This window comes from Myotis yumanensis, unplaced genomic scaffold (genome assembly GCF_028538775.1).
Source record: "Myotis yumanensis isolate MYYU_CA2020_CCGP unplaced genomic scaffold, mMyoYum1.0.hap1 SCAF_9, whole genome shotgun sequence".
Lineage (NCBI taxonomy): Eukaryota > Metazoa > Chordata > Mammalia > Chiroptera > Vespertilionidae > Myotis > Myotis yumanensis.
In genome coordinates this window covers 5098127-5170215 of record NW_027223760.1, presented here as the reverse complement: position 1 = coordinate 5170215, position 72089 = coordinate 5098127, and the positions used below count along the sequence as shown (strand labels likewise).

Genomic DNA, 72089 nt, shown 5'->3' with positions numbered 1-72089 from the left:
GTGTAAAAAATCAAAAGAAGAAAAGAAAATTTGGTTTTCTGCACAGTTAGCTGACAGCCTCCAGCTGTGACACTGTCAGAACCCACCTTAGCTTTTGAGCGGAAACCATGCCCTTCCCAGGCCCAGCTCAGCAGAGCTCCCAGCATCTGCCCAAGCAGGACATGGCTAAGGGTCAGTCTTTGCCCCAGAACCTTCTACTGCACAGACACAGGCTTTGTCAGATCTGGTATAACTTTGTCCAACCCAACTACTTCTTCTCATTCCTTTTCAAATGTCAGGTCTGCAGTGAGATCTGAGGCTTCCTGTGCCCCATGGAGCAGCAGCACCTGGTAGCCCAGAGCCTGGCAGGCCCAGTGTGGAGTGCCAGAGACTAGGGTAATAGGTAGCCTAGTCCTGTTCAGCATGCTGTTTGCCAGGCTCACACTGAAGCCAGAACCCACAGGACAGGTCTTAAAATGCAGGTAACCTGGCCAGAGAAGAACCTGCAGCTGAGCAGAAACTAAAACTTCCTGCCAAAGGAATCCTGTGACTTCAGACAGAAATTTAACGACACAGAAAACTGAACACTATCAACTTTGCAAAGGCCAAAGTCCACTTAAGTTTTCAAGTCTCCCTTTGGCTAGAGGTGCATGGTTTTAAAATAAATTTGTCTAACTTTAAAATGTCCTAAAGTGTTTTAGTATTCTTCATGCATCTTTTCTCTCTTGAAAAATAGTAAAATTTTTGGTAGATTTTAGTAGAAAATGGATTCATGGCAAAGAGAAAACAATCATTTTTATTTTGAGAATTTTTTATAAATTTAGACACTGTCTTCTTCCATTAGGATAGCTACAAAGAAAAGAAAGAAAGGAAATGCCATGGCCTAGGTGGCTTATTAAAAACAGAAATGTGTCTTCTAGTCTGCAGGTTAGAAGTCCAGGATCAGGTTGCTGCATAGTTAGGTTCCAGTGAGGGCTTTCCTGGGGACTGACAACTTCCATTTGTGTCCTCAGTGAAAGGGATGAGCCAGCTCTCTAGGGACTCTTTACAAGGTTACTTGCAGGAGGCAAAGATCAAACAGTAATTAACATACAAATGCGAGAAGTCCTTAGAAGGCTAATGGACTTTGATATTTCAGCAAGGACTGAAAATCTGCACATTATTACCTGTTGCTGGCTGAATGGCTGAAGGAAATGCCCTAACCTGATAATCCTTTTATTGTTTACCAAACTTTACCTTTGATGTGTCTGTTTTCTTTGCTAAAGGGAAAATGTGTATTCCAGTAAATAAAAAGGCTATGGGTTTGGGGATTCAGGGAGCCACTCTACTAGAGAGTGAGCTTCCATCTGGCCCCCACATGTATTCTAAAGTTATATTTCTTGTCTAGTATATCCATTTATGCACAACCCCTTCTCCAGATCCTGAATCCTTGCTGCAAGAGTCACAATTGTTTTCTCTTTGCCATGAATCCATTTCCTGCACTGATCTCAGCCATGAGGAACCTACTAATGCCATCCCCTTTGGCATTAGGTTTCTAACCTTTGGCTATTGAGAGGACATAAACATTGAGGCCACACAGAGACTGGCCCACCTTAGTATTTTTTCAGTTCTTACAAAGGGTAGGTATTTCCCTTTGTAATCCTTGTAGATTTTTATTTTCATCCATGATAGAAATGTCAGGGTCATGCATGACAATGTTGACTTCTGATACATTGGTTTATTTAATACTACAATGATTTACTAACAAAAAGATAGATGAAACAATATTGAAAGTAACACTGTTTCAAATTTTCTGGCATGCATTATGGTTCATGTCTTTCCAAAATGAAGTAGGATTTGGGGAAAATCACATGAAATGTCTTCTATCTTGGTTCTTATGCAAAAAAAAAAAAAAAATGAGCCCCTGTCTGCTCTTGGAGATGCAAGTGAGTGACTGGTGCTTTGGCAGAAGCTGTAGAGCACCAAGGTGAGGCTGGTGTGGGCATACCATCAGGTTTGACAAGGAATGGGCCAGCCGATGAAAGTTCTTGAAGTCTGCACCATTGGAAAACCAGATGACATCCTTAGGATTTGAAAGAGAGAGAGAGAGAGAGAGAGAGAGAGAGAGAGAGAAAGGGAGGGAAAGAGAGAAAGAAGAAAGAAAGAAAGAAAGAAAGAAAGAAAGAAAGAAAGAGAGAGAGAGAGAGAAAGAAAGAAAGAAAGAAAGAAAGAAAGAAAGAAAGAAAGAAAGAGAACAGATTTCTTCATTTCTATTTCTGAATGTGACAGAATATTTTAAATTAAATCATTGTTTTCATACCAGCCAAACAGAGGATGGGATTATGTGCCTGGATTTGACGTCAAATGGGGTTAATGGCCCAGGGATGCTCAAGGTAGGTTGCTGGGTTAGGGTGGGCTGCAGTGAGGGGCTCTGCGAGGAATGGCTAGAAATATGTCCATTGTTAATTCCTGCTTTTAACATCCTAGGCAGTTATGCCAGTCCATGCAGGGCCTCCACACCTGGGAAGAGTTCCTTTGACAACCTGAGGGGCCCAGGGAAGAACCAACATGTTGGGGACGGACGATTCTTAATATTTTATGATGAAAACAACCTCATGAGATATAAGGGATAATTATCATTAACTTCCTTTGATTTGAACAGGAAAATTATCTACTGAGTTATGCAATTTCCTAAGGACAAAATCAGAATTAGAACTTATTTTTCTGAATTTGGGAGGACAAGATGGCGGCAGAATAAGTGGACACATCCCAAGACTTGTCCAGGAGCAAATAGAATGAGCAGCTGAAATGAATAACATCTACTTCAAATTGGCAAAGGAGACTCAGCTGGTGAGACAGTTTGCAGCCAGGAAGGACAGAGTTCCCCTGGAAAGGTAAAAACCAGGGATCTGGGCAGAAAAGTTTGCCAGATCTCTGAGCCCAGAGGGTCAGAGAGAAACCTCTTGGCACCCAGCCACGTCCCCTGGGACAGGCACAGCCCCTGATTGGGGAAAGAACATCCGCAGGACAGTTGGCACTGGGGGATTTGATATTTGGGTTCCATAATTAAGAAAGATTGAGCCCAGAGCGGGCAGCCTGAAGCACTGACCAGACCACGCAGTGCCGGTAAGAGAGGAGCTCACAGAGACTCAGTCTTCCCCGTTTCTGCGGCGGGTGTTTGTTTGTTTGTTTTTTCACTGAACCCTGTTCATAGGACATTTCGGATACAGACACTCACCGGTGCTGAAGAGCGGGAGAAGGTGCAGGCGAGAGGAATCTGGGGAGAGGCTGGGGAAAGAGGGGGGTCCAGGAGAGGTGGCAGCAAGTTGAGTGCTGAGTCATGCCTGAGCCCAGGACCTGGGCAGCCATTTTCTCCTTAATGTATAACCCCTCCCTCCAGTCTCCAGGCAAGGAATACAGCCCCACCCAGATTCCACCCTGAATGGTGGATTAAAAAAGGATTTTAAAAAATCTGATTAGTCCTTCGGAGTTAACAGGGATTGGCCTATAGAAGGGCCTCTAGTCCCAACAACAGAAAAAAAAAAATCACAGACATTCCAGGAAACTGGGATCTTAAGCCAGCCAAAGGAAAGACATTTCAATTTTTCATTTTTATTTTTTATTATTATTTTGTTAGCTCTTTTTTGTTGTTTTTTCTTTGTTTTCCTTTTTTTTAATTGTTTTATTGCTTAAAGTATTACAAAGGGTATTACATATGTATCCTTTTTTTTTTCCCCCGCCCTTGACAATCCCCTGGCCTCCCCTACCCCCCAGTGTCTTATGTCCATTGGTTATGCTTATATGCATGCATACAAGTCCTTCAGTTGATCTCTTACCCCCCTCCCTCCTGCCCTCCAACCCTCCCTAGCCTTCCCACTGCAGTTTGACAATCAGTGTGAGGCAGCTCTGCCTCTGTATCTATTATTGTTCATAAGTTTATAATCGTCTTTATTATCCATGAATGAGTGAGATCATGTGGTATTTTTCCTTCATTGACTGGCTTATTTCACTTAGCATAATGCTCTCCAGTTCCATCCATGCCATTGCAAATGGTAAGAGTTCCTTCTTTTTAACAGCAGCATAGTATTCCATCGTGTAGATGTACCACAGTTTTCTAATCCATTCATCTACTGATGGGCACTTATGCTGTTTCCAGATCTTCACTATGGTGAATTGTGCTGCTATGAACATAGGGGTGCACATATCCTTTCTGATTGGTGTTTCTGTTTTCTTGGGATATATTCCTGTAAGTGGGATGACAGGGTTTAATGGGAGTTCCATTTTTACTTTTTTGAGGAAACTCCATACTGTCTTCCATAGTGGCTGCACCAGTCTGCATTCCCACCAGCAGTGTACGAGTGTTCCTTTTTCTCCACATCCAACCCAACACTTGTCCTTTGTTGATTGCTGATGATAGCCAGTCTGACAGGTGTGAGATGGTACCTCATTGTTGTTTTGATTTGCATCTCACGGATGATTAGTGACTTTGAGCATGTTTTCATATGTCTCTTGGCTTTTAAATTTACTCTTTTGAGAGGTGTCTATTTAGATCCTTTGCCCATTTTTTGATTGGATTGTTTATCTTCTTTTTGTTAAGTTGTATGAGTTCCCTATAAATTTTGGAGATTAGGCCCTTATCAGATATGACGTTGGCAAATATGTTTTCCCACGCAGTGGGCTTTCTTATTGTTTTGTTGATGGTTTCTTTTGCTGTGCAGAAGCTTTTTCTTTTGATGTAGTCCCATTTGTTCATTTTCTCTTTAGTTTCAAGTGCCCTAGGAGCTGTATCGGTGAAGAAATTGCTTTGGCATATGTCTGAGATTTTGTTGCCTTTGGATTCTTCTAGAATTTTATGGTTTCCCCTCGTACATTTAAGCCCTTTATCCATTTTGAGTTTATTCTTGTGTATGGTGTAAGTTGGTGGTCCAGTTTCATTTTCTTGCATATATCTGTCCAATTTTCCCAACACCATTTATTGAAGAGACTATCTTGGCTCCATTGTATGTTCTTGCCTCCTTTGTCAAATATTAATTGAGCATATTGGTTTGGGCCGTGTTTTCGTTTTTTTATTTTGTTTTATTGTCTACTTCTTTTCACATCATTTTTTCATCATTCAATTTTATTTTATTTTTACTTGCTATTTTCTATTTTTATACCTTTTTTAAATCAATTTTTTGTATATATATATTGTCCCCCTTCTTTCTCTTCTTATCCCCTCATCCCTTTTCTACTTCCTCTATACAGAATTGAGGTCCTCCCCATATTTATTCAACTCTTAACCTTATCTCCTGTATATCAGCTCAGCCTCTACAGATTCTGCCCCCACTCTCTTTACTGGGTGTTTGGTGTTTGTATTTGTTTTGTTTATCTATTGGTTCTGTGGTGTTTTCTCTCTCTCTCTCTCTCTCTCTCTCTCTATATATATATATATATATATATATATATATATATTCTCCTTTTTCTATATATATATATATATATATATATATATATATATATATATTCTCCTTTTTCTTTTCTCTCCTATCTTTTTTTTTCTCTCTTGGATATTATTTGTGCTCTCTTTTCTCTCCCTTAATTCTCTTTACTCAGGTGGTCACTTATATTGGGGTTATCAGTGTCGAGAGTACATTCATGCTTTGTTCCCTTTGGGTCATGTCTTTTTAAGGTGAATTTTATCCTGTCTGGCTAAAGTGATAGAGAGCAAGCCACATAACCAGACACTTGGAGAGGAAACTTCATTAACGAACAGGTCAATTACACCCTAGACCCAGCTACAGAGGCAGGAAGAAGGCGGCAGCGAGGGAGCAAAAGAGGAGTGTGTGGTTGTGCATGGGGTGTGTGTGAGTGTATGAATGAGGCACAGTTAGACCCCACAGGACCTTCGGGGGCAGACTAACCAGGCTAGCCTAACTAGGCAGTCTCTGCTACCATTGCAAACAGTACCAAGAGGCCAGCTCTTCTTCAGAGGCCTTGCCTTTTCAAAAGGGAGAGCTGATGTAACTGAGAGCCCAGCCTCACCTCCACCCAGGGTGCCCTCAGGTAACACCTGGGACTCTACTGCCACCCCTGCCAGGGACCTGCTACCTCAGCTGTAGTCCCATGGTCACTGAGTCTCCAGCAACCATAGGCGCAGGTTTCTGTGAGTTCTGAAGCATGCTCACCTCTGACCAGCCCAACGTTTTAGTCCAGGGCACTGCAACCACATGAGCAGCAGACACGTGAGCAGCACACTCCTGTCCAAGGAGCATCAGGCCCGCGAGCAGCCTGCCCCAAGCCTAAGAGCAGCAGCCTCATGTGGCCGGCCCCTGTCCAAGAAGCAGCAGCCGTCCCAGTCCCCCATCCGAGGAGCAGCAACCACGCAAGCTGCCCAACCCATCCAAGGAGCAGCCGCTGCAGGAGCAGTCTGCCTACATCTGAGGAGCAGCAGCCCTGCGCAGCCCGCCCCCATCTGAGGAGCAGCAGCTGCGCACAGCCCACACCTCGCACCAGTCCGAAGAGCAGCAGCTGCGCAAGCATCTTGCCCTCGTCCAAGCAGCAGCAGCTGCATGAGCAGCCTGCTCAATCTGAGGAGCAGCAGCTGTGTGAGCAGCCTGCCCCCATCCAAGGATCAGCAGTTCTGTGAGCAGCCTGTCCCCATATGAGGAGCAGCAGCAGCCCACCCTGGTCTGAGGAGCAGCAGCCACACAAGCAGACGGCCCACATCTGAGGAGCGGCAGCCCTGTGAAGCATGTACCGGTCAGAGGAGCAGAGCCAAAACAACCTGCACCTGTCCTATGAGCAGCAGCCAGGTGAGTGGCCTGTCCCCGTCCAAGGAAGAGCAGCCACACGTGCAGCTCACTCCTGTCCGAAGAGCAGCAGTTGCGCAAGCAACCCACCCCGTCCAAGGAGCAGCAGCCCACCACATCAGAGGAACAACAGCAGTGTGCAGCCTGCCCCCATCCAAGGAACAGCAGCCTCATGATCAGCACATCCTCTGTCTAAGGAACAGCTGTGGGAGAAACCTCCCGCCACCAGTCAGAGGAGCCACCATAGCTGTGAACAGCACCCACCAGAGGAGCTGCTGACAACTGAGGAGCAGCTGCTACCACAACCGCCCAAGGAGCAACTGCAGCCCAAGGAGCCACTGCCACCCAGGGAGCAGCCACTGAATGACTCAACATCTAGATATGTCCGTGAGATCAAACATGGGTAGACAAAGAAACCCCCAAAGGAAAGAAAAGGAAGCATCACCAGAAAAGCAGCTAAGTGAAAAAGAGGCATGCAACATATCAGAAAAAGAATTCAGAATAAGGGTCCTAGAGTGCATAAAACGGATGGAGGAAAAAATCAACAACTTATGCAAGAATCAAGAAGAAATGGATGAAAAAATCAATAACTTATGTAAGAATCAAGAAGAAATGAAGAGTGATATAGCTGCAATAAAAAACATCATGGAAAGTTTCAACAGTAGACTAGAAGAAGCAGAGGAGCAACTTAGTGAAGTAGAAGACAAGGAAGCAAAACACACCAAACTGAACTGCAACTGGAGAAAAAAATTAAAAGATAGGAGGAGAGCCTAAAGGAGCTATGGGACAACATGAAAAGAAGCAACATATGAATAATAGGGGTGCCAGGATGACAGGAAGAGGAAAAAGGGTTAGAAAAAAGTATTTGAAGAAATAATGTCAAAAAACTTCCCTGATGTGGGGAAGAAAAATGTCACACAAGCACAGAGAGTCCCAAACAAGATGAACCCAAAAAGACCCACACCAAGACACATCATTATAGCCATGGCAAATGTTCAGGACAAAGAGAGAATCTTAAGGCTGCAAGAGAGAGATGGAAAGTTACATTCAAGGGATCTCCCATTAGATTATCAAATGATTTCTCAAAAAAAAACACATCAGATAGAAGAGAGAGAAACCAAGATGGCGGCATAGGTAAACACCGGAAATTGCTGCCTCCAACAACAACTTCAAAAATACAACTAAAAGACAGAACGGTCATCATCCAGAACCACAGGAAGGCTGGCTGAGTGGAAATTCTACAACTAGAAGGAAAGAGAAGAGCACACAGACTCAGAGGAGCTACGAAAGTAAAGTGCAGAGTAAAGTACGGAGGCTCCGGCGCATGGGGAAAGGGGCTGGCACCTGAGGACGCCGCTGTCTTTTTGAATCAAGAGGGAGTCACAAGCTCCCAACTGCTCTGAACTCTGGTTCCGGGAAATCTCTGGGGTCCCAGGGCTCATACGGGGAGAAACTGGACAGTCTGGCAGCAGGCAGAACTCGGAACTTGAGGATGGCTTTCCCTCAGAGGTGCTGGCAGCAATTACCGGGACACTGAGACGCGCGGCCCCTTAGGGCAGGGCTGAGAATCAGCCATAGCTGCTTACTCCACCCTGTTGATTCCGAGACCCCACCCCATCCAGGCTGCTGCAAAGCCTTTTGCATATGAATGCCCAGGTCCTTTGCAACCTGAAAATTACCTAACTAATTGCAGCTGGGCCAGACAGACCCAGAACTTCCAAGAGAAGGCCCAAGGCCCCACAGCAGCTTCCATTGCTTCACAGCTGGGCCTCATCTGGGCACCTCCAAACCCCCCAAAAAGGAAGGAGAATCTGCATATCTCTTCGTAGCTCCTGCTGGGTAACCTCAGGAAGAGGCTTAATTAGCACCTCCTTAGATCCAAGAGCCAGTGTACCCAGTGGTCAGAGTGGGACCATCCAGATTACAACTCCTCAGATTCATAAGGAACACACTCAGGGGGCAGACTCAGTGAGCACCAAAGCCCCACTGAAGCAAGTCTTGCCCCAGGCGGGTGTCTTCAGCACAGAAGTTCTCCCACTGCAGACACAGCTGATTCTCACTGCCAATTGGCCTGGAGGTCAATTCCTCCCAGTGACACCTAAAACAATCAAGGCATAACTACAACAAGACTGCACAGAGCCCACAAGGGGATGCACCAAGAGTGTCCACCTCAGGTAACTGGGGAGGCTGAGCCACTGGGCCCTGTAGGACACCTAGCACACAAAACCACTCTACCAACACAGAGAAGCAGAAAAAATGCAAAGACAAAGAAACAGGTCACAAATGATAGAAATGGAGGACAGCAAACGACTGGATATAGAGTTCAAAACCAAACTTTTAAGGTTTTTCAAGAATTTTATGGAAACCGCCGATAAATGTAGTGAGATCCTCAAGAAATCTACTGAGACCCTCGATGTTGTGATAAAGGACCAACTAGAAATTAAGCATACACTGACTGAAATAAAGAATATTATACAGACTCCCAACAGCAGACCAGAGGAGCGCAAGAATCAAGACAAAGATTTGAAATACAAAGAAGCAAAAAAACACCCAACCAGAAAAGCAAAATGAAAAAAGAGCCCGAAAATACGAAGATAGTGTAAGGAGCCTCTGGGACAACTTCAAGCGTACCAACATCAGAATTATAGGGGTACCAGAAGAAGAGAGAGGGCAAGATATTGAAAACCTATTTGAAGAAATAATGACAGAAAACTTCCCCTACCTGGTGAAAGAAATAGACTTCCAAGTCCAGGAAGTGCAGAGAACCCCAAACAAAAGGAATCCAAAGAGGACCACACCAAGACACATCATAATTAAAATGCCAAGAGCAAAAGACAAAGAGAGAATCTTAAAAGCAGCAAGAGAAAGACAGTCAGTTACCTACAAGGGAGTACCCATATGACTGTCAGCTGATTTCTCAACAGAAACCATGCAGGCCAGAAGAGAGTGGCAAGAAATATTCAAAGTGATGAATAGCAAGAACCTACAACCAAGACTACTTTATCCAGCAAAGCTATCATTCAGAATTGGAGGTCAGATAAAGAGCTTCACAGATAAGAAAAAGCTAAAGGAGTTCATCACCACCAAACCAGCATTATATGAAATGCTGAAAGGTATTCTTTAAGAAGAGGAAGAAGAAAAAGGAACTCTTACCATTTGCCACAGCATGGATGGAACTAGAGAGCATTATGCTAAGTGAAATAAGCCAGTCAGAGAAGGATAAATACCACATGATCTCACTCATTTGTGGAATATAATGAACAACATAAACTGATGAACAAGGACTGATCCAGAGACGAAGAGGCATTGATTGGACTGTCGGGCCTTGGAGGGAAGGTAGGGGAGGGTGTGGGTAAGGGGGAAAGATCAACCAAAGGACTTACATTAGGTCTAACCAATGGACATGGACAATGAGGGGGGGAAGGCATGAGCGGCGGGGGGGGGAGGGTAGGGGGTAACGTGGGTATAAGGACACATATGTAATATCTTAATCAATAAAAAATATATTTAAAAAAGTGGCTATTGAAGGATAATAAAAATAATGACTGACAAAAAAAAAAAAAAAGAAACACACCAGGCCAAAAAAGAATGGACAGAAATTTACAACGTGATGCAAAGCAAGGGACTGAATCCAAGAATACTCTATCCAGCAAGGCTATCATTCAAAATTGAAGGGGAAATAAGAAGCTTCACAGACAAAAAAAAGGCTAAGGGAGTTTATCACCACCAAGCCAGCAAGGCAAGAAATGCTAAAGGAACTGGTGTAAAAAGAAAAAATAAAAAGCTCAGAAAGAAAACAGGCACAAAAAATAGAAATCGCTACAAACAAGTACCTATCAATAATAACTTTAACCATAAATGGACTAAATGCTCCAATCAAAAGACATCGAGTGGCTGAATGGATAAAAAACCATGACCCATATATTTGCTGTCTACAAGAGACCCACCTCAGAACAAGGGACTCACACAGACTGAAAGTAAAGGCATGGAAAAATATCTATTAAGCAAATGGAAATTTTAAAAAAATCTGGGACAGCAATACTTATATCAGAAAAAATAGACCTCAAAGTGAAGGCCATAACGAGAGATAAAGAAGGCCACTTCATAATACTAAAGGGATCAATACCACAAGAGGATATAACCCTGATAAACATATATGCATCCAATGCAGGAGCACCCACATACATAAAAAAAAAACCTCCTGGAAGATATCAAGGGAGAGAGATCAACAACAATACAATCATAGTAGGGGACTTTAATACACCACTGACATCACTGGATAAATACTCTAGACAAAAAACCAGCAAAGAAACAGCAATCCTAAATGACTCACTAGATCAGATGGACTTAATTGACATCTTCAGAACATTTCACACCAAAGCCACGGAATATACGTTCTTCTCAAGTGCACATGGGACATTTTCAAAAATGGACCACATATTGGGTCACAAGCAAAGTCTCCCCAAATTCAAGAAGATTGAAAACATACCAAACATCTTCTCAGACCACAATGGCATAATATTAGAAATAAACTACAATTAAAACAACCAAAAATACTCAAACACTTGGAAGCTGAATAGCATGTTATTAAATATTGATTGGGTTACCAATGACATCAAAGAAGAAATTAAAAACATCCTGGACACTAATGACAATGAAAACACAACAATCCAAAACCTATGGGACACAATGAAAGCAGTCCTGAGGGGGAAGTTTATAGCTCTACAGGCTTACCTCAAAACACAAGAAAAAATGGTACTAAATCATCTAACTCTACATCTCAAAGAATTAGAAAGAGAGCAACAAAAAAACCCCAGAGTGAGCAGAAGGAAGAAGATAATAAAGATTAGAGCAGAAATAAATGACATAGAGACCAAAAAAACAATACATAAGATCAATGAAACCAAGAGCTGGTTCTTTGAAAGGCTAAACAAGATTGATGGATCTCTAGCCAGGCTCACCAAGAAGCAAAGAGAGGACCCAAATAAACAAAATCAGAAATGATAGAGGCAAAAATAACAACAGACCCCACAGAAATACAAATGATTGTTTTTTTTTTTTTTTTTTTTTTGGAGCTGATGAGGAGCTGATGTTTATTGTCTTGTTACATCCGTATTTATACCAGCCAATTTTAATCCTGTCAATTTCTATTACAAAGGTTAGGGCGTTTCTTATCTCCATTCCAGGGAGTAAAGATTATGTAGCTTAACTACCCGCCTGGCACTTAATTAAGGGGTTGTATCCCCTCCCTAACCTCAGGGAAAGATCCCCACCTGGGGAAACAACCTTTCTCGGAGAGGTGACCTTGGTTAAAACACATGGCGATAAAGGGAGCAAACATATTAAGAACAGTATGCTATATACGCCAGGTCCCCCGAAACATACGCTGTGCAGATGTTTCTTCTCTGCAGCGACTGTGTCAAGCAGCAAGGATGGACCGGCTCCCGGCAAATTCCCCCTTTTTTATTTTTTAAATGATAGCGCATTCAAATCAGCGGCCACCTCTCAGATTGGGCTGTTTAAGACTCAGAAGAAGACTGGCAAGCAATGACAACAAGCATAGCTATAAACATAGTGGATGGAGTGCACAAGGAGCCTTGTTCCTGTAGAAGGTTGCTGGCCTCTTTGGTCAAAGGATTTCAGCTGTCCTCAAGTTGGTGGTTTGGTTGTCCTTGTTGATCTGGCTAGCGGGCAGCGTCATGGCGACGGGCTTCCCGAAGCATCAGCGAGTTGAAGGGCTGCATCAAAGGGTCCATCAGGGCCGTGCTTGATGGTGGCGTCAGTGTCCGGGGAGGAGTCAACTGTGCCCTCTGGGTCGGACGATATGGATGACACCGGGGAGGAGGAGGATGAGGAGGAGATGGAGGGTCGTGTGACATAAGGTCGGATTAGACGGTCTGGAATCCACACAGGTGATTCTGCATCCTGTGGAAACATACAAGCATCTCCTCTCCCCCAGGTTAAAAGTACATCAGGTCCCTTCCAGGCTCCTGTAAGTCTTTCCATTTGACGAAATAAGTGAGTTTCTGCTAAATGAAAGTTTCTTTTGCTTATTTACTCAGAGTCCTCGGACTTGGCTGAGAGAGTAGCTTCCACTTCTTGCTTTTCTACCATCTGTTGGGCCTCAGTTGTTAACTTCTTCAGCTGACCCTATGTTGGCATCTCAGTCCCTTGCATAGCCTTCCTTTTCTTCTTTTTTCCGCTTTTCTGTCATCGTGGCAACTCTAAGTCTTTGGAACGATGAGACAAGGAGCTTCTCTGGGTCCATTGTGGAAAAACCCCAAATGCTCTCTTGTATCCATTTTAAGAGTAGGATTGGTGCTTTCTGATATTACTGGAGTCCTGATCTATCACCCCAGGGAGAGCTTTCCAATCCTGCACTTTTCCGGGGTGGAAAGGCTGCAGTGGGGTTAAGGATAAGGCTCCTTGGGCCTATCTTCTCCCATGCCTCTACATTTACCTTTCCGGCACCTTTCCTTCCTCAGAAAAGCATGGACATACTTCTTGTATAAAACATTCCGTCTGACTGGGCGTAACCTTAACTCCTCTGCTAGCAAGCATATGTGTCAAAAGATCAATACAGAGTCTTTTTTCTTTGGACTCAGTATGGCACATCTTCTCAATCTAAGGATCAATACAGAGTCTTCTTTCTTTGGACTCAGTATGGCACATCTTCTCAATCTAAGTTCTGTACTATCCACCTTCTTACCCTACTTATCCTCTATAGGGGGGTCTGTAGCACCCTGGTGGAGTCCTATCCGTCCCGAGTGTGGGGGTTCTCAATGGGGGGGGCTTACCTAGGGGAATCCTGTTCCAGGGGTTCCCAAAGGTGTGGACGGAGTCGGCGAAGACTATCCACCCTCTTCCTACGGTGGAGTCCTATCCGTCCCGAGTGCAGGGGGGCTTACCTAGGGGTCCCTGTTCGGGCGCCAGATGCTGGGGTCCAACCCCAGCGGGTCCAGGGGTCCCCAAAGGTGTGGACGGAGTCGGCGAAGAAGGAATGACATGAAGGCAGTGTTCAGTTCATCAGCAGAGTTGGGTTCTCTAGCCAGGATCTCCAGCCAAGTTCTGTAGCCATGTTCTCTTGCTAGGTTCTCCAGCCAGGGTTTCCAAATTCTCCAGCCAGGTTTGGTTGCCAGGTTTGGTTGCCAGGTTCTGTCGCCAGGTTCTTTCCAGGTTCTTTAGCCAGGTTCAGTCACCAGGTTCTAGTCAGGTTCTCTTGCCATGTTCTGTCTAGGTTCTCCAGTGAAGTTCTGTAGCCAGGTTCTGTCCAGGATCTTTTGCCATGTTCTCTGGCTAGGTTCTAGTTAGGATCTGATCAGGAGCTGACGAGGACCTGATGAGGATCTGACGAGGAGCTGATGAGGAGCTGATGTGGAGCTGATGTGGAGCTGATGTGGAGCTGATGTGGAGCTGATGAGGAGCTGATCTACAAATGATTGTTAAAAAATACTATGGACAACTCTACTCCAACAAACTAGACAACCTGGAGGAAATGGACATATTCCTAGAAAAATACAACATTCCAAAACTCAATCAGGAAGAATCCAAAAATCTCAGTAGGCCAATAACTATGGAAGAAATTGAAGCATTCATCAAAAAATTCCAGCAAACAAAAACCCAGGGCCAGACGGCTTCACAGGGGAGTTTTACCAAACATTCAAGAAAGAACTAAAACCTATCCTCCTCAGACTATTCCAAAAAATTCAAGAAGAAGGAACACTTCCAACCTCATTCTATGAGGCCAACATCACCCTCATACCTAAACCAGATAAAGACAACACAATGAAAGAGAATTACAGGCCAATATCCCTTATGAACATAGATTCTAAAATCCTCAACAAAATCTTAGCAAATCAGATCCAGCAGTACATCAGAAAGATCATACACCATGACCAACTAGGATTTATCCCAGGGATGCAAGGATGGTACACTATCCGCAAATCAATAAATGTGACACATCACATAAACAAATTGAAATAAAAAAACCACATAGTCATATCAATTGATGCAGAAAAAAAGCATTTGACAAAATCCAACACCCATTTTTGATAAAAACTCTCAGCAAGGTGGGAATAGAAGGATCACACCTCAACATAATAAAAGCCTTATATGACAAACCCACAGCCAACATCATAATCAATAGGCAAAAACTAACACCATTTCCCCTAAGAACAGGAACAAGACAGGGATGCCCACTCTCATCACTTCTATTCAACATAGTACTGGAAGTATTAGCCATTGCAATTAGACAAGAAGAAGAAATAAAAGGCATCCAAATTGAAAAAGAAGAAGTAAAACTGTCCTTATTCGCAGATGACATGATATCAAAAAACTCCATCAAAAAACTATTAGACTTAATAAATGAATTTGGCAATGTAGCAGGATACAAAATTAACACCGAGAAATCTATGGCGTTTCTATACACCAATAGTGAACTTACAGAAAGAGAGACTAAAAAAACAATCCCATTTACCATTGCGCCAAAAAAATTAAGATACCTAGGAATAAACTTATCTAAAGAGGTAAAAGTCCTCTACTCAGAAAACTACAGGTCATTGAAAAAAGAGATAGAGGAAGACATAAACTGATGGAAGAACATACCATGTTCTTGGATTGGTAGAATCAACATCATTAAAATGTCCATAGTACCCAAAGCAATCTATAAATTCAATGCACTTCCCATTAAAATACCAATGGCATATTTCACAGACCTAGAAAGAACTCTCCAAAAATTCATCTGGAATTTAAAAAAAGACCCCGAATAGCTGCAGCGATCCTGAGAAAGAACAAAGTAGGTGGGATCTCAGTACCAGATATCAAGCTGTATTACAAAGCCACTCTTCTCAAAACTTCCTGGTACTGGCACAAGAACAGACATATAGATCAATGGAAAAGAATAGAGAGCCCATAAATTGACCCGAACCAATATGCTCAATTAAAATTTGACAAAGGAGGCAAGAACATAAAATGGAGTCAAGACAGTCCCTTCAATAAATGTTGTTCGGAAAATTGGACAGGTACATGCAAGAAAATGAAACTAGACCACCAACTTACACCATACACAAAAATAAACTCAAAATGGATAAAGGACTTAGATGTAAGAAGGGAAACCATAAAAATACTAGAGGAATCCAGAGGCAACAAAATCTCAGACATATGCAGAAGCAATTTTCTCACTGAGACAGCTCCTAGGGCATTGGAAACTAAAGAGAAAATAAACAAATGGGACTACATCAAAATAAAAAGTTCTGCACAGCAAAAGAAATCAACAAAACAACAAGAAAACCCACTGCTTGGGAGAACATATTTGCCAATGTTATCACCAATAAGGGTTAAATCTCCAACATTTATAGGGAACTCATACAACTTAACAAAAGGAAGATAAACAATCGAATCAATAATGGGCAAAGGACCTAAATAGACACTTTTCAAAAGAGGACATTCAGAAAGCCAAGAGACATATAAAAACATGCTCAGTCACTAATCATCCAAGAGATGCAAATCAAAACAACAATGAGGTACCATCTCACACCTGTCAGAATGGCTATCATCAACAAATCAACAAACAAATACTGAAGAGGATGTGGAGAAAAAGGAACACTCGTGCACTGCTGGTGCAAATGCAGACTGGTGCAGCCACTATGGAAGACAGTATGGAGTTTCCTCAAAAAGTTAAAAATGGAACTCCCATTTGACCTAGTGATCCCACTTCTAGGAATATACCCCAAGAAAACAGAAACACCAGTCAGAAAGAATATATGCATCCCTATGTTCATAGCAGCACAATTTACCTTAGCGAAGATCTGGAAACAGCCTAAGTGCCCATCAGCAGATGAATGGATTAGAAAACAGTGGTACATCTACATGATGGAATACTATGCTGCTGTAAAAAAGAAGGAATTCTTACCATTTGCAGCAGCATGGATTGAATTGGAGAGCATTATGCTAAGTGAAATAAGCCAGTCAATGAAAGAAAAATACCACATGATCTCACTCATTTATGGATAATTAAGACCATTATAAACGGATGAACAAAAATAGATACAGAGGCAGAGTAAAATCGAACAAACTGTCAAACTACAGCGGGAAGGCTGGGGAGGGTTGGGGGGTGGGTAAGAGATCAACTGAAGGACTTGTATGCATGCATATAAGCATAACCAATGGACACAAGACACTGGGGGGTAAGGGAGGAAGGGAGAATGTCAAGGGGAGAACAAAAAGGTGACATATATAATACTCTTTGTAATACTTTAAGCAATAAAACAATTTTTTTTAAAAGAACTTATTTTTCTTACTGGGTATTTTCACCAGTCCAAGCTTTCTATCCACTGTAAACTGCTGTCTACTCACCTGTTTACCCATTTTCTACTACATATATGTCCTTGAATATCATTACTTAATTCTTTGATACTATGGTTACATCATTATACTAAGACAAAATACACTATTTTGATCAAGTCCAAAACGAAATGGCATGGTTTAAAATATTTGATATTTTTTTAAATTAAGACATTTCCTGATGGAGTTGAGAATGAACATGGTCATGTTGAATTGTCGGAATTCCAAGAGCATTTTGAATTGTACCTCACTAAATGTTCCTGTTCCAGTCTCACGTGACTAATATTCTATGTTAGTTCTAAAAATGTACATGGGCCCCAGAGATCAAATTCTATTGTGAAGAAACATCTTGGCAAAATAGGATTTTAAAAATCTCCAAATAATCAAAAGCTACAGAACTAAGTTTATCAGAACTTTAGCTCTGGAGAGCTCATGTCTTTTCAGTACACTTGACAATACAAAGATAACCACAGTTCCTCTCTATTTAAATTGTTGAGTTTTTCAATATTTCAGTATTTGCTTACTGATGGAAAGTTCTCAGACAGCTACCATCAGGGATGGCAACTGCACAAAGAGTGACATGAAATTCCCAGTTGTTTGTCAGTTGTTTTGGGAAGACAAGTCAAATTTGGATGCTTGATGATTATTACTGTGAAAAATCTGTATATATATAAAGAGCCAGGGTCTGTAACAACCAATGCTCCACCAAACACCAGAAGTCAGTGCTGGGCTACCATGGTGACCCAGAACTGACTACAGATCAAGCAGTGAAGAGACCCAACACTGACTGCCAAGGGGGCTGTGGATCAGGCCCTGGAGAGAGGCTTGCAGGGAGAGAGGCAGGGTCTGATCCACAGCCTCTGTGGCAGGTGTTGATCAGCTGTTGCCCCTCTCTTTCACTTAGGGTTCACCAGCAGCTGTGCCTGTTTCTCTCTGGGCCTCCTGGGGACTGCTGATCAGTCCTTCCTCTTTGACTAAGTACAGCGAAGGCCCACAGATGCTGACTGACATAGAAACCTACCAATCAGAACCAAATCTGGGTGGAGTGCCAGGAGCCAATGGTGACCAAGGAGGCGGAGCTTTAGATGCTGACTGGCATAGAAACTGACCAATCAGAACCAAATCTGGATGAACTACGAAGGCAGAAGTTAAGGTGGGGGCTGAGGAGAGGTTTTAAGGGAAACAGCTGTTTGGTGTAAGGTGTAAGAAAGCGGTTCAATTTTTTAATGACTGCTTTGGCAGTATAGTGCATATGGCTGGCTATCAGTCCAGATATAGGGATTATGTATTTTTGTCTGCCAAGAGCATCTCCTCCTGCTGAAAAAGGCTTCCCCCCGCCACACACACACACACACACACACACACACACACACACTTAAGCATTTCTATCCTATATAATCTATCTATACTAATAAAAAAGTAATATGCTAATTAGAATGGATCAACTGGCCTACTTCCAGACATCCGACTTCCTTTCAGACAAAGCCATGATGGTGGGGGCCGAGGCCGAGGCCGAGGCAGTTAGGGCCGATCAGGCCAGCAAGGGAGGGCAGTTGGGGACAAGATCAAGCTGGCAGGGAAGGATGGTTAGAAGCGAGATCAGGCCAGCATGGGAGAGCTGTTGGGGACGAGATCAGGCCATCAGGGGAAGTCAGTGGGGGTGAGATCAGGCTGGCAGGGGAGGGCAGTTAGGGGCAAACATGTAGGCAGGTAGAGGCAGTTAGAGGTGATCAGGAAGGCAGGCAGGTGAGTGGTTTGAAGCCAGCAGTCCCAGATTTCAACAGGGATGTCTGACCTCCACCGATCAGGCCTAAACCGGTGGTCAGACATCCCCCAAGGGGTCCCTGATTGGAGAGGGTGCAAGCTGGGCTGAGGGAACCCCAGTGCATGAATTTCATAATAATGATGGCAGATGTTTATATAAACTGCAAAGAGAGGGACCACATGTCATATGACATCCGCAATCTGATTCTCACACTGTGCTCTCAATAATTTGAAGCATATATTCTTAGAGAGGCTTAACAGTTTCTCCCCATGGTCAGTAGCATTTCTTTAGGGATTTTCTTTTTCAGATACTTTGATTCTGACCTTTTCATCTTTGTCCCCATTAGATAACACAGTGCCTGGCATGTAAAATGGGATCAGCAAATGTGTGGAAAATGAATGGTGACATTGACCTTCCCATACCCCTCTATATACGAGGCTCTAGTTATGGACTTCTGACCATTGTCTGAACTTTCTAGCACCGGCATCTTCTTATTATAAAACAACTGCAATCCACCATTCCATCCAGTAGTGTTCTTTCAGGCTGTGGCTGAGAGGACTTTTTCCCCGAGTACAAGGTTAGGCATGATGACCTCACCTATGTAAATCCTTGGTGCTATAAATCAATTTCTTGTTTAATAATCAGTATAAAACAGTACCTATAAGAAGAGCTTCCCTGATTTGCAAATACACCAAATAAAACTATTGAAATTGACCAACAGAATGTGGGAGCTTAAGTCCATATTGTGTTCTCCATCTGACTTTGCAAGGTAATGTTCTGTGTTCACTGCTCCAGCCTTAAATGTGTGGTCAGTTAGTTGACAAACAGAGGAATGAGAGCCCTGCTCCCGGTTGCCCATACATAACACTCCAGTCCTTATGAGCCCTCCAGGCTGCTCTGTCCAATGGCAGAGAGGGGGCAGCCAGCACCTGCGGCTGGGGAGCCCATCAAAGTTAGAGTTGGTCTTCCAGGCCCTCTGTGGACCAGAAAAGTGCCTGTGTGTCCCTAGTGAGCAGGAACATTCTAGAAGTAGAGCCAGGAGAAGGGTGTGGAGAGCAGAGCTAGGCAGGTGCTCCTGGGATGGGTGCTGAGGAGAGTGTTGGGGAGTGCATGCCCCATGGGAACTCCTGTATCACATGGGCTGTTTCTGATTGGGGAGGGGATCCATCACTGCCTTCATAGCCTCTTCCTCTAAATATTGCTTATTTTAAAAATCATAAAAAGGAAATGGGAGGTGCCTGGCAGCTGGCAGGCTCTGACAGGAAGCGTCCCATAAGGGGACAAGCACACGGCCCCTCGCTGGTTGCTGGGTCCTGTTTACAGCAGTTTCCACCCATCCGGAGGACCTGCTCCTGGCGTGGGGGCCACACGCCTTTCTTCTTCATTCGCAGCAGCTGTGTCCTGGAACATTCGACCTCCAGACCACTCTAGTTCAACTGCATCCGCCTGGCTTCCTCTGAGTCCACTGCCTGCAAGAGCTCATACTCCTCCAGGCCACCCAGTACCTTCCCCAGGCCGCCCAGCACCTGGCGGCTGCACCCCACCAGGTAAGGGGAGGCAGGGGAGGGTCCCGGCACCCTGGGAGTCTGAGATCCCACAGCCTAGTCAGAGCCACTCATTGCTGGTGTGACCTCACACAGGTTATCCTACTTCTGGGCTCACCCATGGGTGAAAGGGGACTATGATGGTGGCGCTGGGGGCAGCACCGGGTTTATTGTGGGGGAAACAGACCTGGGAACCACTCGCCCTGAGCCCACAGCCCAGCACATTCCACGGCACCTGGGACTTCCAGCTAATTGCCTACTGCCTATTGGATCTTCATGGAGTCTCACAAGGTTTCACGCAGCTTTGGGAATATTCTCATCCCACTTGATGGATGAGAAAACAGTTTCCCCAGGTGCCCAGCTTGGGGGCGGGGGTATGCTTCTCAGTTTCTCTCTCTTAACTTCTTAACCTCGCTCCACTGCGCACCTGCTCCACAGGAGACCCCTGAGTACACATTGTCTCATGGCCTTGTCCTTCTGGAAACCACTCCATTCTCCCCCAATAGCCCACACCTTTCCTCTGACATGACGTAGGACCCGGCTGCATGGCAAACAGACTCATATTCAGGCGCAAGGACAATCCCTATGTCTGCCGAACCTTATGTGACAGATGTATCCAGAAATCACAAGAACTAAACTACAAAACAAGGGAAATATAATGCCAGGAAATATGGGGACTGTGGCAGATGAGTGAAGGAGACACTTATGAGTGGCAGATAAGAAATATTTGATTTTCCTCAAACAAGCAGGAGGGAGCCTGCTTTCTCATGGTTTCATACAATAAGGTATCATCATGATAAAATCAGGCTCTTGTAATTTTAAAATCATTATAAAATCAAAGTACATTATATTCATTTCCTTCAACCCCCTGCCTGAACTAGACCCTCCTATTGTCCTGCCAATGCTGTTACAACTTCAGCTTGCACACTGCATGCCACTCTCTGATGATACCTGGCCCCATTTTGGAGATTACAATTTTCCTTTTAGAGAAGGAATTTGCCTTCATTCTTGATCCTCCCATTCTTGCCTACTCTGACACCTTTGCCTGCTCCGAGATTGACCTGCACCTGATTCCTGCAGGTCAGCCATGCTTCCCCCAGTCTTCTCCTAGGCTTTATTCAGTCCTGTTAATATTTTGTCTGTGACTCATTTTAGCATCTTCATCAATATTCTTTGTCACTCTCCCAGGACACTTTGTTATTTGATAATTTCTGCCTAAAATCCTATTCCCCTGTGGACACACGTCTCCTCTGCCGCCTGACACATTCAGAAGACAGTCCAGGAGAATGACCACCCTGCCTCTTGGCTAATGTTACCTGAGTTTGATTGACTCTCTGGATCAGGCTCCCTGCTCCATTTGGGTCACACAGATAATCAAGTCAGTAAAACACCAGATTAGTTTACACTGAAAAGCTTCAATTCAGAGCAGCTCCTGCCCCCTGCAGTTTTCTCTTTGAATAATCTTTTCTTGGAAAAGCATGGATTTTACAATACAAATGTCTCTGTGGGTTGGGGGAAGGCTTCCAGCTTGTCAGCCTCAGTTTATGTCCTGACCATGAAACAACCGCATTGTATGTGGGGTCCAAGAGACTGCGGACTTATTTGGATAAATCTTCTTTCCTCCTGTGGAACCAAGGAGAATTGGCTGGCAAAAGGAGCTGCTTTTCAGTTTTAGCTACAAGACAATTGTGTGACCTTGGGCCAGTCATTTGTTGCTCAGTTTCCTAATATTTTAATCAAAAATTTTAAACCTATATTAATTTAGGAGAAGAATAAATAATGGACAGGAAAGAACTTAGAAAGTTATAAGTGGCCACACAGAGGGTTATTACAGTGATGAAGTTCACCATCAACATAGTCACCACTGTCATCGTCTTTGCCACAGCGATAGATTGATTCAAAAATACTTTCTGAGGTTTCCAAACCTCACAGAAGGTCATTTAAAGTAGAAAATGTGTCATATAATTGAAGCAGGTTTAGCAAGAGCCAGAGTATAATTTCCCAGAGTCAAGGACAGTGTGTAAGAGAGGGTGGTGTGGAAGTGCTCTTCTCTGGGCTTATGAGAGCATGGGAAAGAAGGGGGAGGAAAGGGAAAAAGAAAGGAGGAAAGGAAGGAAGGAAGGTTCACATCTGATGATGTGAAAATGGGTGGTTTTCCTAAGGAGCCCCAAAAAATCACTAAGTGAATAGAAAAACATGCAAGCATTCTTTCTATATAACAGAAGCAACCTGAATAACAAACAGACTACAAACACCCTTTTTTAATTCAGTGCTAACCAGTAAAATGCGAATGTAAATGGATGAAGACCCTTTTGTACGCCCATAAGGGTGATAAAAAATTATTAAAAGTGGAACATGGCCGCCCTGACTGGTTTGACTCAGTGGATAGAGCGTCGGCCTGCAGACTGAAAGGTCCCAGGTTCAATTCCAGTCAAGGACATGTACCTTGGTTGCAGGCACATCCCCAGTAGGAGGGTGTGCAGGAGGCAGCTGATCGATGATTCTCTCTCATCGATGTTTCTAACTCTCTATTCCTGTCCCTTCCTCTCTGTAAAAAATCAATAAAATATATTTTTTTAAAAGAAGTGGAACATAGCCAAGTCCAAGTGCAGATTGGAGACTTCTCACACAGGGCTGTGTCAGTGAGAATTTGGATGGTGCTCTTGAGTCATACTGACAATATCTAGTCAGGTGGGAGCTGTCTATCCCAGGTCAATTGTTGCACAGAGATATGTAGTAAGTGGGGAATATTTTGCAGCAAGCATGTATGTGAGACAGCTCAAATGTTTGTTAATAAAGTGGCTCATTTTTTTGAGCATTTTCCCATTCACCAAAAGGTCGAAGGTTCAATTCCCAGTCAGGGCACATACCTGGGTTCAATCTCTGGTTGGGGCATGTTCGGGAGGCAGCCAATCAATGTTTCTGTCAATGCATATCAATTTCTCTCTCTCTCTCTCTCTCTCTCTCTCTCTCTCTCTCTTTGTCTCTCTCTCTCTAATAAAACATATATTTTAAAAAGTAACTGGCCCTGTCTGGGTTCGCTCAAAGGCTAGAGCATTGGACTGAAGAGTCCCAGGTTTGATTCCAGTCAAGGGCACATGCCAGGTGTTGCAGGCTTGATCACCATTGGGGAGCATGCAGGAGGCAGCCAGTCAATGATTCTCTCTCATCATTGATGTTTCAGTCTCTCTATCTCTCCCTTCCTCTCTCTGTAATCAATAAAAAAATATTTTTTTAAAAGTAACTGGACCTTCTTTTTAAAAATATTATTGGATAAAATGTTACACAAATAATGTCATTTATGTAAAAGTTTAAGATGTTTTTGCATAACCTATAGATACATGTGTATATATAACTATAAGTACATATATGAAATGATACATAAAAACCTCAGAATATTGGTTGCCTCTGAAGGGCAAAGGAAGGGTGAACAAGACTGGGGAGTCAAAAATAAATAAATGAAGTTCTATGTGTACTGTGTTAGCTTTTTAATCAAACAGAAAAGCTTCAGTAAAAATGCCAAAATACTTACATTTGTTCATTGAAAATTGTAGGTTTTGGTTTTATAACTCTGTATTTCTTCACTTAAAAATATGTTTCATAACCGCATAATATTTAAAACTGAATAAGTAAATACAACCTCATCTTAGGTATAGCTGTATGTGACATACTTGCCTCTTCTAACACCAAGATGAGTGACACAATATTATGCCTCATTTGAAAGAAACATTTATGCCAATTGATGCCAGTGGTTGTGCCAATTTCTGATTAAATCTACTGAGACACAAAATGGTGATCACTGGGAGACAAGGACCTCAGAGCCAGCCAGGAAAAACATTTGATTAAACACTGAGCAGGAAGTGAGTTGTTCTTGAATTTGTCCTCAGTGTTGATTCTTTCTCTTCAGCCATGGCACCCCTTTCTCTCCACCAACTAACTGATCAGGAGGCTAATCACAAACTTGCTAGAACAGAGAAAGAAATTCCCACCTGCAAATAACATTGGCTTATTTGAAGTAATGAGAATTTCTAGTGCCCGGCACTCTTTCTGTCACATGGGTATGCGATGGCCAAGCGGAAAAGTACAGTGCACCTTGCCAGGGGAAGGTTGGATCTGGGACATGAGCCCTTCAAGGACTGACATGAGAGGAAATACTTTTTCCAGAATGTTGGCCTACTATGAATCCAAAACATAAAATAAGATAATGTTGGCCTCCTCATCCCATAAAGAATGCTTTTTTCGTTTCATGCCTTTTCCAGTTGGAGTGACATAAGCAACTGATTGCTTTTAAACATTTGCTACTTTCCTGTAAGCTAAGTAACAAAACTAAACAAAACAAAAAAAGCCACCAAGCATTGTGAGAACAGTGCAATGTGTTAGCATCACCTGGTTTGCTGAAAGTTAATTATTGATGTTTGCAAGTATAATGTGAGTTATAAAATTAACAATGAACATGGAAAAACCAAGATGGCAGCATAGGTAAACACCGGAATTTGCTGCCTCGAATAATCACTTCAAAAATACAACTAAAAGATGGAACGGACATCATCCAGAACCACAGAAAGGCTGGCTGAGTGGAAATTCTACAACTAGAAGGAAAGAGAAAAGCATACCGAGACTCAGAGGAGGCACAGTGCGGAAGTAAAATACTAAGGTACAGAGGCGCACAAGGAGTGGGCTGGCAGCTGAGGGCACAGTTGTCGTTTACAATCAGGAGGGAGTCTCAGGCTCTGAGCTCCAGTTCCGGGCAAGTCTCTGGGGACCCAGACTCATATGGGAGAAGTGGGACTGTCTGGCATCGGTCGGAACTAGAGGGCAGCTTTCTCTCGGAGGGGCTTGCAGCGATTGCCCAGACACTGAGAAGCTGGGCCTCTGAGAGCAGCCATAACTGCTAGCCCTACCCTGTTGATCCAGTGGGACCTGCTTGGCCCAAGCCTTGCAGGGAGGCTTTTGCTGGATAGCCTCAGGCAAAGGCTAGATTAGCACCTCCCTAAAGATCCAGGAGCCAGTGTACACAGAGGTCAGAGTGGGACCATCCAATTTGCAGCTCCGTGGAACCATAAAGGACACACTCAGGGGGCAGACTCAGTGAGCACCAAAGCCCCATTGAAGCAAGTCTTGCCCCAGAGGGGTGTCTCCAGCGCAGAAGTTCTCCCACTGCAGACACAGATGATTCTCACAGCCAATTGGCCTGGAGGTCAATTCCTCTCAGTGATACCTACTACAATCAAGGCTTAACTACAACAAGACTGTGCACAAAGACCACAAGGGGGTGCACCAAGAGTGTCCTCCTCAGGTAATTGGGGAGGCTGACCCACTGGGCCCTGGAGGACACTTAGCACAGAAAACCACTGTATCAACACAGGGAAGCATAAAAAATGCAGAGACAAAGAAAAAGGACACAAAAGACAGAAATGGAGGAAAGAAAATTACTGGATATAGAGTTCAAAACCAAACTTTTAAGGTTTTTCAAGAATTTTCTAGAAACTGCTGATAAGCTGAATGAGACCTACAAGAAATCTAATGAGACCCTCAAGGTTGTGATAAAGGACCAACTAGAAATTAAGCATACACTGACTGAAATAAAGAATATTATACAGACTCCCAACAGCAGACCAGAGGATCGCAAGAATCAAGTCAACGATTTGAAATACAAAGAAGCAAAAAACACCCAACCAGAAAAGCAAAATGAAAAAAGAGCCCGAAAATACGAAGATAGTGTAAGGAACCTCTGGGACAGCTTCAAGCGTACCAACATCTGAATTATAGGGGTGCCAGAAGAAAAGAGAGAGCAAGATACTGAAAACCTATTTGAAGAAATAATGACAGAAAACTTCCCCTACCTGATGGAAGAAATAGGCTTACAAGTCCAGGAAGTGCAGAGAACCCCAAGCAAAAGGAATCCAAAGAGGACCACACCAAGACACATCATAATTAAAATGCCAAGAGCAAAAGACAAAGAGAGAATTTTAAAGCAGCAAGAGAAAGACAGTCAGTTACCTATAAGGGAGTACCCATACAACTGTCAGCTGATTTCTCAACAGCGACTTTGCAGGCCAGAAGGGAGTGGCAAGAAATATTCAAAGTGATGAATGCCAAGAATCTACAACCAAGATTACTTTATCTAGCAAAGCTATCATTCAGAATTGCAGGTCAGATAAAGAGCTTCACAGATAAGAAAAAGTTAAAGGAGTTCATCACCACCAAACCAGTATTATATGAAATGCTGAAAGGTATCCTTTAAGAAGAGGATTAAGAAAAAAAAGGTAAAGATACAAATTATGAACAACAAATACACATCTATCAACAAGTGAATCTGAAAATCAAGTGAATAAATAATCTGATGAACAGAATGAACTGGTGATTATAATAGAATCAGGGGCATAGAAAGGAATGGACTGACTATTCTTGGGGGGGGGGGGAGAGGGGAGGGGGGGTTAGGGAAGAGACTGTACAAAAATCGTGCACCTGTGGATGAGGACAGTGGGTGGGGAGTGAGGGAGGAGGGTGGGGTGGGGTGGGAACTGGGTGGAGGGGAGTTATGGGGGGAAAAAAGAGGAACAAATGTAATAATCTGAACAATAGAGATTTAATTAGTTAAAAAAAATATGGGGGGGGAAAAAAGAAAGAAAATTAACAATGAAAATGGCTCCTTGATGGAGAATTCACATTAGGTATCTGAACTGGAGGTGCCCTCAGGCCTTACCAACTCCCAAGTGGAATCTTATAAGACAATCAATTGCATGGATTGTCTTTCTCAATTGCTAATGGGAGTGGGGTTCTTGGGGCACTGCTGGAATAAGCATTTCCAGAGGCCTCAGAGGGAAGATAAGATGTACAAAAAGAATTTTCTAAGACTCCCACAGGAGGATGAGTGATTTTTTTTTTTTTTTTGCATGGAATTAACCTGGGTTTCAATCTCATTTCCTTCAATGCAGTCCTGGAAGAGGTGCAGCTGAGGATTCTGTAGAGCTAGAAGCAAAGTCAGGGTCCAAAGTTTCTTTTCCATGATGGACTTGGGTCCAGCACAGCATCAGGGTATTTGCAGTCCATCAGCCCATTGTATGGGTCCAGAAGGCTGTGAGCCATGTGGCAAATGCAAGAGATCAGGAGCCTGAGAGTCCCCAGGCCAGGAGTCAAGCTCTAGGAGAAGGCAATGGAGCTAACACTTTTGTTTAGGAGATTAAGTATCTCAGATCTCCCAGTGCTTGCAGTGGCCACACCTACTCTGCCTAATGACCTGTTCCCAGTTGTGACTGACAAGCAAGTACCTTCCCTCTGTCACCCAAACTTTACTGGGCATGTGTTAAACTACAGCTTCCTGGCAAAGTTGCACAAATGACTATAATATTTGGCCTTCCCTTTGCTCCTTTTCAGTTATTTAAAACTGGGTTAATTATAAGGATACCAGATACTTGCTTTTCATTCTTTTACTGTTTTTATTCCAGAAGAGAATGGAAGGACATAAGAAGAGCAAACATGGAACTAAGGCTAAAGGTAAGAAAGCCTCCGAGTTCTTAAAAGGCGCCAGTCCCTCACCTCAAACACAGTGACAGAAGGCCAGTGATTTTAAACTGAAGAAGAAAAACATAGTACTCATTTTTTTCTTTACCTTTCCAGCCATCATCACACACACACACACACACACACCTGACCCCTCAGTACAATGCTCTCCAGGCACATGACATGTGGGAAATGTGGAAATGAAACTTCAAGTCAGAAGTTGCAGGATTTTTAACTGAATTGTGAATAAATTTTCTCTTTCCTTGTCTGCTCTGAGCTGAAGAAATGGAAAAGTTTTCCGGAGAGATTTAGTAATCATGTTTGCTACAAAAACATCCCAGACACTGCAGAAAAGGAACAACCAACACAGAGTAGGAATAAAATAATAGATTTTAGAAGCCTACAGTGAATGTGGAATCCATTTGAGCTGATAAGAACTCTAGAACATCTCCTTTTCATGTTCCTTCATCCCTTGAAGGTTTTAGCTCTTGGCTCAGTGTTTCCCTCCCCAGCATCACTTTTGTTAACTTCCTGTAACTCAATCAGCCATGTAGGTGACCTTTCCATCACATGTACTACTAAAGGTCTTAACTTCCAGGCCTCTTAGCCACCCATCCTGAGTCATCTCCCAGGCTTTGCCTTTGACATTACCTATGACCTTTATACTGTCTCAATTTCAAGCATCCAACACCCCATTCAAAGAGCAGAGGCCCAGGGACCTCAGCTTGTCCTTGGTGGAAGGTCACATCTGAGACTCCCTTTCATCCCAAGGTTTAGATAAATGTGTTGAGCACTTCTACACATGTGTGCCTGGGAATTTCTGTGTGAAAACAGGTGGTAATATTTTGCCATGTGTAAGTTCTCATCCTCTGCCTCCTTCTAGTCTCACATTTATTTAGCATGAAACTGGCCTAGACACCATCCCTGGAAAAACACAGGGACCACTTTACTCTCAGAAAATATGTATCTTACCTGGTTTAGCTGAAGGGCTTGAAGCATCCTCGTCAGTGTAGCAGTTCTTACTCTTGGCTATGGGTCCAACCTGGGCTTCCTATGTAGACTTTCTATGGCCCAGGAACCTAATACAGTTGTCAGCACATTTGTGTGTGTATTTAGATATGACAGTTTCCTGGGAGGGAGGTCCACAGATTTAATGAGATAACATGAGGTTCCATGGCCAAAAAATCTGAAGCAACAATGGCTTAGTAAGACACACAATATTTCTTTTTCAGGCAGTGTAGAAGATAACCAAATTGAATCATCATACTCACTGAGGCTGGTCCTGGTTGGTATATCCGGCTGCGGGAAAAGTGCCACTGGGAACAGCATCCTCTGCCAGCCAGAGTTTGAGTCCAAGCTGAGGGCCCAGACCGTGACCCAGAGCTGCCAGGTAGGAGCAGGCACATGGAATGGGAGGAACATCCTGGTGGTTGACACGCCCTCCATCTTTGAGGCAAAGGCCAAGGACCAAGAGATGTATGAGGACATCGGGGACTGCTACCTGCACTCAGCCCCAGGACCACACGTGTTGCTGCTGGTAACGCAGCTGGGGCGCTTCACTGACCGGGACACAGTGGCAGTGAGGAGGGTCAAGGAGGTCTTTGGGGTAGGAGCCATGAGACATGTGGTGGTCCTCTTCACCCACAAGGAGGACTTAGGGGACGGGTCCTTGGATGAGTATGTAGGCAACACAGAAAACGACAGCCTGAGGAGCCTGATCCAGGAGTGTGAGGGGAGGTACTGTGGCTTCAACAACCGGGCCACTGGGGAGGAGCAGAGGGCGCAGCTGAAGGAGCTGATGGCTGTGGTCGAGAGGCTGAAAAGGAAGCGCAAGGACGCATTCTACACAAACGACCTCTACTTGGATGCACAGAAGCTCACGGAAAGCGAGGGTGGCATCACTGAAGAAAAGCACCGGTGGTACCTGGCCAAGGTGAAAGCACATGTTGAAAAGCAAAAGCAAGACCTGAAGGAGACCCGGAGTCAACGGGTGTACAAGGTGATCCTCAGAGTCAGAAACTGTATGCTTTCTAACATTGGGTTATCTGCTATACTTGTGATATGTCTTCTGATTTTTCTTGCCCTCTTAATTAACTTGTGTATGACTCAAGGACAATGAGCATTTTCAACTGACTTCTACAGTTGGCTTCTTTTTTTCAAGACTCACCATCTCTGTTTATGTTTGTAAGAAATTTATTTGCTTTTTGCTTAGATTTAGTTTTCATTTCTCTTCCTTGCATTACACATGTCATTCATGTTCTCCTAACGCTTCTAGATAAATAAAATCCAAAGGAAAAACTATTTCTTTTTTGTTTTGTTAAAAATCATGTAGGTAAATAATAACTTAGCTAGATACAATCCTGGAATCTTTGGCAGGGTTTTGTAGGAAGGAAGGTGAGGACTGTGATATTACACATTGATGGAAGAAATATATTACATTAGAAGCTGGGTGTAGAATTCCTTATATTATTCAGAAATGTGCTCTGATTTCATCATAGGCTGTAAGGGATGACACCCATCACCATCCCCACCTGACAGAGGATGTTCTGGGGGGAATTTTGGAGGCATGCGGGGCTGGGGAGGAAGGTGGGAGGAAACATAGACATGTGAGGAGAAGAGAAAATGGTCAAAGAGTTGGGATGGGGTAAGGCCTTGGGGAAAGAAGAGACAGTGTCTGGGGGAAAAAAAACTGGGCCTTCATAGAGCAGAACCAGATAGTGGATTAGCCTCAGCAGACTACATGATCTCAGTCACTTACAAAGGAAATGGTGGATGGACAAGATGTAAGTGATGTGTGAGATTGAATTCCATAAAACTTTATGAACACTGAAATTTGAATTTCATTGACTTTCTTATGTGGTGATGAAGCAATCTTCTTCTTTTTATTTATTCAACTTTTTAAATACCTAAAAGCCCGTTCTTCTTAGCTGAAAGACTGTAAAACTGGCACCTGGCCAATGTGGTCAAACCCCCTTTTACAATAAATTCCCATTGTTGGTGGAGCTGTGTTGTGAAGCAGCCTCTTTAGCCCCAAATTCAGTACAATCACGTCTGGGAACTCAGGGAAGGAGGGGTATTCCACACCTCCATGGCAGCAAAGGGAAGAGGGCAGGCATTAGGGTGACATCTGGGCAGAGGTCATGAAGTTAGTGGAAATGGGAAGCTAGATGAAGCCCCCAGGTGGCCCCTGCCCCACCCTCTCCTTCTTTTGGTGGCTGTCCCCATTTCTCTGCTCATTTGTACCCTGTATGGAGACCTGAAGTTGTCCCAAGCAGCCTGTGACTGGATGGGTAAATGATTAGGTCTGGGAGGACTCTTAGGAACTCAGTGGTGCCACCCAGCTGTCATTCTCCAAAACTCTACTGGTAACAGAGGTGTCGCCTTGATCTGACCAGCTGTAGCACATTACTGACTCCAAACACCCACAGGGAGAGTTATGAACAAGCTCTTCAAACCCTGTCCACGCTAAGAAAGTTGCATTCTCTGACCAGGGATCACCACCCCAACACGGTTCCCAAGCTGTCCAACCTGCCTAGGTCTCCCCCTTCCTTGACTTAATTCAGTCCAGCTGCACAGACATTTATTTCACAAATACTGAGTGTCAGCTTCTCTGCTCTGCCCCAGGAATGTAAGAGAAATAATGCCAGGTTCCTGCTTCCAAAAGCAACTGTGTGATAGACGATGGAGTTGCAGGAAAATGGGGTGTGAGAAAAAGGATTTGGAGGTCAGACATTGGCCAAAGGGAGAGCACACGGGCTCAGCATGGGCTCCCTAGATGGGTGGTGCTGGAGCTGCTGGGAACCCATGGAAACACTTTGGGCTGCGGGAGGCCACGGACAAGGGGGGAATAAGAATCAGCCCCAGGGGAGGGTACAGCAAGGGGCGGGGTTGGTCCGGGGTCTGTGCATCACCCTCAGGACTCAAGGGCTGTCAGCAGAGAACAGAAAGTCATTAGATACTGTCTGCATGTCAGAGCAGATTAGCAGACAATATTTTAGGAAGATCACGAGGCAGCAATGTGGTGACTGGATTGTATGAGAGTAAACCTGGGGGCAAGAGAACATTTAGAAGGAAAGAATTCCATCTCAGGGATCAGGGTCTGAGCCTTAACAAAATGAAGACTCAAATGGGAGACACTGAGGAGGTGCTGGAATCCACAAAATATGGTCACTGATGGCAATACTGAGGAGGGAACCAGGTTTCTATCTTGGGCCACCCCCCTACATGTGGCTCCCTTCACTGCCCTGTGCCCTCAAGGTAGAGCAGGCCGAGCAGGGGAGGGTAAGGACTTTGGATCAGGATTCTGGCCTTGATGCCCCTCCTTCCAGGGCTGGTTGACTATGAATCCTCAGGTTTGTTCCAACTCTGCTCTGCTTTGAGGTGTTGCCATCACCCTCAGACTGGTAGCTGGATGGTGGCTGGAGTTCCAAGCATCACACTCAGACCCAACCATGCTCAGGGGAGCAGGGGGGCTGTGTCCCTCTGTGGGTCTCCCGGGAAAGCAGAAACCTCTGGTCCCCACCTCTGCAGACCTGTACTCACTTCTCTTTGGCCTGAATTGGGTCTCAGGCCCATTCCTGAACTACTCACGGCAAAGAGCACGGGACTGCAGTCATACCCATCAGGTGTCCCTGCAGCTCAGCTGTTGTCACTGTCTCCTGAGGCCCATGGTTCTTTGGGAACAAGTGAAGGCCTGAACCCAACCAGAAGTCCATAAAAAAGAAGGAATAAGAACTCATAGACACCAAAGCATGTCCTCTACAGACCATGAGAGTAAATTTCTGAACTGGGGACAAGCAGAATCATGAATCCATGAGGTGACACTTGGGAAACACTTTGACATTCAGATGGCACATAGAATTAAAGATGATGCCAGATGATAAGTAAAATAATAATGAGAAATAAGCTGCACCCAACTGGACAAACACAAATCTCTTAATGCAAAAGGACTCCACGTTTTTACTCTAAGGAGCACCTTGGACACCCAGTGACTCCGGGTCTCCTTCAGGTCTCGCCTGTGTCTTTCAATGTGTGCTTGCACCTTGGCCAGGTAACACTTGTGCTCTTCTCCAAGAGTGCTTCCCTGCCTCCCTGGGGATAAGTCCTTAAGTCTTCCTTGTGGATGACGAGGACCACCACATGTTTCACAGCCCCTACCCCAAAGCCCTCCTTCACCCTCCTCACTGCCACCGTGTCCTGAGCAGTGAAGCACCCCAGCTGTCTCACCAGCCGCAATACGTGTGACTCTGGAGCTGAGAGCAGGTAGCAGTCCCCGATGTCCTTGTATATTGCTTGGTTTTGGGATTTGCCTCAAAGATGGAGGGTGTGTCAACCACCAGGATGTTCCTCCCATTCCATGTTCCTGTGGCCAACTGGCAGGTCTTGGTCACAGTCTGGGCCCCCAGTTTGGATCAAACAGGAGCTGACAGAGTATGCTGTTCTCAGTGGCACTTTTCCCACAGCCGGATTTGCCCACCAGGACCAGCCTCAGTGAGGATGATCCTAGAACAGTGATGGCGAACCTATGACACATGTATCAGAGGTGTCACGGGAACTCATTTTTTTTTTTGGTTGATTTTTCTTTGTTAAATGGCATTTAAATATATAAAATAATATCAAAAATATAAGTCTTTGTTTTACTATGATTGCAAATATCAAAAAATTTCTATATGTGACATGGCACCAGAGTTAAATTAGGGTTTTTCAAAATGCTGATACACCGAGCTCAAAAGGTTCGCCACCACTGTCCTAGAGTTATAATTATAATTGCTATTATAATGTGTAATCCAAATGTTAGTATCCCCCAAACTTATGTGCTGAAACCCTAGTCCCCAATATGATGGCATCTGGAACTGGGACCTTTGGGAGGTGATTAGTGCTAGATGAAGGCAGGAGGTTGGAGCTCCCACATGATGGGATTAGTGCCCTTAGAAGAATAGGAAGGGAGTGAAGCTCTCTCTCCACCAGATGAGGACACAGCAACCAGGAAGCAGGCTTTCCTCAGACACCGAATCTGCCAGCACCTTGATCTACCTTCCAGCCTCCAGAACAGTGAGAAATAATGTTGGTTGTTTACCACCCAGTCTATGGTATTTTATTTGAGCCTCAGATGACTGAGAGTAATAAATGCCTTTTGAAGAAGAAGAGGAGAAGAACAAAAAAGGAAAAGACCCAGAAGAAAGAGCATCTGTGATCAATTAGGGTGTCATGCCCTCTGTCTCCATCACAGGGCTGGGCTCAGCATGAAAGCCAGCCACTGGCCTGGACTGGAGCAAATGCATCTCCCCACCCACCGTGTGCCTCTCTGGCATCAAGATTCTTTCTTATGGGTAATTCTAGATGCCAGGGTAGATTGAATTCAAGGCAGGCGCGATGTTTGAGACATTCTCTGGCTCTGGCCTCCCTCTTACTTCTGTCAAATATCCTGCCCTCAGGTTACCCAGGCTGTGGCCTGAGAGAAAACAAATTTAGGAGGTTTCCTCACAGAAGCAGACTTGTATTTCCACAGAAACTAGGGAGACATCTGTCCTCCCACCCACCCACGCTATCGTTTAGGCAAAGTGACAAGCATTTAAGAGCTAGGGATGTCCTGTGAACCTTGTCTGGATATTTATATTATTTATTTATTGTTTTGAATGTGATATTAATAAAAGGAAGAGTCCTACTGCTTTAAAGTTATGGCTAAAAAGCTTAGATGTGAAATGATATGATATCTGGATTGGCTTTTAAATAATCAAGACAGGAAGAGAGGGGGTAGATGAAACAAGACTGTCCAAGTATAATAATGACAGCTAATGATGATACATTGAGTTAGCTACTTCTCCCTAAATAGAATGTTGCACTTTAAAAGTTTTCAAATCATATTGACAAAGGCTTACCAACCTTCACAATATTTATTTTTATTTCAAAAATTTTAGATATATTGGATTAAATGAGATACTTTCAGCCTGTCAAGCGAAAGAGTAAGAGATTTATATAGGTCTTAGATCTTAGTAAATCCTTTCTTGATATTGTGAAATCTAATGTCTCCAAGGCTGACTAATCAATCCTTTTTCAAGTCAAGCAGTTTACACTACTTTGTTTTCAACAAAAAAGAAGGGAGATATATCCATTAATAGTTACTTAAAAATTAATGATACATTGCTATGTGTTTTTTTGGCATTTATCTTGGAAGGAATACAAGGAGTTGAGTGGCACTGCCATAACAAAATTGTTTCCATCTTATTTATTTATTTTTGCGAACAAGGTTTCTCAGTGCCTGTACTGATTGAAGTAAAAATAGGAATATAATTGATCTGAACACTGTCTTATTCTAACAAAGAAGCATGCATATCCTATACTAATAAAAGACAAACATGAAAATTGACCGTACTTTTGCTATGCCTTAAGCCACATCCACCAGCCAATCAGAGTGACTATATGCAAATTAACCCAACCAAGATGGTGGCCGGCAGCCACGGAGCTGGAGTGAGCAGGAGGCTTGCTTGCTCCAGTGATGGAGGAAGCCAAGTTTCCTGGCCTGCTGTTTCCTGGCTCTGAGCTCCACTGAAAGCAACAAAGTTTCAATTATAGAAGCTATACAAACCCCAGATACCTGCTTTCAGCCAGCCGTGGCCACGGAGCTGGAGCGAGCAGGAGTGGGTTGCCCCTGGCAATGGAGGAAGCCAAGCTTTCCACAGGCCTCTGCTAAAGGCAACAAAGTTTCAATTATAGAAGGTAAATAATTCCCAGAATAAAAAAGAAAAAAAAGGAGAAGCTGGGAGCTTACATCGCCAGGGTGCTTGGCCAGCCGGAAAACAGCCCTCAACCCCTCACCCAGACTGGCCAGGCACCCCAGTGGGGACCCCTCACCCTTAAGGGGGTGTGGCCAGCCTGAAAACAGCCATCAGCCCCTCACCCAGGCTAGCCAAACCTCCATGGGGTGAGGGGTCCCACACTGCAAGAGGGTATAGGCCGGGCTGAGGGACCCCCCCAAGTGCACAAATTTTTGTGCCCCGGGCCTCTAGTATGAAATAAGGAAAAGTTTCATCCATTCCACTGAGAGGTGCATTTCCAAACTAAAAGATTTACTGTTAAGTAATTATTTTACAAATGTTGTAACATGTTTTTATTGCTTTTATCAATTGTGTGCCAATAATACTTTAATAATGAAAACTAAATACAGAAGAGATGTTTCACACTTAAAGCTTTAGGGTCACAGAACTTTTAATCAATATTCATATACTAGAGGCCTAGTGCAAGAAATCCATGCACTTGGTGGGGAGGAATGTGCCTCAGCCCAACCTGCACCCTCTCCAATCTGGGACTCCTCAGGGTATGTCCGACTGCCTGATTGCCCCCAACTGCTTCTGCCTGCCAACCTGATCACCCCCTAACCAATCCCCTGACAGCCTAATAGACACCTAACTGCTCCCCTGCTGGCCCGATCGCCCCCAACTGCCCTCTTCTGCCAGCCCAATTGCCCCCAACTGCCCTCCCCTGCTGGCCCAGTCATCCCCAACTGCCCTCCTCTGCAGACTCAGTCATCCTCAACTGCCCTTCCCAGCCTTGTTGCCCCTAACTACCCTCCCCTGCAGGACTGGTCCCCCGCAACTGCCCTTCCTGAAAGGCCTGGTTTCCCCCAACTACCCTCCCCTGCAGGCCTAGTACCCCCCCCAACTGTCCTTCCCTGCAGGCCTGGTCGCCCCTAACTGCCCTCCCCTGCTGGCCTGATTGCCCACAACTGCCCTCCCCTGCCGGCCATCTTGTGGCAGCCATCTTGTGACCACATGGGGGTGGCCATCTTGTGCAAGGGCATGATGGTCAATTTGCATATAAACTCTTTATTATATAGGATTATTATATTGAATATTTTTGTGGCAGAAATGTAAGCTAGGGTGATCAAGAATTTCCACCATAAAAATCCATGATACAGTTCTGTTGGGGATGTAAATGGGAAGTCAGGGGGGGAAAGGAACAGTGTAAAATTTCTATTAGAAAAGAACTTGCTTGTATATGTTTACAATTACTTAAGGTGGGTATCCAATTTCTATGTTATTTATATTTTTAAAAAGAAGTCACAGTCATATTTTTAAATGTCAATGTCTACAATGTGATAGAAATTTCATTTTTTGCAAACATTCATGATGAAAAATATATTTAGAAGTTAAATGTTAAAATGTTCAAGAAAACACCTAGATTTTTTTAAATATTTTTTTAAAAATATACAAGCAAGAATAGTTGGAAGACCATGAGAGTGCATCAGAATATTTTCATAAGAAAGGTCATATGAGAAAAAAGCTAGAAACATCCCAAATACCCATGAACAGTAGATTACATCAACAAATAGAATACTCATATAATGGAATAATACACAACAGTAAAGTTAGCAAAACATAGTTACTTACATTGGCATCGTTAAATCTCACATACAGGTAAGAGATCAACCAAAGTACTTGTATACATGCATATAAGCATAAACAATGGACGCCAGACACTTGGGGGTGGGGGGGATGGCAGAGAGGCCAGGGGGAGGTCAATGGGGGGAAAAAGGAGACATATTACAAGTAGTAGTACACACTTGTACTACTACTTGTAATACTTTAAACAATAAAATATTTTTTTAAATCTCATATACATTATGTTGAATAAAAGAAGCAGTTCCCAGAAGAATAGTCTGATTATATTTTTATCATGGTTAATATTGAATGAAATGTTAATGTAAAAAAACACTGAAACGTGTAAAAACTTTTTGTTAGTTTATTTGAGCCAAACTGTTAACATATGCTGGGAAGCAGAACCTCAAAGAATTGAGATAATGCTCAGGAGAATGGTGGGTTACATCTGTATTTATACATTGTAATCAAAGGAAGGGACATAGGTTGGTTACATGAAATCCATTGGTGATAGATTAGAGAGAAAGCAAAGAGGGGAAACCCCTGGGATTGGATAAAAAGTAAAATGATGGACACATACTTAGGTAGGTGCAGGAACAATTAACATGATAATAAAGGAATCTGTGGTATCTTGTCCTGGCACCCAGTACATTTGGTTGTGCTCTAGGGGCTCCAGAAAAAGGTAAGTTACAAGTTACTCAGACATTTCAAGGGAATGTTATCATAGATCCAAAAAGACAGATAGGCTCAGTTAAGGTAAATGTTGACTTTGCCAGTGAGAATACCGACATAGGACATAACTACCCACCATAACTGCTTTGAGTTAAAGTTTAATTTCACACCATCCTTTGTGATTACTTTAGGTCTCTGAGTTTACAAGACTGCCATGCAGACCTCCCCTGAGCTTGTCAGGTTAGCACGTGGTCCCTTTTGTCCACACAAACTAAAAATAAATATTATTTAGAGCAAAAGACATGGGTAGTAAAAATATAAAGAAATGCAAGGGAATAATTGTCACAAAAGACAGGATAGTGACAATAACTTGGTGACAGGAGGAAGAGCAATGAGATCAAGAAGGAAGTCAAGGAGAAGGAAAAATGGTGGCAGAGTAAGTGGAAGCTACACTGACACTGTTGCAGAAGACCAAAGAAATACCAAGCACACTTCCTAGAGAAAAGGAGGGACCCTGTTTACTAACCCTAGTGGACTCCAGGAATAATTTCCAACTCAGAGTGAAGAAACATGAAGAGGGCTTCCTTTTTTATAACCTTCTGGGGTCTTTGTCTTGCAGATATGGTTCTGCCCCCTTTCATGGGCTTACAGGAAGGCCCCCAGGTGTTGGGGGTCCCCTGGCCATATCCACTGATCTGTCCTGGGGCCAGTGATAATGACCTTTCCCCCCACCCCAGAACAGTGCATTGTTCACAGTTTTCATGGCCTGACATGCCTTACAAGACTAGTTTCCTCCTCATTCCCACCCCACCTTGTCCCACACGCTTCTTTTAGCCTTGTGGAACAAAGACCATGTGTTGTTATGGTGAACAGGGGTTAAAAATGCTCTTAGCTACTTCCTGCTGGAAGGAGACGATGACCAAGGGGTTAACATCCCGCTTCTGCCTCTCAGAGGGGTTTGTAAGGAGTTCTTCTGATTTCAGGCAGGCAGAGGTAAGCAGTAGTCCCACACGCGGAGATGTTCCTGCAGGCACCAGGGGTAGGTGGTGTTTTCAGCCTTGGGGGTAGAGTTGCATAGTTCATCTGGGAGGTGACCTGTTGGATGTTGGTCCTGCGTACTGCTGAAACAAATAGGAGCAACATTAGTTAGCTGCACATTGGCCATGACAGGTCCTATTTTTTTTCTCCGTCCAATACAATTCCCCCCTCCCCCACTTGCATTTGGTAGTAGAGTCGTAACATGCCACAGGCTGATAAGTATAGCTAACAAAAATCTGGCTTTGGGATTTTTCGTGGACTAGCTGGTCTAGCATATTTGGGTAGCGAGTTTCTAAGCAAGGAGCAAAGGATGGCATGACAAGGTGTAATCCAACAATTTATGATGAGGCCTTTGTTTCCTTGCTGTGTGGGGAGCAGTAATTTCATGGTGCTTCTGTGTCCCAGCAAGAGCAGATGAGTTCTCCTTCTGGTACTAGTCTCGGATTCTGCTGGCACTCATAAAAAGACAAAATAAGAATTATTAGATAAAACCAGTGATTATCCAGAAATACTAGAGCATGTTATGTTAGGAGGAGATAAGAAAGATTCGTGTTAGGGAGAATTCAGCAGGGTGTTATTTGAATTCCTTGAAGCAGGTTGCTTGGCCATCTCTGTCATCTCCTTGAAGGTAATCCGCAGGGGGTGTTTCTGGTCAGAGGTCACCTTCCACTGAGAATGGATGTCATTTGGCTGGTGGGCTGCCTTCACCCAGGAGTGGGGGATCCAGGTGTTTAGTCCTGCAACTTTAAGAGCTGTGGGGGTAGTTAATATAACTGGTGGGCTTGAGGGGCTCCTTTTTCCAATCCTTTACCCAAACCTGGTCTTCAGGTATATAAGGATGTACAGCTGTTCCTAGAGAGATGGGTAGTTGGTAAATAACCCACATGTGGACCTCAAATACACTTTTTCCAAGTCCTTTAGTTGTTTCTGGATTTCTAAGGTTCCTATTTCCCCCAAATCTCCCTTTGGCTGAATTAAGGGAAGGGGTCTACCATATAGAATTTCAAAGGGAGAGAACCTTCCCTGGCCCTTGGGGCACAGCATACCCGCAGGAGTACAAGAGGTAAGATATCTGTCCAGGGTAAGGTTGCCTCTTGGCATAGCTTAGCCATAGCCTGCTTTAGAGTCCAGTTCAAGCGCTCCACTTTCCCTGATCTCTGAGGCCTGTAAGCTGTATGTAGATTCCATTTAATTCCTAAAGCCTTGGCTACCTGTTTTACTATTTCTGCTACAAAGGCTGGGCCATTATGGGACCCTATGGTCAGAGGCATTCCATACCGTGGAATTATATCTTTCAGCAATGCCTTAGTGCAGGGGTGGGCAACCCCTGGCACGCATGCCAAACATGGCACACCAGTAACTTTTGCTGGCACGCGAAACGCTCTCTTATAATCTTCCATTTACAATTGTGAATCTTTGTTCTCAGTGATGAATTTTGTTAAGTCTCATAATAAGAGTAGCCTGACGGATGAAAGTAGTAGCTCGTGCATAACTCTGAAGGTCACGAAATACAAACCTGATGTAAAATCTCTGTCATCAGTGATGCAGCAGCAAAAGTCCCACTGGTAATATCAAACAGAGTCATAAAGTCTTCTGTCGGACTATCAGTGTACATGTATACATTAAAAAATAAATGTATTTTTCATCATCATATACTGTGTTTTTGTTGCTCGAATGAATTTTATTATTTCTTCAAGGTTCTTCACATACGTACACCTTAAGAGATATCAAGTAGGTGTAACATGTTCTCAAAAAATTAGGGTTGGCACACAGAAGAATTTTGAGTCAGAGATTTTGCTGGTTTTGGCATGCACTCACAAAAAGGTTGCCCACCCCTGCCTTAGTGTCTTCTCTCACCTTTTCAGTGCGAGTGTGATATGCCTCAACCCAACCTGAAAAGGTGCAAATAAAGACTAGCAGGTATTTATTCCCTCTGCTAGGCCCTATTTCTGTAAAATCTACTTCTAAGTCCTCAAAAGGAGCTTGCCCACAGCACTGGACTCCTATCGGTCCCACAGGACCCTGTTTAGCATTGTTCTGAGCACAGAGGAGGCAACGCTGAGAGACTGAGGCACACAAGGAGGGTAGACGGGCATTTAGATAGTACCTGCCTAACAAAGCTTCTAGGGCAGCCTTTCCTAAATGAGTGAGTTCATGCTGCTGGAGGATTACCTTATGGGCTAACTGTTCTGGGACATAGACCCTATGATCTGGGAGTATCCACCAGCCTTTCATTGTTCTCTTGCCCCCTTCTTTCTGGGCCCATTTCCCCTCCTGAGGAGTGTATTTTGGAGGTTCAGGTAATTCGAGGGCCAACATGATCCATGCCATTGCTGCTTGTTCTTTAGCAGCCAGCTTGGCAGTGGTATCAGCAAGCTGGTTTTCTTCTGCTACTGAGTCTTTCCCTTTCTGGTGACCTTTGCAATGGATGATAGCTATTTCCTTAGGCTCCCAGACTGCTTCTAGTAAGTTTAAAATCTCATTCTGATTTTTGATTCCTTTTCCTCCTGCTGTCAAGAGCCCCCTTTCCTTATATATGGCCCCATGGACATGCAGGGTAGCAAAAGCATAGCGCGAGTCAGTGTAGGTGTTGGTACGCTTATTCTTACTGAGTTCTAGGGCTCTTACTAGGACCCAAAGTTCTGCCCTCTGCGCTGACCATCCTTCAGGCAGGGCCTGTGCTTCAGTTGTCTCAAAATTTGATACCACTGCATATCCAGCTCGTCTTTTTCCTTCATCTAAGAAGCTGCTGCCGTCTGTGAACAATACCAAGTCCGCATTTTGCAGGGGCCTATCCCTTAGGTCTGGCCAGCTGGAAAAAACCTCCTCTAGGACTTCCAGGGAATCATGCTCAGGGGCGCCCTCAGTGATGGGTAGAAAGGTGGCAGGATTAAGTGATCTCAGTGCTTCTAATCGTACCCACGGATTCTCCCATAACAGCCCTTGATACTGAGTCATTCGAGCATGAGTCAGCCAGTGCTGCCCCCTTGCTTCCTTCAGGGTGACAACAGCATGAGGTACTTTTACATCTAAGTTTTGTCCTAAGGTAAGCTTATCTGCTTCCTTGACTAATAATGCCGTGGCTACAAGGGCCCTGAGGCATGGGGGCCGCCCGGAGGCAACTGCGTCAATCCGCTTGGAGAGATAGGCTACTGGTCTTTACCAGGGTCCAAACTCCTGGGTTAGAACTCCTAGGGCTACCCTGCGGTTCTCATGAACAAAAAGATTAAAGTCTCGAGTCACATCTGGTAGCCCCAGTGCCAGGGCCTCAGTGAGCTTTGCCTTTATGGTGACGAAGGCTTTCTCCTGTTCGGGACCCCAGTCGATGGGTGCCTTCTCTTCTCCTCTTAAAGCTTCATAGAGAGGCTTGGCCAGGTCTGAAAACCCTGGGATCTAAATTCGACAGAATCCTGCCGCTCCCAGGAATTCCTGAAACTGCCACCAGGTACTAGGGACTGGGATGGTACATACTGCCTGCTTCCTTTCAGTCCCTAGACTTCATTTCCCATGGCTGATCTGGAAACCTAGATACTTGACTTCTTTCTGACAAATCTGTGCCTTTTTCTTAGACACCCGATAACCTGTTTCAGTTAGTAGTCTCAGAAGGGCTCGTGTTCCCTCCCAGCACTGAGCTCCTGTGGAGCTGGCCAGCAGGAGGTCGTCTACATACTGGAGTAGAACACACCCCAAGTCCTGTCCTGGGAACTTAGACAGATCAGATGCTAGTGCTCCACTAAAAAGAGTAGGGGAGTTCTTGAATCCTGGTGGCAGTCTGGGCCAGGTGAACTGCTCCTTTGCCCCTGTAGTTAGGTTTTCCTATTCAAAAGCGAAGAGAGGCTGACTGGAAGGCATTAATCGAAGACAGAAAAAGGTATCTTTCAGATCTAGGCATGTAAACCATTCCACCTCTGATGAGATGAGTCCCAGAAGAGTGTAGGGGTTCGGCAGTGCTGAATGCAGGGTTATAACAACCTCATTAACAGCCCGTAGATCCTGCACCAGGCGGTAGTCGTTAGTCCCAGGCTTTTTGACAAACAAGAGAGACATGTTCCATGGAGACCTGCATCCTTTAACAAGTCCCCACTGAAGCAGCCGGTCTAAGTGGACCTGGATTCCTAGGCATGCTTCCCTTGGAATTGGATATTGGTCGATTTTAACAAGCTGTGCCCCAGGCTTTAACTCAATTAGCACTGGGGCGTGGTCCTTAGCCAGGCCTGGAGGATTCCCTTCTGCCCAGACCAGTGGGAATTCCTTCTCTAATTCAGGTTCTAATGGTGAGGCCTTTGTCTGGGGGCGTATAAAGGCTCCATTGTTCCTCCCTTGGCACTGCTAAGGACAGGATCATTGGAAAGGTCCCTTCACTAAGTGAAGCTGTGCTGAGCCATCTGGAGCAAAAGTGATTTCTACTCCCATTTTGGCTAAAAGGTCTCTACCCATTAGAGGCACTGGACAGCCTGGCAAGTACAGGAATTCATGAATCACTTAATGACCACCAAGTTGGCATCGGCAAGGGCGGCAGAATTGTCTATGGGTCTGGTCCCCGGTAGCTCCAATAATGGTGACCTCCTTTCCTGAGAGAGGCGCTACTTTCTGAGTGACTACTGAGTGCTTGGCTCCTGTATCAACCATAATGTCCACAGTCTGGCCCCCAATTTTCATTCTGACCATGGGCTCGTGGGTGCCTAGTTGAAGTGAGCCCGGTCTGTCCTAGTCAGAATCAGCCATTGCTAGTCCAATGAGATCTGCTTCAGGTGGGTCTGGTTGATAGCAACTGGGCAGAAAAGGGGGCCCAGTCTTTTTACTTTGCCATTTGGGACATTCATTCTTCCAGTGTCCTGTCTCCTCACAATAGGCACACTGGTCTCAGGCTTGCTCTTCCTTTTCGCCCTGGTCTGTATCCTTGCTGATCTGTCTGGGAGCCTGAGCCTCTAAAAGCCGCTGCTATTATATTGGCCCTTCTTTATATTCTGTTTTCTTCCTCCTTTCTTGCTGCACTGTCTTGATTGATGAAAACCTTATTAGCTATCTCTAGCAGTTCAGTAGCATTCTTTCCTGCAAACCCCTCCAGTTTCTGTAATTTTCTCCTGATGTCAGGCTGGGCTTGGCCTACAAAAGTGGCATTTACCATGGTTTGATTTTCTGGGGCCTCAAGTCTAAAGGGGGTGTAGATCCCATATGCCTCACATAGTCTCTCATAGAAAGCTGCTGGACTTTCATCAGGCTTCTGGAAAACCTCAGAGATTTTAGCCATGTTGGTGGGCTTCTTGGCTCCGGCCCTGACCCCTTGGAGGAAGACCAGCTGATATCTTTCTAGCCTGGTCCTTCCATCTTCTGAGTACACTTTCCAATAGGGTTCCTCATCTGGGAAGGCCTTCCTGGCCCATTTGTCTGTATCTAATATTCCTGCCAGGGCCTGGGTCTGGAGCCACTTCCGACCCTCTGATACTACTCGCATGTGCTCCTCAGTGCTAAAGAATGTGAAAAGGAGCTCTTGCAGTCCACCCAGGTGGACTTCTGGGTCTGGAATGTCATTTCTACGAGGTCTATCATGGCCTGAGGTATCTCAGAATAAGCTGGGGTGTGATGTTTACAATTCAAGATGTCACTGGTGGTAAAGAGCTGATAATAATAGACTGGTCCTCCCTTTTACAAGGTCCCATCTTCGCCAACTACTTTGGCACCACGAATCTCCCTTAGAGACATCTGACGTGCTGGTTGTTGCTTGGGCCCTTGATTGGCTGAACGCAAGCGCCGCCCAACTGACTGTGGAGAGCCTGGTCAAGGAGAAACAAAAGGGGGCAGTGTTTCTGGACCTTTCAGACCAGCTGAGGAAGCACTTGGTGTTGCCTGGGGCACATATGGACATGGTAAAACTAGCGGGACTTCCTCAGGTGATCCTGGCAGAACAAGGGGTTGGTTCCCTTCTGAGAGATCTGTTTCTTTTCTCCTACTACTAAAACCTTACAGAACGGACCCAAGGCAGCAAGGTTTGAGCAATTCCTAACCAGCTGTCTTTGTAAGGGAACTGATCTGGGTGTCCAGGGTCTGTCGTGACTACATTCCAGACTGCCCTGACCAGTCCTACATCTAAAGAGTCTTCGGGGGGCCAGCTGACCCCAAAGCCTGGCCCTTCTAATTCACAGAATTTCCTCAGTGTTTTGGGGTTGGTTTTAATACCATAGTCCTCAATGAAACCCTTTTCAAAATTTTCCAACATGCAGTTGAGAATAGTGGTTTGAAGACAATAAAAGACAGAACTTGGCTGGAGATCCTGGCTAGACTGCTGATCAACTGAAAAAAAAAAGAATAGTGGTTTTACTTTGTCCCAACCCCATGATGATCAGTGGCGAGAGACAGACAAGGGTACAGGGAAATTTACTAAAAGCCTGGAGGTTCTCCTTAAAGAAAATATCCTTAATCAGCACACTCAGGGGCAGTGTGGGTAAAATCTCTCCACCCCAAAGAGCTATGAGACCCACCCCTGAAAGTCCCAGCCAGACAAAAGAGACAAGAAAAGGCGCAAATACCTTTAAATCTACCCCAGAATTCCAAAATTTCAACCTAACACAGCAAAATCGCAGAGCTAAACCAAAGCCCCTAGTACACAAACATAGACAGAAATTTTTGTCAACTATCCCTCCGTGATAGAGAGCAAATGTCTCAGAAAACTTAACTCAACAGCGCTGCTCGAGACTTTTGCAGACCATCACGGGTTCAGCCTTCAGTAAATCAAACGTTTTAACCAGATGAGCAAACAGAAAATCAAAGTAGCTGTCACTTTCACACAGACCAGTTAATCAGCAGATAATCATGCCAAGACAAACATCCGTACTCACACTCTCTCAGTAGACTAGCCCTGACTGGAGCGGAGCAGATAATGCCCAACTCCCCAGGTGGGCATGGGGGTACTCCCGGCACCCACGCCCCAGAACAGAATTCTCAAATGACGTCTCAGTGAGAGCCTGCCAGAGGAGTTAAGACTGCGTCCAGCCCCCCTTCTTGGTAGCAAATTGGCTACTCCCACACACAAACAAACAGAAGAGTGAACCCATAATTCCATAATTCCTTTCGGGTCGGCTGAATTTACTCACTTCCAGAGTCCTGATTCCTAATTTACCTGACGAAGTCCTATGACTTCCGGGGAGGTGATCAAGGTCCCACTTCCACTCACTTGGAGTGGGCCTGACTGACTGGGGCCGCTATCTTACCAATTCTGTCGACAGGTCCAGAGGTGTCTGTCCACTTTCTCCAGACACTGGCCTGGTCCTAGGCTGAGGTCCGGGAGCACCTGGAGCAACCCCCGATTCAATTCTGAAAAAAGCAGCAGCGTGCACCTTCCGGAGGCCTGTCCCGCACCCCCAGGCCCCAAGTCCCGTCCACTCACCGGAGGCAAGAGCCAAATGAATTAGCTTCCTGGTCAGGGAACCAAATGTTGCAGAAGACCAAAGAAATACCAAGCACACTTCCTAGAGAAAAGGAGGGACCCTGTTTACTAACCCTAGTGGACTCCAGGAATAATTTCCAAATCAGAGTGAAGAAACATGCAGAGGGCTTCACTTTTTATAACCTGCTGGGGTCTTTGTCTTGCAGATATGGTTCTGCCTCCCTTCATGGCTTACAGGAAGGCCTCCAGGTGTTGGGAGACTCCAGGCCATATCCGATTATCTGTCCTGAGGCCAGCGATAACGACCTCCCTCCCTCCCCCCAGGGCAGTGCATTGTTCACAGTTTTTATGGCCTGACACGCCTTGAAAGACAAGTTTCCTCCTCAACACTTTAGAATCACAACTAAAATACAGACAAAACATCCTGAATAATCAACTGAAGACTAGATGGAGAGACTAGATGGTATCCAAGAAGGAAAAATGGAGACTGCAAAAAGATGGGTAGGAAGTGTGGAGGCAAGAAAGGGCTGGCCGGGCTCCCACAGACAGCAGCTGAAGTTCCAGAGGGACATCTCAGCTGTGGGGAGTTCCCACTGAGAACTCTGGGGTCTAAATCCCAAGCTGGACCCCTCAGCCCAGAGCACCAGAACTGAAAAAAGTACCCATACAACATATGGCTGTTTGGTGTAAGGTGTAAGAAAGCAGTTCAATTTTTTAATGGCTGCTTTGGCAACATAGTGCATATGGCTGGCTATCAGTCCAGATATAGGGATTATGTAGTTTTGTCTGCCAAGAACATCTCCTCCTACTGAAAAAGGCTTCCCCTCCCCCATTTAAGCATTCCTATCCTATATAATCTATCTATACTAGTAAAATGGTAATATGCTAATTAAACTGGGTTGACTGGCCATCTTCCAGACATCCAACTTCCTTCCAGACAAAGCCATGGTGGTGGGGGCCGAGGAAGAGTCAGTTAGGGGAGATCGGGCCAGCAGGGGAGGGCAGTTGGGGACAAGATCAGGCTGGCAGGGGGTTAGGGGCAATCAGGCCAGCATGAAGGGAAGTTAGGGGCCAGATCAAGCTGGCAGGAGAGGGATGTTGGGGACAAGATCAGGTTGGCAGGGGAGGTCAGTTGGGAGTGAGATCAGGCTGGCAGGGGAGGGCAGTTATGGGTGATCAGGCAAGCAGAGGCAGTTGGGGGCAATCAGGCCTGCAGGCAGAGACCATTAGGGGCGAGATGAGGCCGTCAGGGGAGGTCAGTTGGGGGCGAGATCAGGCTGGCAAGGTAGGGCAGTTAAGGGCAATCAGGCAGGCAGGCAGGTGAGCAGTTAAAAGTCAGAGGTCCCAGATTGTGAGAGGGATGTCTGGCCGAAAGGGATCAGGCCTAAACTGGTGGTAAGACATCCCCCAAGGGGTCCCAGTTAGAGAGGGTGCAGGCTGGTCTGAGGAAACCCCTTCCCCCCATGCCCCTCAAGGCACAAATTTCGTGCATTGGGCCACTAGTATTATTATAATGATGATGGCAGGTGTTTATATAAACTGCAAAGAGAGGGAATAAATGTCATATGACATCCACAATCTGATTCTCACACTGTGCTCTCAATAATTTGAAGCATATATTCTTTTTTTATAATTTTTATTTCTTGAAGTATTACAAAGAGTATTACATATGTCTCCTCCCCCCCCCCCCCCCCCCCCGACATTCCCCCGGCCCCTACGCCCCAGTGTCTTGTGTCCATGGGTTATTCTTATATGCATGCATATAAGTCCTTCGGTTGATCTCTTAATCCCCCCCAAACCCTCTACAGGCTTCCCACTGTAGTTTGACAGTCTGTTCAATGTGGACGATACAGTCCCAGTGAGATCGGGACGGCCCTAGTGAGGTCGGGATGGCCCCAGTGAGGTCGGGATGGCCCCAGAGAGGTCAGGACGGCCCCGGTGAGGTAGAAATGGCCCCGGTGAGGCCGGGATCGCACCAGTGAGGTTGGGACTGCACCAGTGAGGTTGGGACAGATAATGGGGACCAGTATAGACTGATGAACAGGGGCAGATTCAGAGGCAGGGCAACACTGAAACATATATTCTTAGAGAGGCTTAACAGTTTCTCCCCATGGTCAGTAGCATTTCTTTAGGGATTTTCTTTTTCAGATACTTTGATTCTGACCTTTTCATCTTCGTCCCTATTACATAACACAGTGCCTGGCATGTAAAATGGGATCAGCAAGTGTGTGGAAAATGAATGGTGATGTTGACCTTACCATACCCCTCTATATACGAGGCTCTAGTTATGGACTTCTGACCATTGTCTGAACTTTCTAGCACCGGCATCATCTTATTATAAAACAGCTGCAATCCACCATTGCATCTAGTAGTGTTCTTTCAGGCTGTGGCTGAGAGGACTTTTTCCCCCTGAGTACAGGTTAGGCCCTCTGACCTCACTTATGTAAATCCTTGGTGCTATAAATCAATTTCTTATTTAATAATCAGTATAAAACAGCACCTATAAGAAAAGCTTCTTTGATTTGCAAATATTCCAAATAAAACTATTGGAATTGACCAACAGAATGTAGGAGCCTAAGCCCATATTTTGTTCTCCATCTCACTTTGCAAGGTAATGTTCTGTGTTCACTGCTCCAGCCTTAAATGTGTGGTCAGTTAGTTGACAAATAGAGGAAGGACAGCCCTGCCCCCAGGTGCCCATACATAACACTCCAGTCCTTATGAGCCACCCAGGCTGCTCTGTCCAATGGCAGAGAGGGGGCAGCCAGCACCTGCGTCTGGGGAGCCCATCAAAGTTGTGTCCTTAGAGTTGGTCTTCCGGCCCTCTGTGGGGCCTGTCTGTCCCAAGTGAGCAGGAACATTCTAGAAGCAGAGCCTGAGAAGGGCATGGGGAGTAGGGCTAGGCAGGTCCTCCTGGGAAGGGTGCTGAGGAGAGTGTTGGGGAGGGGGTGCCCCGTGGGAACTCCTGTGTCAAGGGGCTGTTTCTGATGGAGGAGAGAGGTCAGTCACTGCCTTCATAGCCTCTTCCTCTACATATTGCTTTTTTTAACAAATCATAAAAAGGAAATGGGAGGTGCCTGGCAGCTGGCAGGCTCTGACAGGAAGTGTCCCATAAGGGAACAAGCACGCAGCCCCTCGCTGGTTGCTGGGTCCTGTTTACAGCAGTTTCCACCCATCCGGAGGACCTGCTCCTGGCTTGGGGGCCACACGCCTTTCTTCTTCATTCGCAGCAGCTGTGTCCTGGAACATTCGACCTCCAGACCACTCTAGTTCAACTGCATCCGCCTGGCTTCCTCTGAGTCCACTGCCTGCAAGAGCTCATACTCCTCCAGGCCACCCAGTACCTTCCCCAGGCCGCCCAGCACCTGGCGGCTGCACCCCACCAGGTAAGGGGAGGTAAGGGAGGGTCCCAGCACCCTAGGAGTCTGAGATCCCACAGCCTAGTCAGAGCCACTCATTGCTGGTGTGACCTCACACAGGTTGCCCTACTTCTGGGCTCACCCATGGGTGAAAGGGGACTATGATGGTGGCGCTGGGGGCAGCACCGGGTTTATTGTGGGGGAAACAGACCTGGGAACCACTCGCCCTGAGCCCACAGCCCAGCACATTCCACGGCACCTGGGGCTTCCAGCTAATTGCCTACTGCCTATTGGATCTTCATGGAGTCTCACAAGGTTTCACGCAGCTTCGGGAATATTCTCATCCCACTTGATGGATGAGAAAACAGTTTCCCCAGGTGCCCAGCTTGGGGGCAGGGGGTATGCTTCTCAGTTTCTCTCTCTTAACTTCTTAACCTCGCTCCACTGCGCACCTGCTCCACAGGAGACCCCTGAGTACACATTGTCTCATGGCCTTGTCCTTCTGGAAACCACTCCATTCTCCCCCAATAGCACACACCTTTCCTCTGACATGACGTAGGACCCGGCTGCATGAAAACCAGACTCATATTCAGGCACAAGGACAATCCCTCTGTCTGCCGAACCATATGTGACAGATGTATCCAGAAATCACAAGAACTAAACTACAAAACAAGGGAAATATAATGCCAGGAAATATGGGGACTGTGGCAGATGACTGAAGGAGACACTGATGCGTGGCAGATAAGAAATAGTTTGATTTTCCTAAAACAAGCAGGAGGGAGCCTGCTTTCTCATGGTTTCATGCAATAAGGTATCATCATAATAAAATCAGGCTCTTGTAATTTTAAAATCATTATAAAATGAAGGTACATTATATTCATTTCCTTCAACCTTCTGCCTGAACTAGACCCTCCTATTGTCCTGCCAATGCTGTTACAACTTCAGCTTGCACACTGCATGCCACTCTCTGATGACACCTGGCCCCATTTTGGAGATTACAATTTTCCTTTTAGAGAAGGAATTTGCCTCCATTCTTTTTTTTTTTTTCAAATATATTTCTTTATTGATTTCAGAGAGAGGAAAGGAGAAGGAGAGAGAGAGAGAAACATCAATGATGAGAGAGAATCATTGATTGGCTGCCTCCTGCACACCCCCTATGGGGAATGAGCCCACAACCCGGGTATGTGCCCTTGGCTGGAATCGACCTTGGGACCCTTCAATCCGCAGGCTGACGCTCTATCCACTGAGCCAAGCTGGCTAGGGCTTGCCTCCATTCTTGATCCTCCCATTCTTGCCTACTCTGACACCTTTGCCTGCTCCGAGATTGACCTGCACCTGATTCCTGCAGGTCAGCCAGGCTTCCCCCAGTCTTTTCCTAGGCTTTATTCAGTCCTGTTAATATTTTGTCTGTGACTCATTTTAGCATCTACATCAATATTCTTTGTCACTCGCCCAGGACACTTTGTTATTTGATCATTGCCTAAAAGCCATTCCCCTGTGGACACACGTCTCCTCTGCCGCCTGACACATTCAGAAGACAGTCCAGGAGAATGACCACCCTGCCTCTTGGCTAATGTTACCTGAGTTTGATTGACTTTCTGGGTCGAGCTCCCTGCTCCATTTGGGTCACACAGATAATCAAGTCAGTAAAACGCCAGATTGGTTTACACTGAAAAGCTTCAATTCAGAGTAGCTCCTGCCCCCTGCAGTTTTCTCTTTGAATAATCTTTTCTTGGAAAAGCATGCACTTTAAGATTTCACAATACCATTTTTTCTGTTAGTTTCAGGGCAGGCTTCCAGCTTGTCAGCCTCAGTTTATGTCCTGACCATGGGACAACCGCATTGCATGTGGGGTCCAAAGACTGTGGACTTATATAGATTAATCTTCTTTCCTCCTGTGGAACCAAGGAGAATTGGCCTGCAAAAGGAGCTGCTTTTCCGTTTTCCCTCCAAGACTAGTGTGTGGCCTTGGGCCGGTCATTTGTTGCTCAGTTTCCTAATATTTTAATCAAAATTTTAAACCTATATTAATTTAGGAGAAGAATAAATAATGGACAGGAAAGAACTTAGAAAGTTATAAGTGGCCACACAGAGGGTTATTACAGTGAAGTTCACCATCAACATGGTCACCACTGTCATCATCTTTGCCACAGCGATAGATTGATTCAAACGTATTTTCTGAGGTTTCCAAACCTCACAGAAGGTCATTTAAAGTAGAAAATGTGTCATAGAATTGGAGCAGGTTTAGCAAGAGCCAGAGTATAATTTCCCAGAGTCAAGGACAGTGTATAAGAGAGGGTGGTGAGGAAATGCTCTTCTCTGGGCTTATGAGAGCGTGGGAAGGAAGGGGGAGGAAAGGGAAAAAGAAAGGAGGAAAGGAAGGAAGGAAGGTTCACATCTGATGATGTGAAAATGGGTGGTTTTCCTAAGGAGCCCCAAAAAATCACTAAGTGAATAGAAAAACATGCAAGCATTCTTTCTATATAACAGAAGCAACCTGAATAGCCAACAGACTACAAACACCCTTTTTTAATTCAGTGCCTACCAGTAAAATGCAAGTGTAAATGGATGAAGACATCCTTATGTATGCCCATAAGGGTGATTTAAAAGTCGAATATTGCCAAGTACAAGTGCAGATTTGGGGACTTCTCACACAGGGCTGGTGTCAGTGAGAATTTGCACGGTGCTCTTGAGTCATACTGACAATATCTAGTCAGGTGGGAGCTGTCTATCCCAGGTCAGTTGTTGCACAGAGATATGTAGTAAGTGGGGATTATTTTGCAGCAAGCATGTATGTGAGACAGCTCAAATGTTTGTTAATAAAGTGGCTCAGTTTTTTGAGCATTTTCCCATTCACCAAAAGGTCGAAGGTTCAATTCCCAGTCAGGGCACATACCTGGGTTCAATCTCTGGTTGGGGCATGTTCAGGAGGCAGCCGATCAATGCTTCTCTCTCACAACAATTTCTCTCTCTCTCTCTCTTTCCCATCCTCTCTCTCTTTATTTCTCTCCCCCCCCCCCCCCCCCCCCCGTCTCTCTCGCATCAATAAAAACATATATTAAAAAAGTAACTGTTTCTATCTGGTTTGGCTCAATGCGTAGAGCGTTGGCCTGCAGGCTGAAGGGTCCCAGGTTCGATTTCCCCAGTCAAGGGCACGTGCCCGGTGTTGCGGGCTTGATTCCCAGTGGGGAGCATGCAGGAGGCAGCCAGTCAATGATTCTCTCTCATCATTGATGTCTCAGTCTCTCTCTCTCTCTCTCTCTCTCTCTCTCTCCCTTCCTCTCTCTGAAATCAATAAAAATATTTTTTTAAAGTAACTGGACCTTCTTTTTAAAAATATTACTGGATAAAATGTTACACAAATAATGTCATTTATGTAAAAGTTTAAAATGCAAAAACAGTATTAGACATAACCTATGGATAAGTGTGTGTGTGTGTGTGTGTATGACTATAAGTACATACATGAAATGATACATAAAAACCTCAGAATATTGGTTGCCTCTGAAGGGCAGAGGGAGGGTGAAAGAGACTGGGGAGTCAAAAAAACATAAATGAAATTCTATGTGTAATGTGTTAGCTTTTTAATCAAATAGAATAGCTTCAGTAAAAATGCCAAAATACTTACATTTGTTCATTGAAAATTGTAGGTTTTGGTTTTATAACTCTGTATTTCTTCACTTAAAAATATGTTTCATAACTGCATAATATTTAAAACTGAATAAGTAAATACAACTTCATCTTAGGTATAGCTGTATGTGACATACTTGCCTCTTCTAACACCAAGATGAGTGACACAATATTATGCCTCATTTGAAGGAAACATCTATGCCAATTGATGCCAGTGGTTGTGCCAATTTCTGTTTAAATCTACTGGGACACAAAATGGTGATCACTGGGAGACAAGGACCTCAGAGCCAGCCAGGAAAACATTTGATTAAACACTGAGCAGGAAGTGAGTTGTTCTTGAATTTGTCCTCAGTGTTGATTCTTTCTCTTCGGCCATGGCACAACTTTCTCTCCACCAACTCAGGGGCTAACAACAAACATGCTAGAACAGAGAAAGAAATTGCCTTGCTGCTAATGACATTGGCTTGTTTGAAGTAATGAGAATTTCTAGTGCCCGGCAGTCTTTGTGTCACATGGGTATGCAATGGCCAAGAGGAAAAGTACAGTGCACCTTGCCAGGGGAAGGTTGGATCTGGGACATGAGTCCTTCAAGGACTGACATGAGAGAGAGAGTACTATTTCCAGAAAGTTAGCCTACTTTGATTCCAAAACATAAAATAAGATAATGTTCCCCCCCTCATTCCATAAAGAATGCTTTTTTCATTTCATGCCTTTTCCAGTTGTAGGGACATAAGCAACTGGTTGATTTTAAACATTTGCTCCTTTCCTGTAAGCTAAGTAACAAAACTAAACAAAGAGAGCCACCAAGCATTGTAAGAACAGTGCAATGTGTTAGCAGCACCTGGTTTGCTGAAAGTTATTTATTGATGTTTGCAAGTATAATGTGAGTTAGAAAATTAACAATGAAAATGGCTCCTCGATGGAGAATTTGCATTAGGTGTCTGAACTGGAGGTGCCCTCAGGCCTTACTAACTCCCAAGTGGAATCTTAATAGACAATTGCGTGGATTGCTAATGGGAGTGGGGTTCTTGGGGCACTGCTGGAATAAGCATTTCCAGGGTCCTCAGAGGGAGGATAAGATGTGCAAAAAGAATTTTCTAAGACTCACACAGGAGGATGAATGATTTTTTTTTTTTTTTACATGGAATTATATCCTGGGTTTCAATCCCATTTCCTTCAATGCAGTCCTGGAAGAGGTGCAGCTGAGGATTCAGTAGAGGTAGAAGCAAAGTCAGGTTCCCAGTGTCCAAAGTTTCTATTCCATGGTGGACTTGGATCTGGCACAGCATCAGGATATTTGCAGTCCATCAGCCCATGTGTGGGTCCACATGGCTGTGAGCCATGTGGCAAATGCAAGAGATCAGGAGCCTGAGAGTCGCCAGGTCAGGAGTCAAGCTCTAGGACGAGGTAATGGAGCTAATACTTCTGTTTAGGAGATTAAATATCTCAAATCTCTCCTTGCTTGCAGTGGCCACGCCTACTCTGCCCAATGACCTGTTCCCAGTTGTGACTGAAAGCAAGTACCTTCCTTCTGTCACCCAAACTTTACTGGGCATATGTTGAACTTCAGCTTCCTGGTGAATGACTATAATGCACAAATGACTATAATATTTGGCCTTCCCTTTGCTCTTTTTCAGTTATTGAAAACTGGGTTAATTATAAGGGTATCAGACACTTGCTTTTATTCTTTTCCTATGCTTCTTCCAGAAGAGAATGGAAGGACCTCTGATGGGCAAATATGGAAGTATGGCAAAAGGTAAGAAAGACGCCAAGTTCTTAAAAGGCACCAGTCCCTCACCTCAAACACAGTGACAGAAACCCAGTGATTTTAAATTGAAGAAGAAAAATATAATACTCATTTTTTTCGTTACCTTCCCAACCATCATCAAACACACACCTGATCCCCAGTACAATGCTCTCCAAGCACATGACGTGTGGGAAATGTGGAAATGAAACTTCAAGTCAGAATTTGCAGGATTTTGATCTGAATTGTAAATAAATTTTCTCTTTCCTTGTCTGCTCTGAGCTGAAGAAATGGAAAAGTTTTCCAGAGAGATTTAGTAATCATGTTTGCTACAAAAACATCCCAGATACTGCAGAAAAGGAACAACCAACACATAGTAGGAAAAAATAGTAGATTTTAGAAGCCTACAATGACTGTGGAATCCATTTGTGCTCTTAAGAAATCTAGAACTTCCCCGGTTCTCATCTTCTTTCATCCCTTGAAGGTTTTAGCTCTTGGCTCAGTGTTTCCCTCCCCAGCATCACTTTTGTTAACTTCCTGTAATTCAATCCACCATGTAGGTGACCTTTCCATCACATGTACTACTAATGGTCTTAACATCCACGCCTCTTCAGCCACCCATCCTGGGTCATCTCCCAGTCTTTGCCTTTGACATTATCTACAACCTTTCTGCTGTCTCAATTTCAAGCATCCAACTCCCTATCCAAAGAGCAGAGGCCTAGGGACCTCAACTGGTCCTTTGTTGAGGTCACACAAGAGCATGAGTGAATTTTTGCCTGGAATTATATGGAGGTGAGACTCCCTTTCATCTGAGACTCCCTTTCATCCCAAGGTTTAGATAAATAATGAATGTGTTGAGCACTTCTACACATGTGTGCTGGGAATTTGTGGGTGAAAAGAGGTGGTAATATTTTGCCATGTGTGAGTTCTCATCCACTGCTTCTTTCTAATCTCACATTTATTTAGCATGAAACTGGCCTAGACACCATCCCTGGAAAAACACAGGGACCACTTTACTTTCAGAAAAACTATATCATCCCTGGTTTAGCTGAAGGGCGTGGAGCATCCTTGTCAGTGTAGCAGTTCTTACTCTTGGCTATGGGTCCAACCTGGGCTTCCTATATAGACTTTCTATGGCCCAGGAACTTAATACAGTTGTCAGCACATTTGTGTGTGTATTTAGATATGACAGTTTCCTGGGAGGGAGGTCCACAGATTTAATGAGATACCACAAGGGTCCATGACCAAAAAATCTGAAGCAACACTGGCTTAGTAAGACACACAATATTTCTTTTTCAGGCAGTGTAGAAGATAACCGATTTGGATCATCATCCTCACTGAGGCTGGTCCTGGTGGGCAAATCCGGCTGCGGGAAAAGTGCCACTGGGAACAGCATCCTCTGCCAGCCTGTGTTTGAGTCCAGACTGGGGGCCCAGACCGTGACCCAGAGCTGCAAGGTGGCCACAGGCACATGGAATGGGAAGAACATCCTGGTGGTTGACACGCCCTCCATCTTTGAGGAAAAGTCCCAGGTCCTAGAGATGTACAAGGACATCGGGGACTGCTACCTGCTCTCTGTCCCAGGACCCCACGTGTTGCTGCTGGTGACACAATTGGGGCGCTTCACTGCCCAGGACACCGTGGCAGTGAGGAGGGTGAAGGAGGTCTTTGGGGCAGGAGCCATGAGACATGTGGTGGTCCTCTTCACCCACAAGGAGGACTTAGGGGACGGGTCCTTGGATGAGTATGTAGTCAACACAGACAACCACAGCCTGAGGAGCCTGATCCAGGAGTGTGGGAGGAGGTACTGTGGCTTCAACAACCGGGCCACTGAGGAGGAGCAGAAGGCGCAGCTGGAGGAGCTGATGGCTGTGGTCGAGAGCCTGGAGAGAGAGCACCAGGGTGCCTACTACACAAACGACCTCTACTTTGATGCACAGATGCTCAAGGAAGGCAGGGTCAGCACCACTGGAGAAGAGTACAGGCGTTACCTTGCCAAGGTGAAAGCATATGTTGAAAAGCAACAGCGAATCCTGATGGAGACCCAGAGTCACCAGGTGTTCATCGTGCTCCTCAGAGTCAGAAAGTGGATGCGTTCTAACATTGGGTTATCTGCTTTCCTTGTGATATGCATTTTGATTTTTCTTGCCCTTTTAATTAAGTTGTGTATTCCTTAAAGATGCTGAGCATTTTCAGCTGACTTCTACAATTGACTTCTTTTTTTCTAAGACTCACCATCTGTGTCTGTGTTTATAAGAAACTTAGGTGCTTTTTGCTTAAGTTCAGTTTTCATTTCTCTTCCTTGCATTAGACATGTCATTCATGTTCTCCTAGTGTTTCTAGATAAATAAAATCCAAAGGAAAATATATTTCTTTTTTGATTTGTTAAATATCATGGAGGTAAATAATAACTTAGCTAGATACAATCCTGGAATCTTTGGGAAGGTTTTATAGGAAGGAAGATGAGAGGACTGTGATATTACACATTGAGGGAAGAAGTATATTCATTAGAAGCTGGGTGTAGAATTCCTTATATTATTCAGAAATGTGCCTGATTTCATCATAGGCTGTAAGAGATGACACCCATCACCACCACCACCTGGGAGAGGATGTTTTGGGGGGAATTTTGGAGGCATGAGGGAGGTGGGGAGGAAGGTGGGAGGGGACATGGACAAGTGAAGAGAAGAGAAAATGGTCACAGAGGTGGGATGGGGTGAGGCCTTGGGGAAAGCAGAGACAGTGTCTGGGGGGAAAATAGGAACTGGGGTTTCATAGAACAGAGCCAGATAGTGGATTAGGCTCAGCAGACTACACGATCTCAGTCACTTACAAAGGAAATGGTGGATGGACAAGATGTAAGTGATGTGTGAGGTTGAATTCCATAAAACTTTGTGAACACTGAAATTTGAATTTCACTGACTTTCCAATGTGGCTATGAAACATTCTTCTTTTTATTTATTCAACTTTTAAAATACCTAAAAGCCCTTCCTTCTTAGCTGGGAGGCTGTAAAACTGGCAGCAGGCCAATATGGTCCCACCTGCGATTACAGTAAATTCCCGTTGTTGGTGGAACTGTATTGTGAAGCAGCCTCTTTAGCCCCAAAGTCAGTACAATCACGTCTGGGAACTCAAGGAAGGAGGGGTGTTTACCACCTCCAAGGCAGCAAAAAGAAGAGGGCAGGCATTAGGGTGACATCTGGGCAGAGGTCATGAAGTTACAGTAGTGGAAATTGGAAGCCAGATGAAGTCCCCAATTGGCCCCTGCCCCACCCTCTCTTTCTTTTCGTGGCTGTCCCCCTTTCTCTGCTCATTTTTACCCTGTACTGCAGACCTGCAGTTGTCCCAGCAGCCTGTGACTGGACGGGTAAATTATTAGGTCTGGGAGGACTCTTAGGAACTCAATGGTGCCACCCAGCTGTCATTCTCCAAACATCTACTGGTAACAGAGGTGTCGCCTTGATCTGACCAGCTGTAGCACATTACTTACTCCAAACTACCACAGGGAGGGTTATGTACAAGCTCTTCAAACCCTGTCCACCCTAAAGAACTTGGGTTCTCTGACCCGGGATCACCTCCCCAACGCTGACCCCAAACTGTCCAGTCTCCCCATTCCTGGACTTAATTCAGTCCAGCTGCACAGACATTTATTTCACAAATACTGAGTGTCAGCTTCTCTACACCACCCCAGGAATGTAAGAGAAATAATGCAAGATTCCTGCTTCCAAAAGCAACTGTGTGATAGACGATGGAGTTGCAGGAAAATGGGGTGTGAGAAAAAGGATTTGGAGGTCAGACATTGGCCAAAGGGAGAGCACGCCTGCTCAGCATGGGCTCCCTAGATGGGTGGTGCTGGAGCTGCTGGGAACCCATGGAAACACTTTGGGCTGCGGGAGGCCACGGACAAGGGGGAAATGAGAACCAGCACACAGGGACGGTACAGCAAGGGGCGGGGTTGGGCCAGGGTCTGTGCATCACCCTCAGGACTCAAGGGCTGTCAGCAGAGAACAGAAAGTCATTACATATTGTCTGCATGTCAGAGCAGATTAGCAGACAATATTTTAGGAAGATCACGAGGCAGCAATGTGGTGACTGGATTGTATGAGAGTAAACCTAGGGGCAAGAGAACATTTAGAAGGAAAGAATTCCATCTCAGGGATCAGGGTCTGAGCCTTAACAAAATGAAGACTCAAATGGGAGACACTGAGGAGGTGCTGGAATCAACAAAATATGGTCACTGATGGCAATACTGAGGAGGGAACCAGGTTTCTATCTTGGGCCACCCCCCTACATGTGGCTCCCTTCACTGCCCTGTGCCCTCAAGGTAGAGCAGGCTGAGCAGGGGAGGGTAAGGACTTTGGATCAGGATACCGGCCTTGATGCCCCTCCTTCCAGGGCTGGTTGACTATGAATCCTCAGGTTTGTTCCAACTCTGCTCTGCTTTGAGGTGTTGCCATCACCCTCAGGCTGGTAGCTGGATGGTGGCTGGAGTTCCAAGCATCACACCCAGACCCAACCATGCTCAGGGGAGCAGGGGGGCTGTGTCTCTCTGTGGGTCTCCCGGGAAAGCAGAAACCTCTGGTCCCCACCTCTGCAGACCTGTACTCACTTCTCTTTGGCCTGAATTGGGTCTCAGGCCCATTCCTGAACTACTCACTGGCAAAGAGCACGGGACTGCATTCATACCCATCAGGTGTCCCTGCAGCTCAGCTGTTGTCACTGTCTCCTGAGGCCCATGGTTGTTTGGGAACAAGTGAAGGCCTGAACCCAACCAGAAGTCCATAAAAAAGAAGCAATAAGAACTCATAGACACCAAAGCATGTCCTCTACAGACCATGAGAGTAAATTTCTGAACTGGGGACAAGCAGAATCATGAATCCATGAGGTGACACTTGGGAAACGCTTTGACATACAGATGGCACATAGAATTAAAGATGATGCCAGATGATAAGTAAAATAATAATGAGAAGTAAGCTGCACCCAACTGGACAAACACAAATCTCGTAATGCAAAAGGATTCCACGTTTTTACGCTCAGGAGCACCTTGGACACCCGGTGTCTCCAGGTCTCCTTCAGGTCTCGCCTGTGCCTTACAATGTGTGCTTTCTCCTTGGCCAGGTAACACCTGTGCTCTTCTCCAAGAGTGCTTCCCCACCACCCTGGGGGTAAGTCCCTAAGTCTTCCTTGTGGGTGACGAGGACCACCACCTGTCTCATGGACCGTGCCCTAAAGACCTCCATCACCCTCCTCACTGCCACCGTGTCCTGGGCAGTGAAGCGCCCCAGCTGTGTCACCAGCATCAACACGTGGGGCCCTGGGGCTGGGAGCAGGTAGCAGTCTTCAATGTCCTTGTACATCGCTTGGTTTTGGAATTTGCCTCAAAGGTGGAGGGTGTGTCAACCACCAGGATGTTCCTCCCATTCCATGTTCCTGTGGCCACCTGGCAGGTCTTGGTCATGGTCTGAGCCCCCAGTTTGGACTCAAACACAGGCTGACAGAGTATGCTGTTCTCAATGGCACTTTTCCCACAGCCGTTTTGCCCACCTGGACCAGCTTCAGTGAGGATGATCCTAGAGCAGTGATCGCAAACCTATGACATGCGTATCAGAGGTGACACTCAAACTCATTTTTTTGGTTGATTTTTCTTTGTTAAATGGCATTTAAATATATAAAATAAATATCAAAAATATAAGTCTTTTTTTTTTACTATGGTTGCAAATATCAAAAACTTTATATATGTGACACAGCACCAGAGTTAAGTTAGGGTTTTTCAAAATGCTGACATGCCGAGCTCAAAAGGTTCGCCATCGCTGTCCTAGAGTTAAATTTTTCTCTTCCACTTGTCAGAGCACCTGAGAAGATAATGTGTAATTGCTATGGACTGAATGTTAGTGTCCCCCAAACTTATGTGCTGAAACCCTAGTCCCCAATATGATGGCATCTGGAACTGGGACCTTTGGGAGGTGATTAGCGCTAGATGAGGGCAGGAGGTTGGAGCCCCCACGTGATGGGATTAGTGCCCTTAGAAGAACAGGAAGGGAGTGGACTCTGTCTCCACCAGATGAGGACACAGCAACCAGGAAGCAGGCTCTCCCCAGACACCAAATCTGCCAGCACCTTGATCTTAGACCTTCCAGTGTGGGAAGAGCTCAGGAGATTTATCTCAGTGCTGCGGCAGATGCAATGGCGTGAGCACACTCTGCCTATACAGGCTTCCTCGGCACACCAGGAAGTGGCATCGCCCGCCTGAGAAGACCCCCTGGAGCCCCCACATAGTACCCTGGTCTTTCCTACTATTGGTTGCCCTATGGATGTTGTAAACTTCTGATTGGTCTGGAATGTTATATATACTGCTGCACTCACACAATAAAGTTGGATTTGCGTCACTGAACCGTCCCCGGAGTCGGGCATGCTTCGTTAGGACTCCGTTCGGCCTCACCCCCGCGGACCCCCCTGTATCAGCAGGCGCCACGAACAGGGATTCCCGGATCAAAAGGAAAGTCGGCAGGCAAGCCTAAGGTCGGGTGAGTGCACCTCTGTAACAATGGGTAACCTTCCCCCCTCAGTCCGAGCCCCTCAGGCTCGGGCACTCCATGCGCTGTTACAGAGTAGACGAGTAAAAGTTACGGAAAAAGAATTACAAAAATTATGGGAAATTCTTTTAGAATTTAACCCCTGGCTCTCTGCCACCGGCAGTGCGGGCGGGGGAACAGAAGACCCTTTACCTCCCTATTCCCCTCCAGAGCCCTCTGCCCCCACAGATTCTTGGGCTGTTTTCAATAAGACAAAAGAAGTTTCTCAAAGCTCAAGGAAGGCTGAAACTGAGAGAGAAAAAACCTCTAGTGAGGTGAAAGCAGGGAAGTCTCACCAGGAGGTTTCCTGCCGGAGTCACTCCCTCGCTCCCCTAGCAGAGCGAACAAAAAGTTTAACTGCCCATCGGCCCCCAAAAAAAAAAAAAAAAAAAAAAAAAGGGGGGGGGGCCGTTGCCATGGAGGTTGCCATGGAGAGCAGGGAGAGAGAGTTCTTTGTTGATTTTTGCTTATCTAAGGTATGCGAGGACCCTAGCTGCTGGCAGACAAACTTATCTCTGTCCAGTTTTCTTCTCTTTAACCCTTCCAATACTAAATTAGACTAATACAATATACTTAAGATTACACAAGAAAGGAAGCACCTACTTTTATTAATCTAAAGAAATGCTGAATGTTTAACTTGCCAACTAAAAGTTTAAAGTTCTAGTTAAATTAAATTGGGAAAAATTATAATTGTGGTAACTAAATGCCTAAAGTATAGAAAAAAAAAATCTTGTCAGTTTTAATTTAATGGATATCTCTTAATAATTATAAAAGGTATATAATCTTTAAATCATATATATACATATATATTTGATGGTCTTCCAAGTTGGATTTCAAAACTATAACCAAGGAATGACTTTGGGACATTTCATGGGCCCTGAAATGTTTTCAAAAGTTTATTCTTTCTTCTTAAAGGATTTTTAATAAAGCCAATTTAATATACTTGAAATCACATGGAAAGCTTTATCAAATATAAATTAATAAATATATTTTAAGTTTTTGCCTCTAAGAAAGGGAAAAACAAGTTATTTTGTTTGATATTTCTTAAAATACAGCAGTAGAATTTTAAGATGTAATTTAAAATAACAAAAGCTCCTCGCCGCTGCATTTTAAATTAGGCTGGAGGTGAGGCAGCGCTTGCACCTCGTGAATCAGACATAAACTTTACTAAATTTACTAACTTTATTAATAAACATATCTACTATAAGAAGCCAGTATCTTTGTAAGCAATTGAATCCTAGTAAAGTAAAATTCTTCTAAAAAAGTTACTGAAGGCTTCCCATGATCCCTCTGTATATGCAAATAAGCCGAAAGGGAATGCTGTTTAAAAATATTATTTTAAATTTAATAAAAAAGAGAAATTTAAAAATTTTGAAATATCTTCCACTAATATTTATAGGATAATCTAATGATTTGCTGTTAAAATACCAAATCTGAAAGTACAGTCACCATAAATGTTTAATGACTTTAACTTGAAATACATGGCCTTGCGGTACTATCAGTCAACATCCAGAAAGTAACCCTGTAGGTTACTTAGTGTAAAAGAAAAAAGATTTTTTTTAAATTAAAGTTCTCCAAGTCTAACCCAGCAGGAGGAAGACAAACCAGACAACCAACAGCCCAGAGACCACCTGGGGCACGGTAAAGTGAAGTATGGTAACAATTAATTCAGGTAAAAACTATAACTTTCATACTGGTCTTAGAAGGCACATTTTTCCTTTACCTGGGAAGGACAGCACAGGTATCCCAAGGTCAGAGGGCTCCAGTTAGCGTGTCAACTCAGTGTTCTGGAGACCCAAAACTGTAAATTTAGATAACATGCCTAAGTTTAACCTAGGTTACCCAAGGACTCTAGATAATGTATTTACCCAAAACTGTAATTTGGAAAGCATGCTGTCTCTGCTTCTGTAAATTGCTTTTTTTATGCTAACTAGGTTCCTCATTCCAAACCTTGAGACAGCCAGTTTAAAATTAAGTTGTCATGACCTAGAGCAAAGAATATTCTTACATGGTATTATTCTACAAGTTTTAGTCTTAATTTTTGATGCTTTACAACAGTATATTGTGCATTTATCCCAAAAAAAACTTACAAATTAATTCTTTGAATGTTTTAAGGACATTGAAGGGATTTATTCCCTCCTGGGAAGGCACTTAAGCATTCTATATTGACCTCTCTTGACCTTTTTTTTGCCAAGAGGATTCCAATTGTCTACAGCTGTTATCTGAGCTCTTCGTTCAAACTGGGATCATGAAAAGCTAGTACCATGGATCTGTCTCTTGCCCAATGGCATAAGCTGGGCCCTAAGGAACCTGGGTTCCCTATAATCAATGCCAGGGCCCCGCCAGCAGGCGAGGGGATCCAAAGGCAGTTGCTGGACATGGAGGCCACAGGGGCATAGACTACCAAGGAGACAGAACTGTACCTCACATCACCCTGCTTGGCCCCGAAGGATGGCTGGTTAGTCAAAGACGGGTAAGATTCCTCGAGGAGGAACAACCTAAGACAGGCACAGTCGCAGAGGGGCCAGCAGAAGAGAACTTGGGGGTCAACAGAGGTGGAGCACAGATCCTCACCCCCCCCCAACTATGCAGGGGCTTAAACACTCGCCCCTTCTGAGGGAGGTCTCCTGCCCCCATGGCTGCTGCACTTCCCACGTCCAGCTCAGATCGGTACCCAGGTAACAGAAAGAGACTTGGCCCAGCTGAAATCAATACCCAGACAACAGAGACTTGGCTGACAACAACTACCCTATATCTACAACCAGCCTAACACCAGGAATGCTCAGGGCTTTCTCAAGGATGCAAAATAATCCTTTCCATTAACATTTACAGTGTAAACTAAGATTGTTTTTAAAGTATTAAATTTGACAGTAAAATAGCAGTCAGGTTTTCAGATTAAAATTGGCTCAAGAAGTATTAACCAAAATTTTCATTTCATGGAAAAATTGCTTAACATACAATGAACCTAAAACAGTCATATTTTTGTGCAAAAAATTAAAATTTAAAGTTAACTAGATTGCAGTACAAAAATTTTCCAAAAGCCTCCTCATAATTAAATCAAAAAAGGGGGGATAGTGGAAAAATACCATGTAAGGAAAAATATCCTGTAACTAAATTACATCTAGAAAAATTTTTTCATTTATAATGCTAACAGGGAGACACCCAGGAAAACACACATGGTGTCAAAATAAGCCAAAGGAAAATCATTTGGGCAAATATAAAAAGGACCCCAAGTAAGATTTCCTTTATTAACCTTTGGTCGAGAATACGTTTGTATGTTTTCAGAAAACAACTCCAAGACCGCGTGGATTCCTGCCCGTAACATCAAACCCTGCACCAACAGCGATGAGCTGTAGACCACCACCACCACCATCACCCCTGGTAGAGGAAATGGAGGACCTGACCATAGAGGACAACCAGCCCCAGCGGCGGAGACAACCAAGACACCGATGAGCCCACAACATTACCTGGGGAGACATCAAGAACCTACAGGATCAAGCTGCACGCATGGCACCAGAAGGCAATCCATCAGAAGGGACACTATTCCTATTAATGTGTGCCATCATAACAGTGAACTCTCAGGCACGAGCACAACATGTATGGGTGGCCATACCTCATCCAAGGGTGCTCATGCCTGTCAGCGCCAACAGCCTACAATTCCCCGCTGTCCAAGTGTCTGACTGCTCTGTGGACTTACCCTGTGATGGAACGGAACTGGTCTCATTGCCATAGACTGGGACGGTATGGGCTGATAGCAGTAGCCCTAACCTCCTTAAGTGGACTCTAGATAATGGGACTGCCCCGGGACAAGGGTGGATATACCTAGCACCTCATGCAGTAATACCCGAGTGAAACCCGTTGAGTTTAGTTTCTTAAGTGATGCCCTCAGCTGTCTAATCTCCTGGTTAAACCCAGCCAACCTCCTTATTTGGGGAGTCATGATAGTAGGATTCGTCGTAGGAATAATATTATTTCGCTGTTTAAACAACATGTTCAATAAGCTAAGTGCTCAGCAAGCCATGATCATACACGTCCAGCAGGCGCTAATAAGAAAAGAAGGGGGAGATGTGGGAAGAGCTCAGGAGATTTATCTCAGTGCTGCGGCAGATGCAATGGCGTGAGCACACTCCGCCTATACAGGCTTCCTCGGCACACCAGGAAGTGGCATCGCCCGCCTGAGAAGACCCCCTGGAGCCCCCACATAGTACCCTGGTCTTTCCTACTATTGGTTGCCCTATGGATGTTGTAAACTTCTGATTGGTCTGGAATGTTATATATACTGCTGCACTCACACAATAAAGTTGGATTTGCGTCACTGAACCGTCCCCGGAGTCGGGCATGCTTCGTTAGGACTCCGTTCGGCCTCACCCCCGCGGACCCCCCTGTATCATTCCAGCCTCCAGAACAGTGAGGAATAATGTTGGTTGTTTACCACCCAGTCTATGGTATTTTATTTTAGCCTCAGATGACTGAGAGTAATAAATGCCTTTGGGGGAGGACGAGGAGTAGGAGAACAAAAAAGGAAAAGACCCAGAAGAAAGAGCATCTGTGATCAATTAGGGTGTCACCCCCTCTGTCTGCATCACAGGGCTGGGCTCAGCATGAAAGCCAGCCACTGGTCTGGACTGGAGCAAACTCATCTCCCCACCCACCGTGTGCCTCTCTGGCATCAAGATTCTTTCTTATGGGTAATTCTAGATGCCAGGGTAGATTGAATTCAAGGCAGGCGCCATGTTTGAGACATTCTCTGGCTCTGGCCTCCCTCTTACTTCTGTCAAATATCCTGCTCTCAGGTTCCCCAGGCTGTGGCCTGAGGGAAAACAAGTTTAGGAGGTTTCCTCACAGAAGCAGACTTCCATTTCCACAGAAACTAGGGAGATATCTGTCCTCCCACCTACCCACCCACGCTGTCATTTAGGCAAAGTGACAAGCATTTAAGGTCTAGGGATGTCCTGTGAACTTTGTCTGGATATTTATTATTAGGTATTTATTGTTTTTAATGTGATATTAATAAAAGGAAGAGTGCTACTGCTTTAAAATTATCGCTAAAAAGTTTAGATATGAAATGATATCTGGATTGGCTTTCAAATAATCAATACAGGAAGGCAGGGAGTAGATGAAACAAGACTGTCCAAGTATAATAGTGATAGCTAATGATGATACATTGAGTTAGCTACTTCTCCCTATATAGAATGTTGCACTTTAAAAGTTTCAAATCAGAGAAGCAAGATGCCGGCGATATAGGCAGACGCGTCCCAGGTCTTGTCCCGGAGCAAATGGAGTAAGCAGCTGAAACTAATAACACCCAACCCGAATTGGCAAATTTACTCAGCTGGTGAGACGGTTTGCAGCCAGGAAGGGCAGACCTCCCCTGGAAAGGATAAAAACCAGGGATCTGGGCAGGAAAGTTTGCCAGACCTGAGCCCAGAGGGTCGGAGGGAGACCGCATGGCAGACAGCTGCGTCTCTTGGGACAGACACAGACCCTGACCAGGGTAAGGAGTTCCTCGGGTTTGCTGGCGCCAGGAGATTTGAGATTTGAGATTTGGATTTTGTGATTGCGGAGAACTGAGACTAAAGGGGGCATCCTGAGGAACTGATCAGACCATGCAGTGCCCATAAGAGAGGAGCGTTTCCCAGACCATGCAGTGCTGGTAAGAGAGGAGCGTTTCCCAGACCGGTAAGAGAGGAGCGTTTCCGCGGCCGGCCGGCGTTTGTCTGTTTCTTTGTTTTCACTGAACCCTGCTCATAGGACAGTTCGGATACAGACACTCACCTGTGCTGAAGAGAGGGTGAAGGTGCAGACGAGGGGAATCTGGGGAGAGGCTGAGGAAAGAGGGGGAGCCGGAGGAGGTGGCAGCGAATTGAGTGCTGAGACCCCCCTGGGCCCAGGACTGGGGCAGCCATTCCTCCAGAGAGTGGAATTCCTCCCCCCAGCCCCCCAGGCAAGGAGCACAGCCACACCCAGATTCCACCCTGTATGAGATAAAGGATTAAAACAAGCTGATTAGTCCCTGGGAGTTACCAGGGTCTGGCCTATAGAGGGATTTTCAGTCCCACCAACAACACAGAGCAGGGTAAGGATTATAAAAGGATAGAGAAGCTGTATAGCCTCAGAGGCCAACCCAAAAACACTGCCACCCAGAGGCTGAGCCACAAACTGACTCTTAGGGGAATACAAATTAAGGCAGACTGGATCACAAATACGGCCTGCTTTAAAATCAGGACTGTGATTTACAACACGGAGGAACAGTGTAATGCAGGCAAATTCAACACTCTCCTAAATACCTGGCAGGACTAAGGCGAACCAGGCTGAAGAGTAGAAGAACCAAAAGACCATCACTACTGCAAATTTTTTCTTTTTCTTTTTCTTTTTAATTTTTTCACCTTTTTACTAAGAAACCAATTTTTTTTTCTCTTTTTCTTCTTTTTCCATCACCTGATTTTACCCTTTCAATTACCACATTTTTATTTTTAACCAGTATTATTACTGCTACCATTTTACCATTTTTTAAAGTGCCATTTTATTTTCTCTTTATTTTTTGGGGGGATTAGTGTTCTCCATTCTATTTTCATCGTTCCTTTAGCATTAATTTTCCCTATCTCAATTTCACCTCTTTGCTAAAACCCTCTTCCTTACTTTTTCCCTTTTGGTGTCCTGTTTCTCTTACCCTATTCCTGCTCCAGACTTTCCCAATTCCCTCTTTTTACCCCCTGTCTAATTCCACCCTACTTATATATCCTATTTCCAATCTACAGCTCTAAATCCTTATACACCTATTCTTTATCCTTCTTCACTTTCCAAACATTTTTTTCTCTCTTATCTTTCTATTGTTTTCTTGATTGTTGAATATATTGGGCTTTTTTTTTTTTTATTTGTTTGTTTGTTTTGTTTTGTGTTTTTTCTTCTTTTTTAGGACTGGTTGTGAGGTTGTTTTTCTTTTTCTTTTTCTTTTTCTTTTTTTTTTTTCTTTTTTTCTGCTGGTTTTTCCCTTCCCTCCCCCACCCCACCCCGGTTATTTTTGTGCTTCTGTTTTCCCTTACCCCTCTGGATATTATTGGTGGTTTGTAGTTTGCATTCATCTCCAGGGATCTGTTGCTGGAATTTGTTGAGATTAGTGGCAGTTCTATTGGAGTTTGCTCCTCATACCAATAGTCTCTTCCCCGCTTCTACTTCATTCTCTTTTTTCGCTCTCTTTTTTTCCCCCCTCTTTTTTCCCAATTCTATTTTTGCACTCCTTTTTTGTTTGTTTTTTTCTTATTTTTCTTTTCTGTTCTCTCTTTTATCTTCTTCTCTTCTTTCTCCCTTATCCCCTAATTCTCTTAATTCGGGTGGTCTCCTTTATTTGGGGTTATTAATATTGTGAATATACTTGTGTTCAGTGCCTGGTACGTTGTGCCTTGCTCTGTTGTATTTTGTGCCTTTAAATCAACGCAGCAGATCCAAGCAACAGCAGCCTCCTGATCACCACACCCTCTGTCTGTGGAACAGCAGCTGTACATGAAGCCTCCCCCCACCAGCCAGAAGAGCCAACACAGCTGTGAACAACACCCACCAGAGGAGCTGCTGCCAACTGGAAAGCAGCTGCTACCGCAACCGTCTGAGCAGCAACCACAACCCAAGGAGCCCCTGCCACCCAGGGAGCAGCCACTGAACATCTCAACATCTACATATGTCAGCGAGATCAAACATGGGTAGGCAAAGAAACCCCCAAAGGAAAGAAAAGGAGGACTCGCCAGAAAAGCAGCTAAGTGAGACAGAGATATGCAACATGACGGAAAAAGAATTCAGAATAAGGTTCCTAGAGTACATGCACCAGATGTTCAAGAAGCAAGAAGAAACAGATGAAAAACTCAACTACTTATGCAAGAAGCTAGAAGAAACAGATGAAAAAATCAACAACTTAAGTAAGTCCCAAGAAGAAATGAAGAGTGACATAGCTTGAATAAAAAACTCCATTGAAAGTATCAACAGTAGACTGGGAGAAGCGGAGGACCGAATTAGTGAATTAGAAGACAAGGAAGCAAAACACACTCAAACTGTACGGCAAATGGAGAAAAAAATTAAAAGACAGGAGGAGAGCCTAAGGGAGCTTTGGGACAACATGAAACGAAACAACATACGAATAATAGGGGTGCCAGAACAACAGAAAGATGAACATGGATTAGAAAACCTATTCGAAGAAATAATATCAGAAAACTTCCCTGAGGTGGGGAAGAATAAAGTCACACAAGCCCAGAGAGTCCCAAACAAGGTGAACCCGAAAAGACCCACACCAAGACACATCATAATTACCATGGCAAATGTTCAGGATAAAGAGAGAATCTTACAGGCTGCAAGAGAGAGACGGAAAGTAACATACAAGGGATCTCCCATTAGATTATCAAATGATTTCTCAACAGAAACACATCAGGCCAGAAAGAATGGACGGAAATCTACAAAGTGATGCAAAGCAAAGGACTGAATCCAAGAATACTCTATCCAGCAAGGCTATCATTCAAAACTGAAGGGGAAATAAGAAGCTTCACAGACAAAAAAGGGCTAAGGGAGTTTATCACCACCAAGCCAGCCATGCAAGAAATGCTAAAGGGACTGGTGTAAAAAGAAGAAATATCAAGCTCAGAAAGAAAACAGCCACACACACACTCAAAAAAAGAAATGGCTACAAACAAGTACCTTTCAATAATAACTTTAAATGTAAATGGACTAAATGCTCCAACCAAAAGACATCGAGTGGCTGAATGGATAAAAAAACATGACCCATACATCTGCTGTCTACAAGAGACCCACCTCATTAGAAGGGACTCACACAGACTGAAAGTGAAGGGATGGAAAAATATCTTTCACGCAAATGGAAAGGAAAAGAAAGCTGGGGTAGCAATACTTATATCAGAAAAAATACATCTCAAAGTGAAGGCCATAACCAGAGATAAGGAAGGCCACTTCATAATACTAAAGGGATCAATACAACAAGAAGATATAACCCTGGTAAACATATATGCACCCAATGCAGGAGCACCCACATACATAATAAAACTTCTGGAAGATATCAGGGGAGAGATCGACAACAATACAATCATAGTAGGGGACTTTAATACACCACTGACATCACTGGATAAATCCGCTAGACAAAAACTCAACAAAGAAACAGCAATCCTAAATGACTCACTAGATCAGATGGACTTAATTGACATCTTCAGAACACTTCACCCCAAAGCCGTGGAATATACATTCCTCTCAGGTGCTCATGGGACATATTCAAAAATAGACCACATATTGGGTCACAAGCAAAGTCTCCACAAATTCAAGAAGATTGAAATCATAAAAAGCTTCTTCGCAGACCACGATGGCATAATGTTAGAAATAAACTACAATAAAAACAACCCAAAATACTCAAACACTTGGAAGCTGAATAGCATGTTATTAAATATTGATTGGGTTACCGATGACATCAAAGAAGAAATTAAAAACATCCTGGACACTAATGACAATGAAAACACAACAATCCAAAACCTCTGGGACACAATGAAAGCAGTCCTGAGAGGAAAGTTTATAGCTCTACAGGCCTATCTCAAAAAACAAGAAAAAATGGTAGTCAATCATCTAACTCTACAACTCAAAGAATTAGAAAGAGAGCAACAAGAAAACCCCAGAGTGAGCAGAAGGAAGGAGATAATAAAGATTAGAGCAGAAATAAATGACATAGAGACCAAAAAATCAATACAGAAAATCAATGAAACCAAGAGCTGGTTCTTTGAAAGGATAAACAAGATTGACAAACCCCTAGCCAGGCTCACCAAGAAGCAAAGAGAGAGGTCCCAAATAAACCAAATCAGAAATGATAGAGGCGAAATAACAACAGACCCCACAGAAATACAAATGATTGTTAAACAATACTACGGGCAACTCTACTCCAACAAACTAGACAACCTGGAGGAAATGGACAAATTCCTAGAAAAATACAACATTCCAAAACTCAATCAGGAAGAATCTAAAAACCTCAATAGGCCAATAACTATGGAAGAAATTGAAGCAGTCATCAGAAAGCTTCCAGCAAACAAAAGCCCAGGGCCAGACGGCTTCACAGGGGAGTTCTACCAAACATTCAAGGAAGAACTAAAACCTACCCTCCTCAGACTACTACAAAAAATTCAAGAGGAAGGAACGCTTCCAAGCTCATTCTATGAAGCCAGCATCACCCTAATACCAAAACCAGGTAAAGACATCACAATGAAAGAGAATTACAGGCCAATATCCCTCATGAACATAGATGCCAAAATCCTCAACAAAATCTTAGCAAATCGGATCCAGCAGTACATCAGAAGGATCATACACCATGACCAAGTAGGATTTATCCCAGAGATGCAAGGATGGTACAACATCCGTAAATCAATAAATGTGATACATCACATAAACAAATTGA

General features: G+C 44.5%; 1 protein-coding gene across 15 annotated transcripts; it reads left to right on the top strand.

Moving 5' to 3' along the window:
* The first annotated feature begins 20144 nt into the window (after window positions 1–20144).
* On the top strand, window positions 20145–57464 carry LOC139016083 (GTPase IMAP family member 5-like). 15 transcript variants are annotated; one of them, XM_070423687.1, is made up of 5 exons: window positions 49501–49753; window positions 53543–53678; window positions 54822–54869; window positions 55061–55109; window positions 56397–57464. In XM_070423687.1, the coding sequence occupies exons 4-5, from the start codon at window positions 55067–55069 to the stop codon at window positions 57272–57274; spliced, it is 921 nt and encodes a 306-aa protein (XP_070279788.1). In that variant the 5' UTR covers window positions 49501–49753; window positions 53543–53678; window positions 54822–54869; window positions 55061–55066; the 3' UTR covers window positions 57275–57464. The 15 variants fall into 15 exon arrangements, with proteins under 15 accessions (XP_070279783.1, XP_070279782.1, XP_070279781.1 ...); XM_070423685.1 differs by having other exon boundaries at window positions 54991–55109; XM_070423679.1 differs by having other exon boundaries at window positions 54822–54930; window positions 55064–55109.
* Window positions 57465–72089: the final 14625 nt, after the last annotated feature.

Bases quoted from the DNA above. Each gene is read 5' to 3' on its own strand.
- LOC139016083 (XM_070423678.1), top strand. From the start codon at position 54,910: ATGTTGAACTTCAGCTTCCTG. The intron at 54,931-55,060 runs GTGAATGACTAT...TGCTTCTTCCAG, and splicing joins TGTTGAACTTCAGCTTCCTG to AAGAGAATGGAAGGACCTCT. The intron at 55,110-56,396 runs GTAAGAAAGACG...TTTCTTTTTCAG, and splicing joins ATATGGAAGTATGGCAAAAG to GCAGTGTAGAAGATAACCGA.